This window comes from Macrotis lagotis, chromosome 1, assembly GCF_037893015.1.
Source record: "Macrotis lagotis isolate mMagLag1 chromosome 1, bilby.v1.9.chrom.fasta, whole genome shotgun sequence".
NCBI lineage: Eukaryota > Metazoa > Chordata > Mammalia > Peramelemorphia > Peramelidae > Macrotis > Macrotis lagotis.
Window position 1 is genome coordinate 380,369,107 of NC_133658.1, and position 72,089 is coordinate 380,441,195.

Genomic DNA, 72,089 nt, shown 5'->3' on the forward strand with positions numbered 1-72,089 from the left:
CATGTCTTTTTAGAAACGTTTGCATTTTAGAAAACTGTCTTTTTCCTTTCCTCCCCCTCCCCCATTACTAAATTGTGGAGTTCTCAGACCTTGCAACTCACCGGGAAAAGTAAAAGCTGTATGTTTCTGAGGTCTTTTGTGTATGTGTATATAGGTGTGGAAAGAAACCATAATGTGTGAAAACATTAGCATTACCCATAACCCAAATATATCTCCCAAACTAAGATCAATTTTGGCTTGGGAATGCTGGGAAGGAATGTGATAAAATTTGCCATTTTGGGCTATATTACCAGGGTAATAGGGGTGAAATTATTTGTTGTTTGACTATTGGTTAAAATATCTTTTGTTGAGAATAAAGATATATGCTTAAAACAAGAAATCCTTGAAAGAAAGCACAGGGGCAGTCCTTGACATTTTTATCACTCCTGTCAGGTTTAAACTCTTTGTGAGCAATTCATCAAGCTATCAATAAGCATTTATTAAAGCACTAAACCAAGCACTGAGGATAGATAACACAAACAAAAAAATGAAATAGTCCCTGCCCTCAAAAAAGTATATTCTATTAGGAATACAAAAATGTATAAAACATACAAAATAGAAGATAGATGATAGATTATAGATTGATGACAGTCTAGAAAGGATAAATAGAATAGAGAAATAGGAGAAAATGGAGAGAGGAAAGGAGGAGGGAGATAGAGTAAAAGTAGGAGAGCTAGAGAAGGCAGAGATGAGGGAAGGGATGACGAGGGAGAGAGAGAGAAGTAAAGAGAAAGAGAGAGAAAGAAAGTGACAGAAAGAGGCAGAGGTAGATAAGACAAAGAGAGATAAAGACAGAAAAATACATAGAGAAAGTGAAAGAAGGGGAGAGAGAGAAGAGAGTGAAGAAGAGGGGAATGAGATACAGAGAGAGGGGGAAGAGAGAGAGAAGAGGAAAAGAGATTAATAGAAAGAGAAGAAAAAGAGGCAGAGGTGGAGAGACAGAGACACTCAGAGACAGAGACAGAGAGACAGGGAGAGATGGAGACAAAAAGACAGAGAGAGAGAGAGAGAAATAAAAAGAAAGAAAGAAAGAGAGAAAAGCAGAGAATGGAAAAAAAAGAGAAAGACAAAGAGAAACAGAGATAGACAGAAACAGAGAGAGCACTCAAGTATTTCTGCCTTCCAGGTCCAGTGCTAAGTTTTGAGTGAAGGTACTTGCACTAAGGAAAAGGCAAGAAAGTCCTAAGTAGATAATATTTGATTAGAACTTTAAAGTTCAAAGTTCTAACAGTTAGAAGTAAGGAGGGAGTACATTGCTGGCATGGGGAACAGAAATCCAATGCAAAGACAGGAGGAGAGAGTAGATATCTTATAAAAGGAAAAACAAAACAAATGAACAAAACAAAACAAAAATGAGGCCAGTTTGGCTGAACTGAAAGTTGCATTAAGAGAAATAATTTGCTATTGTTCAATTGTCTTTCCATTGTTGGTACATTAATCATACAATGTCCTACACATCTTAGACACTTATTAGATGTTTGTTGAACTTATTATATGTTATTTCTGACATCTAGAAATAATTCTTGAGAGCAGCTATGGAAGAAAATCATGACAACAGAATAATAATAATGATGTTCAATGTTGGGCACTCCTGTTTCACAAACCCTTTCCTCATATCAAAGGTATTAAAGAGTCATTACTAGTATCATTCCATGTATTATAAAAGATGTTGAATAAAATTCAAAGATGTAAAATAACCTGTCCCAAATCACGCAATTCCTTAAAACATTAGACATGAACTCAAATCTTTTGCTACTATATAGTCTTGCTTCCCTTATTATCTAATCAGGATTATGAATATATGTAAAAATTCTAAAATTATTTCCTAAAATTATCTTAAAAATTTGGAATGGGGTATTCCCTATATGATAATTGCAGCTTCCAGACCTATGACTGAGCATATAAATTCTAGGGGACTTACTGAGATAAATAAGGTTCAGTGATGTCAGTTTCTTAGAGAATATGGATGACTTAAAGTCTAGTTTTCTAAATCCAAGTCCAGTGCTCAAGTGACTATGTCATGTTGCATAATTATTTAGGGTCATCTCATTTTAAATACTGTTTGGTTCACAGTATTAACTGCCATATTTTTATAAATAACCTTGGTATTTCTTTCAGAATCTATCAGCAACTCAAAATGTCTGGAATGTCATATTGAACTTAGAAGTTTGAATTAAACTACTCAACCACTGTTTCAAAGAATTAAACTTGACTTTCTGAGCTACCGCCTGGGAATGCTCAGCCCTAGCTCCAACCTTTTGCAGCACAAAAGATAGAAGATAGGACATTTTAATTTTATTTTACAGCTATAATAACATCCATCTAGACACATTTCTTCCACCTTCGCAACATCATACATTTCTACACTGTGTTTTTGTGCTCTGCAGCAGTATGATAAAAACTCTGTTGGGACAGAAAACCCCACTAAAGAATTCTAGGATCCTTCAGGAGTTCCATCACTAGTAGACACTCACTTTATTCACTACTACATTTCAAGTGCTGTTCTTTACTGACAATTCTGTGTCTTGTCTTTAAAAATAATTAATCCAGAGAGGAAATGCCAAACTATAGATTCCTGTGTTGGCTATGTTTACTAATATCACATTTTGGTTTGGGTATTATGATTGTCTCATGAAGTTTCATATTGAGTTAATTCTTGCCATTTTACATCTTTAGCAATAGTTATCAATACCTTTTTTGCCCACATTAAAAGTCCCACCCTGCAATCAGAGAGCCTGAATTTGGTCACTTGAGTAAACTTTAAAGATATACTTCTTTTCCTCACCAATTCACACATCTATTTCCAAAAAGATTTTAGAACCAATTTTAGCTGAGAAATTCAACTATCAAATTGATTAGGTTGGAGCTATTAGAATTAGAGAGAGAAATTTATAGAGTTTGTCTAGGTGTACAAGGACACTAGCTTTAATTCTAGTGAAAGAATTAATCTTGCTTTGCTTTCTTTAATCTCTTATTTCTTGTTCAGTAATTTTTCAGTCATGCTTACTGACTTTTGATGATCCTATTTAGGGTTTTCTTGGCAAAGATGCTGGAGTAGTTTGTCATTTTCTTTTCCAGCTTGTTTTACAGATGAGGAAGTTGAGGCAAGCAGAGTGAAGTGACATGTTTGGTGATACAGCTTGTAAAGATCTGAGGCAATACTTTAACTCCAAAAATCTTCCTGACATCAAATCAATACTCTATTCACTATATCACCGAAGTGACCAAATTCAAATCATTCAATTCCACTGACTCAAAGATAGCTCAGGCTATAAGTTATAGCAAGGTTCAAATCACTGCTTTTTCATTTGCTACTAAATCTTTCTAAGCCTTAATTTTCTCATCTATAAAATGAGGTGGTTGTACCAGATGACCTATTAAGACACTTCCAGCTATAAGGCTATATGTGATTTTGTGACTTCCCATACTTACAAAATCATATTATAATATTCTCATGTCTGAATTCAATTTCTCCTTTGTAATGGTTAGCTTTCACTCTTCTATTGGGCAACTCCCACTGCAGATGTTGTGCTAATTGGCCATCAGGAATGCTGAGAGTTACAAGAAATAACATTATAAGCCTGAAACCATGATGTTTTTTAGAAATTATCTAACATCTAATACCTAAAAAATAAGACTAGTTTTAATCATTAAGTTAGGCAACCATGTTCAGTTGTATCAACATGTGGATAACATTGGTTTCCCTTTGGAAATATTGAAGATAATGTAAGGTTCCCCATCACCAGATTCAGTCAGGAGTATTGAAAGAAACTCCTTTAGAGACTATGGTTAACAAGCTCAAGGTAAAAGAGTATTGCAGTCAGATGTAGGATATCAGTCCTCTGCTTATCACATAGGACTTACATTGATATGTTATAGGTCTTTAAATAATTTCTCTATTTAGAAAATCCACCATCATGCAATGGCTAGTCTTGGATTTCTATAATGGCATTGGATCATTTTAATAGTATGATTATTGCTATATGCCTATTAATATTTCTTAATAATTGAACTGAAGCTTATAATGATGTGACTAATAATGCTATTATCTAGATTTAGAAGTTGATGATTGTTTGGGGCTGAACACAAATTGTTCAGAACCTTCATGACTGCAGCCAGGGATAATCGGGATGCACAGCAGCAGCCGAATGTGAACCCAGCCATTTGTTTTCCAGCCAATCTGATTTAGGTGTAATTCATATTATAGTAATGAGCTCTCTAAGTCCCCTCCTTCATGAAGACTTTGTTCTCAGTGAAGGACAAAAATATTTCTGAGATCACATGGACCAGTTTCTCAAAGGGTACTTTTCTTTGCCAAAGCACGGATGAAAATGCATGCCTTTGTCATAAACCCAACTCTTCAATCTCTCTAATCGTCATCTTTCAATGCAACAAAAAACTGCAGCTTACGAAAATGAAGATAATTATTTGAAGTAAAAAGTTATTTTGGTCAAAGAAATGTTTACAGGCTATTTCTATTGCTAATAATCTTTATTCAAAAATTAAGAATTAAAAAATAGAATTGCACCTAGGGAAGAAATGGGAATCAGAGACAAGTTTCTATTAATAAGACCTTCCAATATTACAAAACTGGATTTTTAAAATATCAAAATAGATATCTAGGCTAAGAAAAAATGTCACTGGCATTTATGAATATTTGTAATTATCCAAAGTTAACAAAGGGCATTTTTCAATCTGAATGGGTGCCATTTAACAAATTATTTTTTCTGCTTGTTTGATTAATATTTTTTCATTCAGTCACTTATCATGTAACCTTTATTCTGCTGATATACCTTCAAAAGTAGAAACAATAAAACAATGATAATTATTTTGAAATATGTATGTTCTATTTTGACTCACATTCTGGCATATGTACCTAAATATAGAAATCATCATAATAATGTAATATACTGCTAAATTGTTTTCTCTTAACTAAAACTCTTTATCATATTAGTGATCAAAATTCTCCCTATCTTCATGAATCATCTCAAATTCAGTCTGTTCCATATCATCTTCACTGACCACAAGTCTAGCTTCAGGATTTTTCCCTTTTTTTATAGTACTTGTCTGAAACAACCAGTTGCTAGGTTACTTTGTATTGTTAGCTGTAATTTTGTAGTTATATCAACTCGACAATAAGAAGGCTTCTCCTTTTTTTACCTGCTCTGGTACCTCATCAGTGCCTTGAATACATCAAGTATTAATGGATAGAATGGCATATTAATATCACAAAAAAGGAAAAATCAAGGTAGGAACAAAATATTACTGATAATAGAAGATTCCTTATCAGTGGAATCAGTGAGTGGTATTGAAAGAAACTCCTTTAGAGACTATAGTTAACCAGCTCAAGTAAAAGAGTATTGCAATCAGACATAGGATACCAGTCCCCTACTTAATAACATGTGACTAGTCATTTAACATATTTGTGCCCTGATTTGACCATCTGAAAATGGGAATTAAAGACATGTTCATATGGTTTTCCATGTCCTAGTTTGAAGAGCTAAGACTCTAAGTGCCTCTACATTGAGAATGAAATAGAAGCTCCACATGTGGAATTGATAATTGTGTTTCCTCAGTATAATTTTTTTCTATATAGTAGCTGAATATTTTCTCTTTGAAACAGACATAACAGCAAAAAAGGATAAGGGGAAAAAACTTTACTAAAAACTATTCTAGATGCTACTGAATTGTCACTAAAAGCCAAGAGATAATTAAGGATACTTTAGCAAGATGGTGACCACTCTGCTACTCATAAACCTTCAATAATAACAGTACCCACCCAACTCCTTAACTTGACATTTAAGATTCTATATTTGCTGGCTCCCACTCACCTTTCCATATATTACTCATATGACTTTCTCCTTGCACACTTTAGTTTCTCATCAAACTGAACTCTTGCCTAGGTTCAACACTTCATTTCATCATCCATGCATATACATAAGTCATCCACTAAACCTAGAAAGCACCCTATCTCAGAGGCCTCCCAGAATCCTTGTCTTCCTTTTAATAGTTCTGGGACTGCCTTCTCAAGAAGGAGGACTTCTCTCTCCATCCCCTATCCCAGGAAGTGATCTCTCCTTCAATTTGTCTTGCATCATAGGTATTACTCCCAGTAGAATGTAAGTTTCATAAAAAAAAAATTGTTTCATTTTTGCATCTAATACATTGCCTTGCAAAGAGTAGGTATTAAATTTTATGGGGTGAATTAAAATGAATCAATGGCATTTACTAAACTCAGAACATAGTTAAAAGCTGAAAAGAGTCAAGGAAAAATGTGCTTATCATTATTGTTAGATTGGAATCAGCAGCATGTGATTCCTCTAGCCTCAGAATTCTCTACAGACCGTTATATCTGACTCCATCTTAAATTCATAATCTCCAAAATACAGAGGGGCTGGGGACACTCAGAAAAGATATAGCGTGGAACTGGTTTGTATGTATTTTTGACCATTCTGGCTTCTATTTCTCCTTCATAGGCTGTCTCACTCATTTTAAAATATAAAGTGCTAAACCTTTCTCTGTTACTGTTGTTTGATAGACAGAGATGGAATCTTTCTAGTGTCTTAGATGATATATAGATCAGAGCAACCAGAATCATTTTTATACAATCATTTACACAACATTATTATGTGCCAGGCATGCTACCAAGCATTTTAAAATTATTATCTCATTTCATCATCATAAAAACCCTAAAACTGGGTACTGTTATTATCTTCATTTTACAGATGAGGAGACTAAAGAAAATAGGTGTTAAATGACTTGGCCAAGGTCACACAGCTAGTAAGCACACTGAGGACGTTTGGACTCTGGACTTTTAGACTTTGGGTTCAATATTTTACCTTGCTATTCCAACTAGCAGACTTTTAAGTATAGTAGCATTGCTAATTTTGGGGGGTTGTTAATTAGCTTTAAAATGACTCAGTTTCTGGATTTTGTTTAGTAATAAGATTTCAGATTATAATAGTATGCATAAAGATATAATGACTACAATAATTCCTGCTTTTGCTTTAATCTGAAAAGGATAGATGTTGGTCAGCCCTACAGGTTTCTTGGACAGTTGTCAAAACAAAGGATGTGATACTTTCTCATTCAAAGTAAATGTACTACAATCAGGTTTCAGTCAGTGGGTGCCACAGTAGGGCTAGCCAAAGCTCACTCCAAAGTTCAAGCTATCTTTACAGAGGTAGAGAATAATGGATGAGGAATATTTAACACACTCATACCGAGTTAAAGTTCAACTGAACTTCTTCATTCATCCTCCTGCCCTCCACCCAATTTTTGTTCTTTGTTATAAAGGTTGTCATGATGGGAGGGTGAATAGCAAGATATATTAAAGAAATAAATCACACATAAAAACCAAAATATATCAATTTGAATTTTTATTTTAAAAGCGAAAGAATGTCAAAATTTCAAAAGAAATATTTAGCACTAAAAATGGAAAATAATTGATGTGGCCACAATAATAGCATATTTTGGATATGGGATATTTACTCATTCTTACCCCTTTCTCTTACAAGGAAGATATTTTCCCATTCAGAAATCATACGATTATAGAGCTAGAAGAGAGCTTAGAGCTCATCATTTCTGAATCTCACATCTTAAAATGAGGAAACCAGGGACAGTTAGGTGGCTCAGTGAAGAGTGTCCCGGGAGTCAGGAGGATCTGAGTTCAAATCCATTCTCAAACATTTAATAATTGCCTAGCTGTGTGACCTTGGGCAAGTCACTTAACGCCATTGCCTTAAATAAAAATGAATAAATAAATCAATTTTTTTAAAAAAAATGAGGAAACCAATGCTCAGAAAGAAAGTTAAAAAATAATTTTTCCAAGTCTACTCTTTCCCTCTTTTAACATTCTATATCAGTTTTCTCTCCCAGAAAAGTTATAGGTATGTACTTATGGACATATATGGTTTTTTATTTGTTAATACACATTTAAAAAGACTTTTGAACCTGGAAACTTTTAATAGATAAGACTATTTCCTGGCATATGGTTTTTGAAAATTTACTATTCCTGGAATAAATTTAAATCCCCTCTAGGGGACTTAAGCTTCAAAACTCTGGAACTATCACTCTGGAGCCTACATTATGATGCCTGTGTCCTGTGGTGGCCTCAGACATATTAAATATTCTATCCTATTCATTTCCAGAATCACAGATTTTGAGTTTTAGAAGGGAGTTATCTAGTCCAACCCATAAATGAACATGTAGCCCTCTAGCTTCGACTTGAAGATCACCTAAGAAAAGGAATCACATTCCAGAATATTTTTTTCCTTTTTCTGGAATCTAATTATTTGAGATGTTTTTCTTCTATTATACTAAATTTTTCCTTTTTTTTGCAACTTCTATTCTTTGTTCCTTGTTTTATTCTCTGGGGACAAACAGTACATATCAAATCTCTCTTCTACTTGACAGTTCTTTGAATACTTAAAGATAACTCTCATATTCCCCTAAGTATTTCTTTATCCATGTTAAATATCCCTAGCACTTCAATGCACACTCATATGGCTTGACCTCTAGAGCTTTCATCAACCTAAAAGGCTTGGCTGCCTTCCTTTAAAAATTCTTTCACTTATTAATGTCCTTAAATTGTGGTACCCCAAAAGAAACACAATATTAGGACAAAGTAGAATGAGACTATTAAGGTTCTGTTCCTAGAGGCCATTTGCTTCAATGTAAACTATAAATGCAATATATTTTTAGTTGATGCTAATTCATATTGAAGGTTGAAGGTTGAACTGCAAGTGCTAAAATTACCATTTTTTATTCAGAACTGACTTTTTCATATTAAAATATAAGAGTTTTATTATTATTGAATCCAATATCTTAGATTTACTCCAATGCTCCAATTATTCAAATTGTTTTGTATTCCAATTCTGTTAAAGAATTTATTAGTTTTCACTTGGTTCTATGTCATCAGAAAATTTTATAAGCATAACATTTATGACTTTGATGCATATTTTAAACTCCACAGGGCCTGGCAATGAATACTGGATTACTTGACTAGAGAACTACTAGGAAGTTGACACTGAAAAACTACTCATTAAGGTCAAACCTCCAAGCAGTTTGATATACATTTAATTGAATTATTATCTAAACCATAGTTTCTATCTTCTCCATAAGAAGAGTACATAATAATTCATTTAAGAAAAAACTTTGGAAGATGGTGGAGTAAAGACAGGAATTCTCACAGACTTTCCCCATACCATTCTAAATCACTTTAAACAATGACTCTAACCAAATTCTAGAGTGGCAGAACCCACAGAAAGACTGAGTGAAACAATTTTCTAGCTAATGGCAATCTGGAAGATCTGAAGGAAAGGTCTGTTACATTGGGGTCAGACAGAGCCCTAGTGCAGTCTGGGCACCAGGTCACTCTGAAGGAAACTGACTGCAGCCAGCCAGGCACAACCCCCAGGATGCCCCCTGGGGGCACTTGAGAGCATGACAGTGGGGCAGTTTCCAGACCTGTCAACCCAAGGATTGCCAGGGACAACTTGGAAGATCAATGGGAAAACTCTGCTACGCTAGAGTGATCATGCAGCCCAGGCCAACCCTGGGTCATAGCCCAGGCCAGCCCAGGTCTCAGCACAGACCCAGCCCCAGGAACCAGAAACAGGTCTGGGAGCCACCAAGCAGCTGCTTCCAGAGAACTCAGCCCACAGACAGTAAGGGGTCTGAGAGACTACAGAGTCTCTTTGCTACCCCTGAGGCAGGACCTGTTGCTTCATCCATACTCAGATCCAGGTAACAGTCTGGGGCCCCAGTCTCAAGAAAAGAAGTTTTACTTCCATAGCAGAGCAGGAACTCTCTTCACAGTTCCAGGGCAGAGGGGAATTTTTGTGGTCATCCACAAACAAGACAAGACACAGGAGGGAGATGAATATGAAGGCATAATATATTTTAAAGATGGAATTAATGGGCAAAAAAAAAGAATTTACTGGGAGAAAGGGAAAGGATAGTTGGAATGGACTGGTTATTTGACTTAAATGGGGCAAGAAAAAACTTTTATAATAGAGTGGAAGGAGGAAAGGTGAAGGGGAATGAGAAAGCCTTCATTCTCATAAAAAATGGACCAGATAGGAAACGACATACACACTTAATAAGGTATATAAATTCATTTTACTCTAGAGGAAAAAGAAGGGGAAGGGCATGAGAGAAAGTGGATGGGAGAGAGGTGGGGGAGGGGGTTGAGACAAATTACACTAATGTCCATCTGTGGCTGATTAGACCAGTATGAGTTTGAAATGCTCTTCCAAAGGTGGACACAAATAGTTCATTGTGAACAACTGAGGTGGATACTCTAAACTTATGAATGTCATGTTTCCTTTGAGCTGCTTCAATTCTGCCTTCCTCATAGAGTTCAACACCCTCACTGAGGAGAGCACACCATGCTGGATGGTCCTATGCCACTTTCTCCCAGGATTTACAATCAATTCCAAAGATCTTCAATGAAACCTTCAGATTATCTCAATATTGCTTCTTCTGATCCCCTTGTGAATGCTCTCCATAAAATAGTTCTTTTGGCAAAGCATGCATCTAGCATTCTAACAACATCTTCAGCCAATCATAGTTACACTCTTTGTAGTAATGTTGGAATGCTAGGTAGTTTAGTTCAAGGAAACTATCTCAGTATCTGGTATCTTCTCCTGCCAGGTAATCTTCAGGATCTTCCCAAGACAATTTAAATGGAAGTGATTCAGTTTCCTGACATGGTGCTGGTAGACTGTCCAGGTTTTACAAGCATATAGCAATGAGGTGAACACACCAGCTCTGTAGACCTTTAATTTGTATCTAGTCTCTCCCACACATTCTTTTGGAAACTCTCAAATACTGAGTTCGCTCTGACAATGAGTATGTCAACCTCACTGTAACTGTATATCTTCCTGGAAAGAACATTGCCAAGGTAAATGAACTTGTTCACAGTACTCAAAACTTCTTCATTTGTTGTAATTGATGACTCCACATATGGATGTTGTAGTGCTGGTTGATAGAGCACCTGTATTTTCTTAGTGTTCTTAGGACCAAAATTAGCATAAGTAGAAAAAAATTGATCCATATTTTGTGGCATCCCAGCATCAGAGGCTGCATTGAGGGCATAATCATCTACAAACAGAAGATTATGCACCTACACTCTCTCACTTTGGTCTTGGCTTGCAGCCTTTTCAAGTTAAGAATTTGCCATGGTTTCTGACCTTGAGGCCATGTTCATCCTCAGTGAAGGAATTTGATATTATGCCTGAAAAAAATCATGCTTAAAAAGTATGGGAGTGGGGTGGCTAGGTTGCACAGTGGATAGAGCACTGGCCTTGGAGTCAAGAGTACCTGGATTCAAATCCGACCTCAGATACTTAATAATTACCTAGCCATGTGGCCTTGGCCAAGCCACTTAACCCCATTGCCTTGAAAAATCTAAAAAAAAAAGATGGGAGTAAGAACATATCCTTTTTTTTACTCTACTGGTGACTGGGAAATCTTGAGAGAATTGTACACTATCCAGAACCTGGGCATACATGCTGCATGAAACTGATGGATAATACTGATGAAGTTCTTCAGGCAACCTAATTTTGACATAATTTTCCATAAACCCTCATGGCTGCAGCTATCAAAGGCCTTGGTCAAATCTACAATTATTGTATGAGGACCTCTGTTCTGGCATTTTTCCTGGAGTTGTCAGGCAGCAAACACCATCTCAACTGTATCTTGACCCTTTCTGAAGCCACACTGGCTCTCAGGAAGTTGACTGTCTTCCAGTGAAGGATTGGTTTTATGAGAAGGACTCTGGCAAGAATCCTACCAGCAATGACTAAAAGAGGTTATGTAGATGATAAAAGAATGGGAAAAATCATGGGAGATGGTAGTCAGATATAACATGCTTTTGAGGAAGAACAGGGTGAAAGGAGAGAGAGAAAGACTAGAATAAATGGGGGTGAGGAGGAATAGAATGGAGAGAAATACAGCTAGCAATAGCAACTATGGGACAAATATTGAGACAATTTCTCTGATGGACTTATGATAAAGATTGCTATCCATCACAATGATAAAAACAGTATCTAAATTCAGATTGAAGCACAAAAAAACCTTTTTTTCAAAAAAAACTTTGCTAAGCTATGTCTATAGTATTTTGTCATATACTAATTTAGCAACCTTGTCAACAAAGGTTTATGATTAGTCTATCATGGCATGTTCTTTATGAAGACAGACTGACTGTTTTTGTAGTTATTACTTCCTACTTAGAGTTTTACTAGACATGTTGTTAAAATCCTTTTTAGAGTTTCCCCAAGAAGCAAAGTCATGCTTATTGACATAATTTGACCACTGTATTTTTTCTTTTTAGAGAAGCAGAATATACATTTACCTTTATTCAATCTTGTGATATCTCTTCTGTTTTCCATTATTTTTAAATACAGCTGGCAGTATTCAGTAATCAAACCTATTAATTCTTTCAAGTAACAAGGAGAAAGTTTATCTGTGCCTGATGACTGAAATTCATTATAAATTACTCTATTATTTTATTTTTTCCGTCTTGGGTATCAACTCCCTGTGAGTCATTTGGTTCTCATATTTCTCATAAAAGTCTTTATTGTTTGAAAAGAAAAACAAAACAGGCAAAATAAAATAAACATTGAGCAAATCTGTCTTCTCTGATAATAGTTATCATCATTATATATAAAACTTAATCAGAAATCCTATCCCTTCCTTGATCCTCCTTTTTTCCCCCAATAGAGTGAGCAAAACCTTTTTGGTTTGCTTTATGTTTCCTAACTCCTAAATTTTAGCCTCTCTCTGATTCCATTTTTATGGGACCTTACATTTCTTATTCATTTTGTTTCCTGGACTTGATTAAAAGTTAGTGTTTTTTATCTAAATTGTTTGAATTATGGTATCATGTTGTGGGAGAGATATTAGACTGACTAACAAATTGAAAGTTTACGGAGCCATTGTGCTGACCTCATTGTTTTCTTACCGAAAACTGGACAGATTACCAGTCCCATGCCAAGAAATTGAATCACTTCCATATAAATTGTCTTAGGAAGATTCTTAAGATCACACTGGTTCTTTCTCAAGCTAAACTGCCAAACATTCAAATGTTACTATGATGGACTTGTCATGCTGTTTGAATGCCAAATGTACCTTTGCCAAAAAGACTATTTTTTATGAAGAACTCACACAAAGCAAATCACAGAGCGGAGTCAGAAGAAGTGATATAGGGATATCCTGAAGGTCTCTCTTAAGACTTTGGAATTAATTGTTCAGCAAAGGAGACAATAGTACAGTACCACCCAGCATGATGTGCCCTCTTTGAGCAAGGCAGAATGGAAGCAACTTAAAGGAAATGTGAGATGTGTAAGTTTAGAGTACCTACCCCAAGTGTTCATTGTTTGTGTCCAACCTATAGTAGAACATTCTGAGTTCATATTAGTCTGATCAGTCAAAGTTGGACATACTACAACTTGTTTTTAACATAGTGACATCATTTTGGTCTTCTTTGATAACCAAGAACAAGAACTAAACAATTTCAGTTATTTCAATAAATGGTAGTTTGGTATTATATTCTTTCAGGCAAACTTTGCACTATTTTGCTGTACCTAGTTTTACTTTGTCCTGTTCTAAGCCTGATAAAATTTGACAACAATCATTCAGTCAATAAATAATAATTGAGAATCCACCCTGGGCCAGGTACTGTGCCAAGCACATAGAATACAAAGAAAGGCAAAAAGATATTCCTTGTTCTTAAGGACCTCTCCTAATGGGAGAAGACAACATGCAAACCACCATATATATTATTTTTATGTATTCATCTCATTTGTAGATATGTTTATTTATGTATTGTTTATCAAGTGTATATATCATGTATATTGTGTTTATCACATAAGCACATATCATATGTAAATATATGTACATAAGTATATATATATATATATATATATATATATATATATATATATATTGCAATTAACAGAAGGAAGGCACTAACTAGTATTAAGGAGAAGCAGAAAAGAATTCCTGTAGAAGTCAAATTTTAACTGGTACTTAAAGGAAACCAGGGAAACCAGGAAGCAGAGATGAAAAGGGAAAATATTCCAGGCCAGAGAGAAACAGCTGAGTAGGGAGATGAAGTATTATTGTTGTTTCTTGTTTGTTTTTGAGGAACAACAAGGAAGTCAGTATTGTAAATTATAGAGTATGTAGGGAATAGAGAAGTTAAGATTAAGGCATAAGAAGACTGGAAAGGTAAAGGGAGACAGGTTATGAAGAACTCTGAATGCCAAATAGAAGATTTTATATTTGATTCTGGAAACAATAGGGAGCCCCTGGAGCTTGTGGCATATTTGTGTGTGTGTGTGTGTGTGTGTATGTGTGTGTGTGTGTGTGTGTGTGTGTGTGTGTATGTGTGTGTGTGTGCAGAGAACCAGAAAGACATAGTGATAGAGACAGAGAGGCAAAGCACAAGAGAAAGCCAGAGAGAAAGAAATGGTTAGATCTGTGATTTAGAAAGATCACTTTGATAGCTATGTGGAGGATGCCCTGGAGTTGTGAAAACACTTGTGACATTAGCATTAGCCCAAGTATGAGATGAAAAGGGATTTTTGACTGTATTCTTTCCTTTTAGTATGTATATTTGCCTTTATTCAATCTTGTAATATCTCTTCTGTTTTCCATCCCAATGTTAAATTGGGGAGGGAAATATTAAAAAAAGATATTATGAACGCAAAATCAACAGACTTTGGCAACAAATTGAATATGGAGGATGGTGACAGAGAGTAAGGAACTGAACTTGAGATTCCTAGTTTCTGAGTCTGAGTAACTGGGAAGATGATGGCATATTCAAGAGTAATTAGGAAATTGGAAACAGGGAATGGTTTTGGTGAAAGATAATGAATTCAGTTTTGGACATTTTGAGTTTAAGATGGATATAGAACATCCAGTTTGAATTTTATATTAGAGGAAAAAAGGTTGAAGTCAGCAGAGATATTAGGGTTAGATAATTGCTATTACAGAATCATCATCACAGGCTTGATAATTTAATGATTGAAAATGGATGAGATCATCAAGTTCAATAGTTGAAAAGAAGAGTATCCAGAATAAAGTCTTTTAGGATAGTCATGATTACCAGGAGTAATCAGAAGGAAGAGCTAGTAAAAGAAAATGAGGAGAGTTCGGATGGATAGAAGGAGTAACAGAGATACAAATTAAAAAAAAAGTCCTAAAACCTAATGAAAAATGAGTGTCAAGGAGAAGAGAGTAATACACAATTTTAAATGCTATAGAAAAATAAATAAGAATAAGGATTGAGAAAAGGTTTTGAAATTAAGCAACAATTAAAGTCAGACAGAGCAGTTTCAGTCCCAGAACTGGCATTTCATGCTGTGTATCTTCAGACTATGAAGAGCATGGAATCAGGCCTTTAACAGTCAAGCTTGTAGTTAAACAGTTATACATCTGCCTTTCAAGGAAGGAAAATTGTTAATTCTTCAGAGAGGTCCTGCCACTGCCTTTGTGATGTCATTTCTTCCTTGGAATGTGTATGTGTATATAAGTGGTGCTTGTATGTAAACACATACACATATATAAGCATATGATTGAATATAATAGTTAGATATGTCACTCAGATGAATATAATAGATATGCCACTCAGAAACATCGGTATAGTTTCATTATGTCTTTAATCAGCAATAAATCATCCCAAGCATAATGGTCACAATGTTTGACTATATATTAATCTTTTATTATGTGATCATTCTTAGCATAAGAGATATCAAAAATATAAACCATTATTCTCATGAAGTTTACATAGGAATTGTGAAAAATGGGGTAAAATGTGAAAGAGCAATAATAAGCAAAAACCAGAATGTAATTAGATGTTAATTTATATAAAATATTTAGAATTACTTTATAAGTTTATATTTAAACTGAACTTTTAATTCTGGTCAGAAAATGAATATAAAGGGAAGACAGAAGAGCTTCACAGAAGGGAAATTGGAAAGTTGTATGACAAGAGCAAAGGACTGGAAATGGAAATAATCAGGAAACAGTATGACTAGAGCAGAGAACTCCAAGATGGAAAATAGTGAAAGATAAAAATCATGTAGGTAGGGGATCAGAGAGGGATGGAAAACCTTGAAGGTTAGAATGGCCAGTTCAGATGTTACACAGTAACAAATAGGGAGACACTGAAAGTGGTCCCCTACTAAAATTAATTATTGGAATCCAAATCAATCAGTGCTTAAGAACTCAATCCTTTTCCCTGCTAAGAAATAACTTTTATCATTTTCTGCCAGCTCTAGAAACACTAAGAAGTTGATGCTGGGCAAGCAATGACATGCTTTCCTATCCCCTATGTGAAAGTAGCCTATGGAGGAAAAGACAAAAGATGGTGTAGAATAGGTGGGACTTTCTTATTTCAAGAGAGTTTTGTCTTTCTTTTCCTTTAAATAACATTTTCAGAATGTATTCTGGCTTTAGTTTAAAGGGTAAGGGGATTTGGAATGAAAAGAAAGGAGGGGCATATTATTTGGTAAATTGCATTCATAGCTCACCATATGCTATTCATTTAAGTAAAACACATTTTAAACTAATTTTATTTGCATCTGTGCTACAAAATTTTCACTTTTAAATCAATATGCCTGCCAATAACCCACCTTCTAATTTTCTTTATAAATATACCTCTTTTCAGCTGTATATACAATGGTTTGGACCTTCTCTTCTTTGTTGAGCATGGGACTTATTATTTGTTTGCATTCAATTTACATCATTTGCATTCAATTTCATCACTGATATGTTTCAGATTAATATTTTCAAGAACAGTGGATTATCACTGATGAAATATATATATATATATATATATATACTAGTTACAGATTAACATGTACCTGAAGTTAAAGTTATGATGTGAAAGGATCTGTACTAATACTAGTTAAAAGACACACACACACACACACACACACACACACAAACAGACAGTGAAAACTAGCATTTATATAGAGATTTTCAGCTTACAAAGTGCTTTACAAATAGTATCTCATTTTATCAGCACAACAACCTATGGAGATGTATATTAATATTATTCCCATCTAACAAATAAGGAAACTAAGGCAGGCAGAGGTTAATTAATTTCCTAGGATCTCACAAATTATAGAAAATACAAGTTATAAGTATCCTAAACACTAGATTACATATCTGCTTCACAGTTGTAATTGATGTACATTTTCTAAAATAGGGGAAAGATAATATGAGATGTATGAAATAATGTCTTAAATGATTCTTTTCATTTTACTAATTCACATTGAAGCTCAAATTTCATCTTCATTTTCATTTACTCTTAAGCTGGTAATACTCTAATCAATTTGCTCTGACAAGAAACTACGAATTAGTTAGAAAATTACAACAAAATACTGTACAACACATACTATAGTTTTTGTTTCATATAATATTCTGTAAAACAAATTATAATCCCCAAAGTATGACTAAATAGAATCAAAGTTTGATATTATACTGTTAACTGTTGCATGGTATTTGCCCTTTCCTTTGGATAGGTGCATCATAAAAAGATACAACTACATAGCACTTAATTGATCTATAGTATAATCGACTGAAGAGTTTGTGTTTTTCTAAAGATCACCTCTATATTAATACACACACACACACACACACACACACAGACACATATATATAATTTTAACTATACCTTCAAAATTCATTGGCAACTTTTTCATCTTTTTCCCTAATGATATATGCAGGCTTAATTTAAATCTCACAAACTGGAAACTCACTAAGTCAGTCACCCCAAATGCAAGCCAAGATCATGTTCATTCCAGTAGGTCACAAAATCTCATTTTGGTAGACATGCATCGTCTGTGATAATGCCTTGATTAAAGTGACCCTAAAGGGCCAAATGTGCATTTGGTCTTTAGAAATAAGCACTCCTTTACTTTTGAACAAGTCAAGCAAGCAGATTTTTTATCAGTTCTCTCTTCCAACTAGAGCTAGGACTTTGGAAGCAGAGCTTTGCCAGGAAGTGAAGAACTAAAGTCGATCTGTAGTGCAGAAGAAAAGGAAATGTTTTCCTCTCACAGAAAAATAAAGCAACAAGATCGTAAATGCTATTCTAGTTTTTAATTACTGGGTGTGGATATATTAGAAGAAAAGGAGCCAAGGTTAAGAACCTGGCTCTATTATTTGCTATATGTGTGAACACTGGGAAGTTATTTAACATTGTGGTCCTCAGTTTTCTCATCTGTAAAATGGAACTGGATGGTGATCAAATACAATTCTAAAAGACTTGTGATGGAAAATACCATGCACATCCAAAGGAAAAACCTATAGTGTCTGAATGCAGACAGAAACAATCTATTTTTGCCTTATTCATTTATCTATTTATTTGTTTGCTGATTTGAGGGAGAGATTTCCTCATGATTTTCCTTTTTATTCTGATACTTTTTCCACAATATGGCTAATATAGAAATACGTTTAATATGATTGTACATGTATAACTTATATCAGATTGCATACTATCTTTGGAAGGAGGGAGAGAAGGAAGAAAGGGAGAAAAATTTGGAATTCAAAATCTAATATAAAGAAATACTGAAAACTAATTTTACATGTAATTGAAAAGATAAAATACTATTAGGTGAAAAATAAAATAAAATGGAATTGGTCCTCCAGAGTCCCTCCCAGTTTTAAATCTATAAATCTATGCAATGCAAGGTACCCAAATCCCAGAAACATTAATAATTTTGACTTCCAATATTTGTGTGTCTCTTTATTAAAAAAAGTACAAAAACACACTGATATTAGACCTTAAAAGATAGAAATATTAAGCCACACATAGTAAAATTCAAGGGATTTTCCCCCTAAGGTCACACTCCTGATAAGTGACAGAGTAAGGCCTACCAGCCATATCTGTCTATAAGCCCCCGTGCACTTACTATTACACATATCCCTCTCTTGTCACAATGTCCCCTTCATAATCCTAGGCATTGTTATCTCCCTAGATGCCACATTTTAAGGTCTGCCAGATTCTCCATCTAGCCTACAGCTGAATATATATATACATATATGCATATATATATATATATATATATATATATATATACACATATTTTTTCTCCCCAATTAGAATGTGAGTTTTTTGAAGGAAGATTTGTCTTATTTCTCTATTGTATTCCAAGCCCTAAAGGATTACTTAACCTTATATTAAGTTCCCAGTGTTTTCCCATTCACTTTTGTACGGAGGATTTCAGAAATCCTGGTGTCCTCCTGTGGATATTATTTATCTTTTTGTCCCTCCCCAGTACTTTGGACTAGTTCCTACAAATGATAGGAACTTAAGTTTGTTTTTTGGATTTGCTCTCTTAAATCTTCGATTTATAGCGCCACCTAACCAAATAATACAAAGGCAGACATTTAGGTAGTGCTTTAAGGCTTTGAAAACAGTTTACACACATCATGTCATCTCAGCCTCACTGTAGCTTGGTAAAGGAGACGCATTAGGTATCCTTACCCTGATTTATAGCTGAGAAAACTGAGAATCCCAGTGGAAAAAAAAAATCAAAAACCTAGCCCAAGGTCATGAGAATTAAAATCTAAACTTCCTCCAGGTTTGACATTCTTTCCACTAGACCACAATGTCCTTCAAATATTAGTCATGCTCATTGGCATTGCTAAAAGCTAACAGGGCCATAACAAGAATTGCATCCACTGACCCTGTCTTTAGGAATACCACAGTCATATGGGTTATTCTTTCCCCCATTACATCTGCAGCCCTCATTTGAAATCTATGACCTTTGGCAACTGATCACCCCTTTATAGCTTAGTTCTCTCATCAATCATATCTGAATAATGCAACCACCCAGCCTTTACAAAATTGTATGCAGATTGAACATTTTTTAAAAGTCAAAAGAGTATAGAAAACAAGATTAGGTATGAATAAGAGCTGAAGGACAACAACAAAAAGCAACTAGAAAAGAGCTTTAACACTTTAAACGGACTCCTTGATTACAATGCTTTCTGTAGGCAGGGGGAGGGATATATCATTATTTCCAAAGCCCTTAAAGTTACATTGCCTAAAGAGCACACACTGAGAGGCTAACAATAGATTTTAGCGTTACCTTTGCCTTTGCATAGCACATTCAATAACAAGAAACAAGCTGAGGACCATGCTGAAAGATTTGCAGCTTAGATATCTTCTAAAAAGCTGTGTGAACACAAAAGATGCCACTGCTGCTCTAACATACAAGTCTTTGATGTTCCCTCATCTTTACATCATAGAAGGAGCTCAAAGGGTTAATTAAAATTTAATGATATCGGCAGTACTTTGAAAAAGTTATGAACTTGGGAGAGATCAATCACTTTCTTGGACTGCCTGACTTCAAAGCCGACATTATGCAAAAGGGGGGTGGGGTGGGGGAAGCTCCTATTCTGAACAGAATTCATAAGCAAGGATTTTCTCATTAGTGATCTGTGTACGGAGGAGATTCCAAGTTCAAACGAGAAGGAGGTGAGGTGCCAAAAAGTGGTTAATCTGAATTTTAAGCCTTTGATGCCGATCACATTTTTGTTTGAATGAACACATCACCACATGCCAGGGAACACTGAAACACCCCAAAACAAGATATTTGGAATTAGGGGATAAACAGCTTTTTTCTTTCTGCTTTTGGAATCACATTTTATTTGCGTGGATTTTGCAAAAAAAAATCCTAATTAACTTGTTTACTCATTCTCAGTGACATTATACAGAATGCCATCTGAAAAGATGAACAGAAACTTTTCTTAAAATGTATACTTTCTGTTGTCTTTTGGGCCTTTTCTTGATCTGAGCTAACCACATCTGAGTTCTTGCAATTCCATATTCCCATGAAGATATTTCTTTCTTCATTTCTTTAAAAGCACAAAGAGCAGTTCTTCTTTTCAAAGAGAAATACATTAATCAGATTCAAGGCTACAACTTATTTTATTTTTGTGAATATTAAAGCTAAAATGTGTCTGGACACATATTCAACTTTGAATACAGGTTGAGTAGCGCAGGAGAAGTGCCCAGGTTAAAAGAATTATAAATTGTTTCCTTCAGCCAGAAAAAGCTCCCAGTCTGGCTCTGGAAGGACCAAATTGAATAAACTGCTCCTATCTGGCAATACCTTGCTTTAAAAGTGTGGGCAGCAAGGGATGGTACAGGATTAAGCAGGACAAAAGCAACAGAATCTTTTCCTCATAATAAATTTGGAAATGAAATTTAGATGAAATATCCTTTCATGAGAGCTCAGGGGAGAAAAAAAAGAAAAAATTATGCACAGACCCACCCAACCTACTTTTCTGTTTTAAAAAAAGAAAATAAAATTGTGTCAGTGCCAACTTTAAAGAAAGCTAAAAAAATGTTGTTTCTCTAAAAATCATTCCATACCTATGAAAATTAAAAGCTTGAGACACTGATGGCATGTTCCTAAAGAGATAGTCTGGTCTTTGTTTGTTCCAGGGTTTGTATCTCAGACTTACATTTTATTTTCTCATTTTCAAAAGTTCTTATTTTTTTCTTTTATTTCTCTGAATTTTTTTTCCACATGATTCAAAAGAAAATTCTTTCCAATAACATCTTATCTCAGCTTAAAATGAATGAGTTTACTATTTACTAAGCAAATCATTTAATTGGCTGCTCTATTATCAGATTTAAAAAAGAAAATAAAAGTAAATATTTTATGATGACACTGTATAATTATGTTTTGCCTCTTCCAGGATCACAAGAGAGGAAAGCCCATTTAAAAGTTCAAGATATTTGACTTGAACCAAACTGTATATGTCCATTGTCTTATTGCTTCTTGGTTGCATTTCCTTCTTCCTCTCTTTTTAACTTTACTATCTTCTAAATTTTTCCCTGAATATTAAAAAAAAAAAAAGGGTACTAGCTGATTAAGGCCCTCTAAAATTAAATTCCAAGATTTATTGTCAAACTGAATATGAATGCAACATTTTTGATTCATTCATAAATTTCTTTTTACCTGAAATAAGAAAGCAACCAGGTTGGCACTAAACTCTGGACCAAGAGCCAATTGTTTATAGACTGTTAGCCAATATATCCATCACAATCTCTTTTCTTTATAAGAATAATATATGATTCTGTCTTGAACTGGATTGATATGGTTGCCATCAGTCTTTGAAAAGTAGGTTTTTCCTAGTTGTATTTCAATACTCTAGAATAAATTATGTGCTTTTGAAATTGACTCCATTAATACCTATCCATTCTGTTTATTACACAAATATACACAAAAACTACACAGATAAGATACATATACATTCATATAAAAGCAAGAAACTTCAGTGATGACCAATTATAATTCTCTCCCAATTACACAATATGGTTCTTTCCTAGGTTGCGTATGTCTCTGTATTGGTGGGGGGAGAGGATATGATTCTGTTTCTAGTCTCTGGCATGGAAAAAAAGTATACTCAACACATTTCCCTGGAATTGATTAAGTTAATTAGTGCAAAATTGGATAATACATCAGTTGAACATGGATTTTAACTACTTTTTAATCCTAACCTACTTATATCAAGACAATTCCAAATAGTGTCTGGATTCCAGGTTGCCAAAGAAGATGAACCTGATGCTTACAAAGTAGGGCTTATGCAAAAAGGGGTCCTAAAAAATATAATTAGGAATGCTGCATCTGGAATCATTTCTTGAAATGGCGAGTAGCACAAAACAGGCAGATGTAAACAGGAGGAGAATAGCAATCAACAAGCATAGAAGGAATCAACTACAAAATATTCACATGAAGTGCATATAATAAAAAAATTAATAAAAAGTAGTCTTAATGAGAATTCAGCAGATAAAGAGAATATTGAAAAGAATAAATGTGAAAAACTCTGAGAATGATGCATGGAACAGTATATGGTCCTGAAAACATACATAGATATTTAAAATTACAATCTAGGAATATTCTATCATATGGTATAGGATGATTACTTGTTATTAGGCAGCATTGCACAGCCATGAAAATTGGTAAAACCAAAGCACATTACACTGAAAACAAACTATGCTGTTTTTTTGTTTTGTTTTGTTTTTAGGTTTTTGCAAGGCAAATGGAGTTAAGTGGCTTGCCCAAGGCCATATAGCTAGGTAATTATTAAAGTATCTGAGACTGGATTTGAGCCCAGGTACTCCTGACTCCAGGGCAGGTGCTTTATCCACTGCGCCACCTAGCTGCCCCTAAACTATGCTGTTTTAAAGGAAATGATTCTTTTCAAATTTTTTTTTTCATTTGTAGCAATGTGGATAGAATATTTGCCATTGAGTTAGGAAGGATTGAATTGAAATCCAGCAATTTTATTAGAAACCTCATTTTTCACATTCATGTTGTCAACTTTGTACATTCATCGCTCCCAAATTTGTGGAGTGGCTGATATCCTACTAGGGTGACTTGGCATACTTGACCAGCTGACTAGAGACAATTAGTCTGTCGATATCATCAATCACAGCCTTGATATTCAAAATCAATTCATTCCCATATACCAAGACCCTTCACTGATAGCATATTTCAAGCTGGTGTGTCCTGCACAATCTCCAAAATCATCCACTTGCCATGAAGTTCAGTGTGTTGATATGGAGACCCTGTTGAGTCTTCTGACAACAGAAACTAAAATCCCAACAAACTCTATCCTGCTTTTCAGAGGTCAGCCAATATAGGGAGGTTTACAGCAAAATAATACACAGTGACAATGCCTCATACTGCCATCTAAAAAAAAGTATTAGAACCTTATTTGCTATACAATATTTGTTTAGATTTCAGTTATTATGAAAAACAAACATTGTCTGAAATAATTTTAATTGAAATATTAGCATAAAAGGTTGTAGAATTAGAGAATTATTAGTAAGAAAAATTTTTGCATGTTATCAATTTTATTTTGAGTACTTTATTTCATGAGTTACTTCATGGTTACTGTGCTAGGAGAAATGGATATTATTGAAATTAATATTTTACTATAAACAACTATTTAGATAAAAGCAAATTTTCAGCAATCATTATTCTTGTTTTATCATCAGTATCATTATTGTTGTTGTTGCTATTCCTATGAAAGGCAGTATGGAAAATTGGGGAGAGACCTGTTCTTGACATTAGGAAGATCAATTGCATGTTTCTGATAAATACTCTGGGTGAGCAAGGTCAGGTCACTTAAACTCTCAGTGTCTCACACAAATAAAACTTTAAGCAGTTTCTAAGTTATCAATTGATATCTGTGAAATGAGTTTTCATAAAAGGAATTTCTCCACAAATGTAAAATCACAAATCTATGTATCTCCCTTTACACTTTTCTACCTGCCCATCAATGACTCTGGCTCCATTGGGCTGTCTCTGCCCCTCTCATTTACTGTGCATATATTTCTGGAAAGGTTTTGATTTGCATTCATGTTAAATCTATCTTCATGATGATCTACATGATTGCCACTCATACTCAATAAAACTCTACATTCTATATATGCAACTCTATGTATATGTGAATTATGTATATAATTTTGGTTCCCATCAATGAAGAGCATATTTATAATGTAGGGTCTGTACTCATCACTAATTAACACTTAATCAAGTAGTTTTAAGAAAACCACCAACAGAAATGAGGATGGACATGATAGGGCTTGTCCATTCCTCTCATCTACCTTATTCCTTTACTGGAAAAAGGGCCTATATAAAAACCACACAGTCCATACATTGACATAACAGCTTCTTCTTTCAGATAGATGTCGTGTCATCTCTCAATGTCTTAAACAGGAGAGCTATAGATGTGGCAAATACCTCTCTTTTATGTTCATCTCTCAAGACCCTCCAAAACCTCCCCATTTCCTCTGCTCTTTGCATCCCAAAGTAATTCACTCTCTTCTCAAACTGGAAAGAACTACATTTTTTTTGCTTCATGCATAATGCACATAGGAAATTATAAATCTGCATGTGTTTGCATACCCACATTCTCCCATATAATTTCTACTTCTTTTAATAATATATCTTTGTCACCTTTTCATAACCAGTTATACTCTCATTTTTAACCTACACTCATTTCTCTCTCCTTGAAATAGAAGTAAATTTTTAATTTGGGTAATCTTGTTTTTCCTGTTTCCAAACATTTTATGCTGTCCTAACTCTCTTTTTAAGTCCTCTCAGGGCATCCGTTGCTTTTATGTTTTTCGGTTTCTCCTTGACAAGAAGAAAAAAAGCAATCTGATAAACTACATGGTACCGGGGGAAAAGGAAGTGATGAAGGGTATCTAGGAGGTGGATACTACTGGGGGTGTGGGGGTGTGGAAAGGACTTGCAATAATTGGTAGGGATTCATTTATAAGTGAAGAAATCATAAGACTGTCTGCCCTAGGTGTGTAAGAAAGGTCCTAAATTTTAATTTACAAGTTACTGCAAAACAGTTGCAAATAAATTCACAAAGTTTTTTTTAAGGGAGCAGAAAGGTAAAGACTGAACTTTTTAAGAAAGCAAAGTTAAGCTAGGACAGGTATATATTTGCAGATGAACTGGATGGGGAAAAAAACAGCCTGGCAGAGAGGTCTTAAAGGAGCCCAGCCCATTTTCTGTGCCAAGAGGATCCAGAGGGAGGAGCAAATAAGTGATCAGCACCTGAACATGACTGAGGTCAAGCATAGACCTTGGCAGAGCATGATGTATGAGCAAGAAGTGTAAGGGAGGAGATGGGAAGGAAGGTGAGGTTTTTCAGTGAATTTACCTCACCCAACAAGCCAAGGTGCTGGATAAAAATGGAAGGAAATCAGGGGTCCATAGGATATGCTAGGGAGTATAGATAATATATCTCTCAAAAGTTTCCTTCATCAGAAGGGAATCCGGAAACCAAGCTTCTAGTCTAACTCTTTCCAATTTGTTACTGATTTTGGAGAAATTGTTTAACCTATGTGTCCCTCAAGTTCTTATTGATTCATTCACACAAATAGACTTCATAGAGCATTATGCCTATCAGGAATATTTGCTACTTTAAGAAGTTGTATGGAGAGTATTAATTATTATTAACATAAAGTAAAAGTGAATCATTCACCCATCTATCAAAGACATAGATTTGGGGGGCAAAAGCCTTTCTTTGTGCCCTCAAATCATTGAAAAAGATCAACCCTTCCTATGTCAGATATTTATAGATTTCTCAAAACCATCACCCTATAGGAATGTCTAACCCTTACAATTTCCAGATTTGACTAGAGTTCCTTGGTCATTTCTTCAGCTTTGTTGAATCTGTTTTTTTTCTATTTTTTTCTTTATTGTCTCAAACTAATTCCTTCTTTCATTAGACTATCATGGTCTTTAAGGTTGGATCAAAAAAATCAAACTAAAAACTAAAGCTATTAATTCCTCAGGATGTTATCCAGGTCCAAAACCAGGCACAAAATTTGTCCACATAACTTATTATAATAGCTGAACTTAGGATGAGAAGTCCTAAAGCTAAAATAGTTATTTAGAGCTAGTAACAACATAAGTAATAAGACCTGATCTCAAACCCCCCAAATCCCTTTATTCCTAAATTATTGACTCATTCCAGTAGAGAAAATGTATTTATAAATATTCTGTTTCCCACCCAATTTCCAGTAAAATGTAGGCTTCTTGAGGACAGGGAATATTTCATTTTTCCTCTTTTTATCACCAACACATCAGATAGTGCCTTATACATAGTGCTAGTGAAATTGACTATACATAGGATTTCATTGATAAAAGTATTTCCTATGTTAGGATTATTTGATCAATGTATCTCAGTATTTTTTCCTGTAATTTACAGTTGTAGAGATAGAAATATCTCTTTAAGGAAGCAGAAAGGTAAAGACAGTGAACTTTTTAAGAAAGAGAAGTTAAAATAGGACAGGTACATATTCGCAACTGAACTGGAAGGGAAAAAAACAGCCTGGCAGAGAGGTCTTAAAGGAGCCCAGCCCAGGATAGAGAGGTTAAATACCCAATCCAAAGTCACATAGGCAATAGGATCAGAGCCAGTCTTTTGCTTGACTTCAATATCAGTCCTCTTGTTTTATTCAAAGTAGATGTTTAATACAATTGCAATAAATGGAATTAAATCAATTTCTTTTTTGTGTCCTAGTCATGTCAATGAGCAGCATAGTAGAGTGGAATTATATAAATAGGGTAGAGAGGATACTGACAATTTCTATATTTCTTCAGGAGAGTAGAAATGAAATATCTCAAAATCTAGCTATTAAAAAATAATTAGATAAAACAGGAAGCTACCAGATGGCACATTTCCTTCACCTACTTGCTAAATGAATCTAAGATGAGCTCCTCTCCTTGATATCCTGTGAAGGAAGGGAGAGTAGCCTTGCTGCACATTTGGGTTGCTATTTCCCAACCCATCCCTAACTGAATCAACTTAGAAAGATAATTTTAAGGCATCTCATATTTTTTAACCCTATTTTCCCATTATATAAACCTGGACAGAGGCAAAATATGCTAGTGACAGCTCTGGTGGAAATAATACTGGATATGGAGTTAAGACTTGGGTTCAAAATCAGGAAATGGTGGTTGAAAGTTCTTTCTATGCTTTATAGCCTATATAACTCTGGGGAAGTCCTTATTTTGACCTCCCTGTGTCTCAGTTTCACAACTCAAGAATTAATTTTTCACTTGATATACAGTTTTAAAGCCTTTTGTAACTCATTTGATAGGACTTGGATGCCATCTTCACCTTAAATAATCAATTGCTCAATCAATCAGTGGATAAACCTTAACTGATTTGAAAGAAACAAAAAACTTGGAATATTGGATGAAAGTGAATGATATCTCACAGGGAACTTCTTATTCTTGAGTGAGATGATTAAATCAGACTTCTTGGTCTATTCCTAAAATTAGTAAATAAGTATAATAAGTCAGTCAAATGATAAACTATTATTTTTTTAACCAAGCTAAAGAAACTGTCCTGGGAGGGATGGGAAAGAAGAATAATAGAAAACAGTAGCTGTACATAGGGTAACCTTTCCCTCAAATATGAGCCTTAACCCTAAAACAAATCATTAAAAAATTAATAGACATTTGAAACATTTTCAGAAAAGTGAGGAAGATATTATTTTCTTCTTGAACACAATAGACAACTGAAATGCAGGATGAAGGAGGTCACAGTAAATTGAAGAGGCTGAGATATTAAGTAAAGAATAAGGTGACATTTTACTTATAGGTGAATCAAGGTTTATTGTGGAGTTATATCAAAACATGGAAGGATATATAAAAGAGAGGGAGAAGAGGAGGATACAGAGGGATGTATGATGCACGTAAATAACAGAAGAATCTTCTGGGAGTGAGTGAGATAGAGAAGGAAGAATTTAGAAAGATAAGAAAGGAAGAAAGACTTGTTTTGGTGATGTTCAGGGCTTCTGTTGATGAATATTTCTGTTGGCAAAGAAAGATATTCTGTACAGGGAAAAGGGGACATTGCACCGTGTGTAGTTTAGTGAATTTTGTGAGTTTCAAAAAAAGTTCAGTAGTCCTATCAGGGAGGAAATTTTAAGACAAAATGGGTTGGGATAAAGGTGACCTACATAATGATGGATGACTGGGGAGGAAAAGTGTTCTCTCTAGAATCTGTAAGATTTTTCATTCTTCTGAAATTTAGGTACAATAGAAAATGAGGCACAATGGAGACATTTCTCCAAAGAGGAAATCCAGAGGGAAGACTCTAGAAGGGATTATCTGAGAAATTTTGATTGTAAGAGGAATACACAGAGTGGAGAATGACTAAATAAATATAGAAGTCATGAATTAGAGAATGAGGATCTTAAGTAAACATAAAGGAAATAAAGATAATGAAGAGAGTTAAAGAAATTCTTTTGTAGAAAAGGGTACAAAAATTTTAATAAAAGACTGATATAAAGAACTAGTTGAAGAAGAGGAAAGGAAGAGGGAATCTATTTAAACAATTGAGGAGGAAAAACTAGGGGAGAAAAATTATATAACCAGATGAAGTAGGAGAAAAAGAAACTATAAAGCAAAACATTAAATGGAAAGTTATTGAAAGAAAGGGATTAAGGACTGATCAGAGCAAGTAGGGATAGGGCTATCTTAAAAAAAAATAAGGTAAAGTAATTGAATTAAAATAGTATTGTGTTAACAGTAAAAAAGGCAGAAATTAGAATTTTAAAATATATTAGAGTCAGAAAAAATAAAAACCTAGCTCATGACAATTCAAGTGACAGGATTAAACAACAAAATGAAAAAGAATGATAGATTGGATAAGAAAGAAAAACCCTAGAACATTTCTAGATAGATAGATAAGATAGATACACACACACACACACACACACACACACACACACACACACACACACACACTATAACAAAGGGGATGGGAAAACACATTATGCATTAAATAAATTCCAAAAAGCAGAAATTGTAGCCATGCTATCTAACAAAATAAAAAATAAACATTCAAAAAATTTTAAAAAGGACAAACAAGAAAGAAACACAGATAACAAACTAAAATCAGCAGTAAATCTATATGTTTCAAAAAAGCTTAATCTCCAAATTCAATAAAGAATCATAATCTAAGTTATACGAAGTCACAGTAACACAATAATGACAGGAAACTTCAATAGCACTTTCTCAGTTTAGGCTAAGACTATAAAAAAGAAAGATAAAAGGGGAATATGGAATTGAAAAACTGAAAGAGTAACAAGTTAAAGAACTTATGATATCTTTTGAATGTAACTAAAAGAAAATTCATTTTTCTCAGCACCATGTGGAGCTTTCAAATATATTTTGCCATGAGCTATGGAACAGAGATGTTTGAAATAAATGTAAAAAGACATAACTGGAGAGATCATAATTAAATAAAAAATCATTATTTGTTCACAAACAACATATACAGAAACTTAACAATGAATCCCTAAATAATGAGTAAGTTGGGGGCAGCTACGTGGCACAGTGGATAGAGCACCAGCCCTGGAGTCAGGAGGACTTGAGTTCAAATCCGGACTCAGACACTTAATAATTACCTAGCTGTGTGGCCTTGGGCAAGTCACTCTTAACCCCATTGCCTTAAAATATGTTTTAAAAATGAGTAAGTCCAAAAACAAATCATAGAAATAGTTAAAAGAAAAAGGATAATAATGGAATAATATAACAAAACTTATGGGATGCAATTAAAACAGTTCTTAGGTAAAAATAAAATTCCCTATAAACATACAATCAGAAAATAGAAGAGAGAATCAATAAAGTGAAAATTCATTTACAAAACTAGAAAGCAAAAAAAAAATCCTAAAATAACTACAAAAGAAATGTTAAAGATTAGAGTAGATAAATTTCAAAGAAAATATTATAAATAAAGTTAAAAGCTAGTTCTTTGAAAGACTAATAAAATTGATAAATAAATATTCTTAACAAAGAGAACAGAAAATTAAATTAATAAAATGGGAAATCATCAAGATAAAAACACAACAAAATTAAGAAACAATAAAAAGAATAATAAACATATAGTAAACACAATTTTATGCTATCAAAACTGGGAATACAAATGAAGTGGAGGAATACTTTCAAAAGTATAAAATATTTAAATGATCAAAAGACTATATAGAGATATTAAATAACCCAGTCTTCCAGAACAGGAAATGGATCTGGCTATGAATGAAATACCCAAAAGAGATGTTTGTGCAGTGGAGAAATCTCTTTGTATTAATTGATTCAAAAGAGAATTCAACGGGGCAGCTAGGTGGCATAGTGGATAAAGCACTGGCCCTGGAGTCAGGAGTACCTGGGTTCAAATCCGGTCTCAGACACTTAATAATTACCTAGCTGTGTGGCCTTGGGCAAGCCACTTAACCCTGTTTGCCTTGCAAAAACCTAAAAAAAAAGAGAATTCAAAATTAGGGGAAAAAAAGTTAGTACATATACTTTATAAATTTTTCTGAAAGACTGGGAAAGAAAACATCCTTCTAGAATCCTTTTCAGAGACAACTACAATTTTAATACTTGAACTAAAAAGATGAAAAACAATAAGCCAATATCATTAGCTAACATTGACTCAGAAATTTTAAACAAAATCCCATGCAATCGACAGTAGGAATTTACCCAAGAAATCATTCCTTATAACCAAGTGGGATTTATGTCAGGGATGGAAGGATGGCTCAACATTAGAAAAATAACCAATATAATCATATTAAAAACTGAAACATTCAAAAAACATGATCATCTCAATAGATTCAAAGTGTTCGACAAAGGGAATCACTCTTCATGCAAAAAAAAAACTTACCTTGTCATAGAGAGAACAATCTAAATTCAAAAGTCTGCATTATATTGCCAATAAATGCACGAGTGAAATAATTATGCCCACTTTCTTCAGTATTATTTGTATAATTTTAAAAAACATTAGCAATAGCAATGACAAGAGAGAAATCAATACACCAAATATAGATAATATACCTATTGTTTATGATATGATGATATGCTTGGAAAACCATAAGGCATTAACAAAGACATTATTTGAGACAATTAATAACATTAGTAAAATTGCACATTACAAAATAAAACTTCAAAAGTCAAAGTGCATTTCCATAAAATAATAATATACTATGTAGTAATAGAAAAGGAAATTCCACTCCAAAAAATTATAAAATGAAAAAAAAATTGAAGCTGATTAACCATAGTACACAGTCTTGTATATATTCAATTGCAAAATAATCCTTAAAAAAATTAAAAAGTCAACTTAAAAAGTTTGTGGAATACTTATTGTTCATGACTAGATCTTGCCAATGTTATGACATTATAAAACTACCAAAATTAGTTTACATTTTTAATTTCATACCAATCAGTTTGCTAGGATATAATTTATAAATCTTAATGAGAAAATTCATTCAAAAAAGGGAAAAAAATTAACTTTTCAAGAATGAGAAGGAAATTAAAGAGGCAATTTGGAGGTCTTTTGGCAAATTGTATGCCAATAAATTTTACAATCTAAGTGAAATGGATGAGTATTTTCAAAAATATAAACCACCCAGATTTATAGAAGAGGAAATAAAATACTTAACCCCATTTCAGAAAAAGAAATTGAAGAAGGCATCAATAAACTCCCCAAGGAAAAACGTCACCATATCCAGATGGGTTTATAAGTAAATTCAACCATTCAAAAAGCAATTAATTCCAATTCTACAAAAACTATTTTAAAAAATAGGAGTTCTGCCAAATTCCTTTATGACACCAATATTTTTCTGATACCAAAACCAGGAAGAATCAAACCAGGCAAAGAAAATTATAGATAAATCTCCATAATGAACATTAATGCAAAAGTCTTCAATAAAATTTTAATTAAAAGATTATAATAAATCATTACTAGGATAATACACCATGATCAGGTAAAATTGATACCAGGTAAGTATGTATGATAGGTAAGTATGTATGAGTCAATATTACAAAAGCAATTAACATAATTGAGGATAACAATAACAAAGCCTACAAAAATGAATATCTCCAGATACTGAAAAACCTTTGACAAAATATATCATTCACATTAAAAACACTAGAGAGTGTAAGAATAAATGGGGTTTTCCTTAAAATAATGAGCTGTATCTATAACATTATTTTTAATGGGGATCAAGTAGGAGCATTTCCAATAAGATCAGGAATGAAACAAGGATGTCTATTGTCACCTATATTATTCAATATTAGTGTTAGAAATGGTAGGTTTAATAGTAAAAGAAAAAGAGATTGAAAGAATTAGATAAACCTAAAATAAAAAATAAATAATAAATTAAAAATCTGGCAATGAGGAAGCAAAATTTTCATTCTTTGCAGATCACAAGATGGCATACTTACAGAACCCTGGAAAATCAACCAAAAAACTACTTGAAACAATTAAAAATTTCAGCAAAGTAACAGAATATAATATAAACACACATAAATCATTAGCATTTCTTTATATATGAACAACAGATTCCAAAGGAAGAGATAGAAAGAGTAATTCCATTTAAAGTAACTGTAGAAAGCATAAAACACTCAAGAATCTATCTCACAAGACAAACCCAGAAACTAGATGAATACAATTTCAAAATACTTTTCATGCAAATTGAGTCAGATCTAAGCAATGGAAAAATATTAATTACTCATGGTTAGGTCAAGCTAATATAATAAAAATGATAATTCTTTTTTTGAACTTAACTTTATTGTGTATTGATTTTATATTATTACAATAATCTTGTTGTGAGAGTAAACATAACCCCCTCCCCCCAAAAAAACCTCAAGAATAGTGAGAAAGGGGAAAAAATGTGTACCTCAGGCTGTGTTCAGATTTCAATGGCTCTGTCTCTGGGATGAGTTGCCTTTTTTATCATAAATTCAGCGGAGAATTTGCTTCAATAATTTTCTCACAATTGCTATCAATAACTTTATTTCCCTCCACTATATTCCTCCCCACTGTCATATATTCTATTCTCTCTCTGCTTTCACCCTGTATCTGAGTACCCTCTCCCACAATCTACCCACTCTTCTATCACCTACTCCCCCCTTCACTCCCCCATTCTCCTTTATCCCATCCCTTTCCTCTCATTTTTCTCTAGGGTAAGATAGATTTCTCTCTGAGCCTTTTCTGCTAAGAATGAAGGCTCACTCATCCCCCCTCCTCACCTTCCTCTGTTCCACTCCATTGCAAAAGCTTTTTCTTGACTCTTTTATATGAAATATCTTAGCCCCTTCTTCCTCTCCTTTCCTTTCCTCCCAGTACCTTCCTTTTTCACCTATTGACTCAATCTTTTATATTCAGTTCCCTCCTGGGCCTTGTCTATATATACTTCTTATAACTGCTTTTATAAATGAGAAGGTTCATATGAGTTTTCAGTATCTTCTTCCAATGCAGTAATACAAATAGCTCAACATCATTAAACTCCTCATAGTTATTCCCTCTCATTTACGCCCTTTATGCTTTTGCCTGAGTCCTGTACTAGGAGATAAAACTTTCATTTCAGCTCTGGTTGTTTCAATAGGAAAGTTTGAAAGCCCCCTGTTTCACTGAAAGTCTATCTTTTCCCCTGAAGGAGGATGTTCACTTTTTCTGGGTAGTTGATTCTCAGCTACATTCCAAACTCTTTTGCCTTCTGGAATATCATATTCCAAGCCCTATGAAATTTTAATGTAGATGCTGCCAAATCCTGTATAATCTTTACTATAGAGCCACAATAGTTGAATTGCTTGCTTCTGGAAGCTTTTAATATTTTCTCTTTGACTTGGGAGTTTTGGAATTTGGCCATAATATTCCTGGGAGTTTTTCTTTTAAGATCTCTTTCATGAGGTGACTGGTGAATTCCCTCAATTTATATTTTACCCTCTGCTAGGATCTCAGGGCAATTTTGTTGTATTATTTCTTGAAAAATGAAGTCTAGGTGCTTTTCCTGGTCATGACTTTCAGGTAGCCCAATGATTTTTAAATTATCTCTTCTGGATATGTTTTTGAGTGCAGTTGTTTTTCTAATGAGATATTTCACATTTTCTTCTAATTTTTGGTTCTTTTTGTATTGTTTTATTTTGTCCTGATTTCTCGCAAAGGCATCAGCTTCCTTTAGTTGCATTCTACATTTGATGGAGTTATTTTATTCATAGAACTTTTTATCTCCTTTTCTAACTGACCAATTCTGCTTTTTAAAGCATTCTTCTCATTTGCCTTTCAGGTTGTTTTTTCCATTTGGCCTAAAGTGGTTTTTAAGATGTTATTTTCTTCAGTATTTTTTTTTTTTGTATTTCTTTTACCAAGTTGATGACTTGGTTTTCATGATTTATCTGAATTGCTCTCATTTCTCTTCCCATTTTTTCCTCTACCTCCTTTAATTGCTTTTTCAAAGTCTTTTTTTTGAGCCCAGCCATAGCTTCAGCCATTTTCTATTTCTCTTGGAGGTTTTGGATATAGAAACTTCAACTTGGTCATCTGAGAATGTATTTTGATCATCTATGGGACCAAAGTATTTTCTGTGGTCAGATTTTTATTTTCCTGTTGTTTACCCATTTCCTCAGACTATGACTGATTTACCACACTTACAAGGCTTTAGGTTTTTTTTTGGAATGCCCCACAGGGACCTTAATTTCTCCAAGGACTTATGAGAGGCTCTGACTGTTCTCTTGCCTGTGCTCTGGTATGTAGATGACCACAGGCTATCCCCTCTGCCATGGAGCTGTGAGAAGGATCCCTGCTAGGCTATGGTAGCATGGGGTCCCAAACTGCAACCTGGATCTGAGTGTGGGCAAACAGTAGAGTCCTGCTCCAAGGAGAGCACAGGGACCTCTTCAGCTTCTCCTGAAGCCCTTACCATCTGTGGTCTAGGAGCTCTGGAAGTACTGGGTGGTTTCACAGATTCCTGCTTCAGGTTCTTACCACAGATCTACTCTGAGACCAGCACTCTTCTCTATGCTCACTCTGGTGCAGCAGAGTTCTCTCATCATTCCTTCAGGCTCTCCCTGGTGATCCCTGGGCCAAGAGATCTAGAAACAGCCCTCTCTGCCTTGGACCCAGACATCCCCAGGGACCTAGTAACCCAGGCACCCCACAGACTGCTCCTGAAAGGCTGGAACTGGGTTGTTCCCACTGTGGCTATGATGCAGCTCTTTCCAGTTCCCCATCCCAGTGAAACAGACCTTTCCTGCACAACTTCTAAGTTGTCTTGGACTGGGAAATTGTATCACTCAATTTTTCTGTGGGTTCTGCTGCTCTAAATTTTGCCTAGAGTCATAATTTGATGGCTTTTGGAATTTTGGGGAGAATGAGTTTCTGGGAATTCCTGCCTTCTCATCACCATCTTGGCTCCACCTCCCCAAGATGATAATGCTACCCAAATTAAATTACTTATTCAGTGCCATGCCAATCAAACTATCAAAAACTCTTTTACAGAGCTAGAAAAATTAGTAACAAATTTCATCTGGAGCAACAAAAGATTAAAAATAATCAAAGGAATTCATGGGAAAAAATGCAAAGGAAAAGTGACCTAGTAGCCATCATCAAAATTGCCTAGTACTGGGATGATGCCAAGATGGCATTGTGAAATTATCATGTTCCTGGAGCTTTTCCCTAGACAAAGCCAAATGAAACCTCTGAAGAGACATTAAATCTAGAGATTCCATCAGAAAAAGACAAGATCCAAAGAAGTTTTTAACAGTAGACATTGTGGAGGATCTTCAGTTTCTTTGGAGAAAAGGGCAAGTAGGTCTGAGAGTAGAAAAGTGAGTGAGAGACTTTTAACCATAGTGCAGTCCAGATCCTGACAACTTGACATCAGCATAAGTCCCAGCAGCTTTAAAGCAAGCCAGCAGGAAGGGTTCCAATCCCAAACAAAGTCTGAACTCTGGGAACACTGGGACAAAAGAAAGCACTGGGTTGAGGGGGAAAAACTACTGCATAGTCAGGACCTGGATATAAAGGAGGAAACAAACCTCTTCAAAGGCAATGATGCCTGGACTGCATAGACAGCATCTTGACCAGTAACCTGCCAGGGATCAGATCCTAGCCACAACATAAAATCCCCGGGTCTATACTCCCTATACCCCAGGATTAGAGTTCAAACATTTCAAGATGGACAAAAAAATCTAAAAGAGCACTCACTTAAAAAAATACTACTATGTTTTATGAAGATAAAGATGCTAACAACACCACCTTTTTTGTTTTTGTTTTTTTTTAGGGTTTTTTTTTTTTTTGCAAGGCAAACAGGGTTAAGCGGCTTGCCCAAGGCCACACAGCTAGGTAATTGTTAAGTGTCTGAGACCAGATTTGAATCCAGGTACTCCTGACTCCAGGGCCAGTGCTTTATCCACTGTGCCACCTAGCTGCCCCCCCAATACCACCTTAAAAGAAGAAAACAGTGAAAAATAACTCATAGGGGAAGCCTCAAAAGAGCCTATAAATTGAACTCAAACCCAAAAGCTCATAGAAGAGCTTAAAAATAATTTAAAAACCAAGAAAGAGAAGAAGAAAAATGAAAAATTGAAATGATAGTCATGCAAGAAATCAACTCTTTTAAAAGAAAAAATAACCAATTGGAAAAAGAACATATCTCTTTAGAAAATAAAATTGACCAAGTGAAAAAGAAATGCAACTCAGCAAAGGGTAAAATTAACCAATTGGAAAAGGAAACAAAAGTTAACTGAAGAAAATAAAACCCTAAAAATTAGATTTGAGCAAACAGAGGACAGTGAATCTAAAAGACTATAAGATTCTATCAAACAGGGTAAAAAGGCTGAAAAAAATGAAGGAAAAATGAAGTACATTTGGGAAAAACAAATGACCTGGAAAATAAATACAGGTGAGATAATCTGTGAATTATTGGATGACCAGAAAGCCTAGAGCACTGGCCTTGGAGTCAGGAGTACCTGGGTTCAAATCCGGCCTCTGACACTTCATAATTACCTAGCCGTGTGGCCTTGGGCAAGCCACTTAACCCCATTGCCTTGAAAAATCTAAAAGAAAAAAAGAACCTGGAAAATGTCTTGCATGAAATTTTCAGGGAAAACTGTCCAAATCTGCTAGAGCAAGAGACAAAATAAATAGCCATTAAAAGAACACACAGAACTCCTCCAGAAAGAGACTCCAAGAAAAAATTCTAAATGCTATCATAGCCAAATTCCAGAATTCTCAAATATAGAAGAAAATACCATAATCATCAAAAAAAGAAACAATTTAAATTCTAAGTAAATACAATCAGACTTACATAGGACTTATCAGTTTCAACAATGAAGGACAGCAGGACTTGGAATACCAAATATTGAATGGCAAAGAACCTTGGATTACAAACAAGAATTTACTACCTTTCAAAACTGAGCATTTTCTCTCACGGAAAAAGATGGATATTCAATGAAATAGAAGGCTTCCAAAATTTCCTGATAAAAATATCAGAATAGAACAGAGAAGTCAATCTCCAAATACATGACTCAAGGGAGGTATAAAAAGGTAAACAAAAGAGGAAGAAAGCAAAACAAAATGCAAAAAAGTGGTAGTCAAGAACATCAAATTACATACAATCCTATAAGGAATAATAAAACACTTGTAACTCTTGATAATTGTATTTCTCTTAGGACTGTTAAAGGGTTGAATATAATTGAAGAGACTGGATTTAGAGGCTATGGATATGGTTGAGTCTTCTCTTCCCATTGAAGAGGACCAAGATGACATTACTATATTTGAGACAAAAAACCCAGAAGAAAAGCAGGGGTGTTTACTCTAAACTTATGTATCGCAGTTTCCTTTGATGTGCTATAATTCTACTATGCTCATAAAACTTAGTACTTTCTCTGATGAGGGTATCCTTAAACTTGGTGGACCAGAGTCTGAACCAGAGCCAGAATTGTAAAGTTCTTAAGAGAGATCTTCAGAGTTTCCTAGTACTTTGACCAATTAGAGACTCTATAGTTAATTAAATCAGAAGTGGCTTTAGGGGCAGAGTTTGGGACCCTACTTAGAAGGACTGGACTTAATCCATACTTCAGTTAATAAGGTTTTAAGTCTCCTGATTGGGGATCTAAAGGGGATAGAGTATGGGAGAGAGTATGCTTGGGGAGAGTACAAATGGTTCATGAAATGATTTGACTTTGGATGATACTTTGGCTCATGAGGATTATTTGTCCTTGGAGGGTATTTTAAAGTGGGTAAGGTATAAAGTGATTATAATTTGATATGATTTATGATTGTTGAGAAGTGTTTTTCTAATGAGACAGAAGAGAGGAGGGTACTTGGTGACTATGAGGCAATGCTGCTTATGAAACAAGCAATCAAGCAATCAACCTGTGATTGCACTTTGATTGATAATACCATGAACTTATCAAGCAATAAAGCAGTCAATTAATCAAACTTTGATTGATGGTACTTTGATGGTATTTGATTGATAGTACTTCTATCAATAAATAACACTAGGTGAAGAGATACAAAGATCTATTATATTAGAGGGGAAAGAAGGGAAGTGTGAACAATAAATGAATTCTATTCAATAGATTTGGCCTCAGAGAGTGAATAAGATACATAAGCACTTGGTTTTAAAAATATATCCTACTCTACAGGGAAGTGTGGGGGGAAGGGAAAGAAAAGGGAAGTAGGGTCTGATAAAAGGGATGGTGAAGGTATAAGTGAAAATAAAATAAAAGTTAAATATTAAAAGTTAAAAGGGGAAAGGGAGTAAAACTTTGGTGAGGAGGAATGAGAGGAAAGGGAAAAAATATAAATAGGGAATAATAGCATGGAGAGGAAATATAAAATTAGTATTCTTTTTTTTGCAAGGCAAATGGAGTTAAGTGGCTTGCCCAAGGCCACACAGCTAGGTAATTATTAAGTGTCTGAGACCAGATTTGAACCCAGGTACTCCTGACTCCAGGGCTGATTTATCCACTGTGCCACCTAGCTGCCCCAAAATTAGTGTTCTTAACTGTAAATGTGAATGGGATGAACTCTTTCATAAAATAGAAGTGGATAGCAGAATGAATTGAAAACCAGAATCCTACAATATGTCATTTACAAGATACACATTTGAAACAGAGAGATACACATGGAGGAAAGGTAAAAGACTGAAGTAAAAATATATTTACTTCAGCTAAAAATAGCAATCTTGAACTCAGAAAAAAGTAAAGACAACAATCGATCTCATTAAAAGGGATAAGGAAGGAAACTACTTAAAAGACACCATAGGAAATGAAGTTATATCATTATTAAACATGTATGCATCTAGTAGAATAGCATCTAAATTCCTTTAGGAAGAGTTGAGTGAAATTACAAGGAGACATAGACAGCAAAAATTTAATAATGAGGGACCTCAACCTCCCTTTATCAGAACTAAATAAATCTAACCTCAAAATAAACAAGAAAGAAGTTAAAAAGGTGAATAAAAATCTTAGAAAACCTAGATATGATAGACCTCTGGAGAAAACTTAATGAGAATGGAAAAGAACATTCCTTTTTCTCTACAATGCATGGCACCTATGAGAAAATTAACCATGTACTAGGGCATAAAAACCTTCTAATCAAGTGAAGAAAGGCAGAAATAATAAATGCATACTTTTCAGATCATGATGCAATAAAAAGTACATGTAACAAAGGGTCATGGAAAGAAATATCAAAAGTTAATTGGGAACTAAATAATTTAGTTTTACATAATGAGTGGATCAATAGAAATAAATAATAATTACATTCAAGAAAATGATAAATGAGATATCCTACAAAAATTGATGGACTGCACCTAAGGCAATTTTTAGGGAATGTTTTGTTTTATCTCTAAATGCTTATATAAATAAATAGAGAAAGAGAAGATCAATGTATTGAATATGCAACTTAAAAAGTTATAAAAAGAACATATTAAATATTCTCAATTAAATATCAAATTAGAAATTGTGAAAATCAAGGGAGAAATTAATAAAATTTAAAGCAAGAAAACCATTGATCTATTAATAAAACTAATAGCTGGTTTTATGGGAAAAACAATAAAATTAGATTAACCTTTGGTTAATCTAATTTTGTTTAAAAAAAGAAAGAAGATAGTCAAGTTACCAGTATTTAAAATGAAAAGGTTGAACTTACCAATTTACCACTTTATCCCAATAAATTTGATAACCTGAGTGAAATGGATGAATTGGATGAAAATTTACATAAATGAAAACTGCATAGATTAACAGAAGAGGAAATAAAATATTTCAATAACGCATTTCAGAAAAAGACATTGAATAAAGCATCGATAAACTCCCTAAGAAAGTCTCCAAATGGATTTAGAAGTGAATTCTACCAATCATTTAAGTAATAATTAATTCCTATTCTACTGAAACTATTTAATAAAATAGAAGGAATTCTGCTGAATTCTTTTTATGACATCAATATGGTGATGATAGCTAAACCAGGAAGAATCAAAATAGACAAAGGAAATTGTAGACCGATTTCCTTAAAGAACATTATTGCAAAAATTTTAAAGAAAATGTTAGCAATGAAATCACAGCAAGTTATTACTAGGATAACACACCATGATCAGGTAGGATTTATTACAGGTAGGCAAGGATGGTTCAATATTAGGAAAATATTCAACATAATTGAACATATCATTAGCAAAACCAACAGAAATCATATGATTATCTCAAAAGATGCTGAATAAATGGAGTTTTCCTTAACATAATAAATAGTATCTATCTAAAACCATCAACAAATATTATTTGTAATGATCATAAACTAGGAGTGTCTCCAATAAGATCAGTGGTGAAACTAGGATGCCCATTATCACTATTACAATTCAATATAGTATTAAAAATATTAGCTTTGGAAATAAAAGGAGAAAAATAAATTGAAAGGATCAGAATTAGCAATGAGAAACAAAGCTTTCCTCTATGCAGATGGTATACTTAGAGAACCCAAGAAAATCACCTAAAAAGCTCATTGAAACAATTAACATGACTTCTGGCCAAGATGGGGTAGGGGGGCTTGAGTCAATTAGGGAGCATAAGCATGCTGACTCTCTGGAGCTTGGCAACAGGGCTGGGGGGAGAGTTCTGGTGCAAGATAGCTGCAGAAACACCATCCCTGGCCTCCTCTGGTCTGAGAAACTCTGAGTCTATGCCTCCATTGCAGTTGAGGGCCTCTTCCCACAACAAACAATAGCAGACTACTTCTGCCTCAGGCACAGGTGTGTGAGCAGAAGAACCATCCCAGCTGACAATAGGGAGAGGAATTACCTCAAGCTAGGGTAAAGCCCACCATTGATTGAAGGCAAAAGGATTCATTAGCTCCAGCTCCTCCCTTCAGGCCAAGGGAGAAGGCCTCAATCAAGGTCACAGACATGCCAGAGAAAGCAACCAGCACCTCCTACTGGCCATCAAGAGAAATTGCCCTCAGTGAGTAAAGCCTCTATTGAACCCAAGCCCCTCTGAACCAGCCCCTCCTAAACTCAAGGTATTAGCAAAATTAAGAAGGGTCAGTGGAAAGGTGGATCCATAGAAAAATTCTAGGAAGGGAAAGACCCTAACTCAGACAGACCTAGAACCTTTGAGGAGAATACGATCTGGTCTTCAGCACACAAAGACTTCCTTGAAGAAATAAGGAAGGAGTTTAAACATCAACTGGAAAATTTGGGAGAGACAATTAATACCTTGCAACAAGAAAACAAATCCTTAAAAAATACAATTTGACAAATACAAAATGAGAATAAATCTCTCAGATCCTCAACTGGATAAATGCAAAATGAGAATAATTCTCTCAGATCCTCAATTGGGCAAATGCAAAAAGAAAATAATTCTCTCAAAACATCAATTGGTCAAATGGAAAACTCATTCAAAAGTAGAATTGATCAATTGGAAAAGGAGTTGCAAAAGGTTAATGAAAAAAACTCCTCCCTAAAAAAAAGAATGCAGTCTGCAGAAACTAATGACTCCATGAGACAGCACAAGCCAGTTAAACAAAATCAAAAAACATTAAAAAATAGAAGAAAATGTTAAATACCTCATCAGCAAAACCACTGACCTTTAGAATACGTCGAGGAGAGGCAACCTGAAAATTATTGCACTTCCTGAAACCATTAAAGAGATAAAAAGCCTGGACATATTATTACAGGATCTAGTGATGGAAAACTGCCCTGAATCATGGAACCAGAGGGCAAAGTAGTTATTGAAAGAATACATCGATCCTCTCCAGAAAAAGATCCTAAAATGAAAACACCAAGGAATGTTGTGGCCAAATTCCAGAACTATCAGATAAAAGAGAAAATCCTGCAAGCAGCCAGAAAGAAACAATTTAAATATCAAGGAGCCACAGTAAGGATTACCCTGGACCTGGCTGCATCAACATTAAGGGATGGAAGAGCTTGGAAGGAGATATTTTGAAGAGCAAGGAAGCTTGGAATGCAGCCAAGAATCCACTATCCCGCAAAGCTGGGCCTTCTCTTGCAGGGATAAGATGGACATTTAATGAAATGGAAGAATACCAAAAATTCCTGATGAAAAGACAAGAGCTAAATAGAAAATCTGGACATCAAACAGGAGGTTCAAGAGACACATGAAAAGGTAAAAAAAAGGGGGGGGTAGTAAAAGAAAAAAAACTGCTATCCAATAAGTTGAAACTGTCTATATTCCAGCATGGGGAAAAAGATTCTCATAAATATTGAGAGTTGTAACTCTAATAGAGAGAATATACACCTAGCCAGAAGTGATGGACATGCATGACCTATCCATGAGACTGCTATCCAAAGGGATGTAACTGGCTTTAACCCCTCTTGGGAGAAAGACTCTAATAACTCTCAAGAATTTTAACTCTATCAGATAGAATATACTTAGCTAGAAGTGACAAATACTCAGAATTTTCTATGACTCAGATAGAATGATCTAAAAAACACTACCTCCTTAAAAAGGGGGAAGGAGACAGGAGGAGGGAGGGGATTGAATGGGGTAAATCTCTTTACACTAAGAGGTACAAAATGCTTATGGTAATAAAGGGGAAGAAGGGAGTAGATGAGAAACACCTGAATCTTCTTCTCATCAGACTTGGCTTAAAGTAAATTTACACATGCTCAGTTAACTTAAAAAAAACCTAACCTTTTAATTATTAAAAGGGGAAAAGGGGAGGGAGATGGAGAAAGGGAGAGGGAGTGGGGAAAAAAGGGGAACTAACAAAAGGAAGGGAAGGGAAAAGGGTAAAAGGGAAAGGGTTAAGAAAGGGGAGGGATGATATAGGAGGGCAAACACACTGAAGGGGGTGGTATTCAGAAACAAAATACTGGGGAATATGGATAAGGGGGAAGGAGAAAATACAAACAGAGGGAAGAAGGCATGGAGGGCAATAAAGAATTATTAATAACTGAATGTTAATGGGATGAATGCTCCCTTAAAATGTAAGCAAATAGCAAAGTGGATTAAAAACCAGAATCTGACAATATGCTGCTTACAAGAAGCTGATTTGAAGCAGAGAGATACATATAGAGTAAAGATAAAAGGTTAGAGCAAAATATATTTTACTTCAGCTAAAGTTAAAAAAAGCAGGGGTAGCAATCCATATCTCATGCAAAGCAGCTGCAAAATAGATAGTGTTAAAAGAGATAAGGAAGGAAACTTTACCCTCCTAAAAGGTACCATAGACAATAAAGTTATTTCAACACTGAATATATATGCACCCAATGGAACAACATATAAATTCTTAGAGGAGAAGCTGAAAGAACTACAGGAAGACACAGACGACCACATTCTAATAGTGAGAGACCTCAACCTCCACGCTCTCAGATCTAGATAAATGAAATCATAAAATAAACAAGAAAGAAGTTAAGGAGGTAAATAGATTGTTAGAAAAATTAGATATGGTAGACTTACAGAGAAAATTGAATGGGGATAGAAAGGAATATACTTTTTTCTCTGCAGTACATGGAACTTATACAAAAATTGACCATGTACTAGGACACAAAAACCTAATGATCAACTGCAGAAAGGCAGAAATAGTGAATATATCTTTCTCAGATCACAATGCAAGAAAAGTCATATACAATATTGGGTCAAGGAGATATAGATGAAGAACAAATTGGAAACTGAATAACCTCATTTTAAAGAATGAGTGGACCAAAAAATAAATTATAGAAAGAATTAACCATTTTATCCTAGATAATGATAATAATGAAACAACATACCAAAACCTATGGGATTCACTCAAAGAGGCTCTCAGGGGATATATTATAGCTTTAAATGCTTACATGAATAAATTGGAGAAAAAGGAAATCAATGAAATAAACATGCAACTAAAAAAATTAGAGAAAGAACAAATCAAAAATCCCTAATTAAATACCAAATTAGAAATTCTAAAAATTAAAGGAGAAATTAATAAAATCGAAAGCAAAAATAAACTACTGAATTAATAAATAGAGCCAAAAGTTGGTATTATGAAAAAGAGCAATAAAATTGATAAACCTCTGGTCAATTTGATTAAAAAAAAGAAGAAAACAAAATTGCTAGTATTATAAATGAAAAAAGGTGAACTCACCACCAATGAGGAGGAAATTAAAGTAACAATTCAGAATTATTTTGTCCAACTCTATGCCAATAAATTTGATAATCTATTTGAAATGGATGAATATTTACAAAAATATAAGTTGCCCAGGTTAAATGAAGAAGAGATTAAATACCTAAAAAACCCTATCTCAGAAAAAGAAGTTCAATAATCTATCATTGAACTCTCTAAGAAAAAATCTCCAGGGCCTGATGGATTCACAAGAGAATTCTACCAAACATTTAAGGAACAATTGGTTCCAATTCTATATCAACTCTTTGGAAAAATAGGGAAAGATGGAACTCTGCCTAACTCTTTCTATGAAACCAATATGGTGCTGTTACCTAAACCACTAAGAGTTAAAACAAAGAAAATTATAGACCTATCTCCCTGATGAACACAGATGCAAAAGTCTTAAATAAAATCTTAGCAAAATGATTACAACAAGTTATCACTAGGATAATACATTATGATCAAGTAGGATTTATTCCAGGAATGCAAGGTTGGTTAAATATTAGGAAAACTGCTAGTATACTCAATTATATGAACAACAAACCTATCAGAAATTATATGATTATATCAATAGATGCTGAACAAACTTTTTGAGAAAATACAGCATCCATTCCTGCTAAAAACACTAGAGAGTGTAGGAATAAATGGACTGTTCCTTAGAATAATTAGCAGTTTCTATCAGAAACGATCAACAAGCATTACATTCAATGGGAAGAGGCAAGAGGCATTCCCAATAAGATCAGGGGTGAAACAAGGGTGCCCATTATCACCACTATTATTCAATATTGCATTAGAAATGCTCAGGGATGGTGTTCGCAGCTCTCATGCACCAGAACTCTCCCCCCCCCCCAGCCCTGTCAGCAAGTTCCAGAGGGACAGCACCAACAGCAGTGCCTCCGCTCCCTAGTTGACTCAAGCCCCCTCCGTCTAGCCCCACCACTGATCCAGCAGGTGCGGCTCTTGGGTCCTCAGACACCCAGCTCCAATTCAGCTGCTAATCTGGCTGATCCGGGGCTGATCTGCCCTCTGAGCCCAGACTCACTGGCTCAAATTCATCCAATGCTGCTGCAAGAGACAAATCCTGAGGTAGATATTCTTTCTCCTGGCTTTTCTTTCTGGGTTTTGTGGGTCGTATTTCTGTTAAGAGGTTTGTTTGATATGATAGATGGGGAAAGATCAGGAGACTTTAGAACTGTGCCTGCCTTCTCTCCACCATCTTGGCCAGAAGTCAACTTATAAATTTTCAAATAAAAAAATCAGTAATGATTTTATTTAATAATTTTATATAATTCATACTAAATTTCTAAATAAAATTAAAAGAAATGATGAAATAGGGATAAAAGATGAATACCTTATTTTTACTTCAAAGTATATATTATACAGGAGCAATCATCAAAACCACCTGATACTGCTTTAAAAATATAGTACAATAGGACAGATTAAACATGGAAGAAAAAGATCCAATATAACTCAAGTTTCATAAAGTGGAAAACATAAATTACCTAGGAAAAAACTCCCTTTTTGATAAAAATTTTTGATTAAAAACTTGGGGAAAACATGGAAATCCACCTGGCAGAAATTAGGTTTAGATAAATATTTTCCAACATGCTCCACAAAACTTACAAGATTGGATAAAATAATCATTTTTTTAATCTTACAATTTTTACCTTACTATTTTATCTTACTATCTTACTATTAAAGAGCAAACTATAAGCAATAATTAGGAAATGCAATATCACTTGCCTCTCAAAGTCATTGCACAAGAGATACATTATTAACCAAATAAATGATGGAGGTAATTACAAAGTTAAAATAGATAATTTTGATCATATGAAATTGAATATCCTCTGCACAGAGTTATATATGAAGATATTTTCCTACATTATATGTCCAGTCAGTAGATCAATTCCATTTGTTTAACTCATATTATATTTCAAGTACTGGGTAAAATAATGGAGATAGAAATGAAGATACAAAGACTAATAATGATACTTCAAGTCAATCTCTGCTCTCAAATATTTCATGGTCTAATGGGAGAGACAACATGCAAACAACTATATAGAAATGAGAAAAAAGGATAAAGTGGAGTCTCAGAGTGAAGATAAAGAAATGTAGCAAAAGGTACCCTATAGGCAAGGGACCAACAGGTGTCTTAGTACAAAGAAGTGCTTTAACTCAGTAAGATTTCAGTTTAAATCCAGCTTAAAAACTCTTACTAGTTGTGTGACCCTAGGCAAGTCACTTAACTTCCACTCCCCATTGTTTCTTATCTGCCAAAGGAGAAACAACAGTGAAAGAAATAGCAAACTAATCTAATATCTTTGCCATGAAAATACTATGGACAAAAAAATCTATGGTATTAAGGACACGACTGGAAAACAATACCCTGTAATCATTATTATTATGCATCTTAATTATCATAAATCCTCACAAAAGAACCTCACATTGAGACTTTTCTTTCTCTAAAAACCTCAAGATACTATTTACATGTTATCTATGTTTCTGATATATGGCAGATGATTTAACCCCAAAATGCAAATGTTTTCCTGTCATTAGCAATAAACCATTTGTATTATATATGGAGAATGTCAAAAGGCATAAAGTAAATGGAAAGAATGAAATTGTTTTCTATTGAATTAATGGCTCTATGATAAAATTCCTTTGCTAACAGGTAATATATATACTCAGTGTTATCATTTCAGTTACTAATAATTACACTTCACTAAGAAATCATAAAAATGAACAATTCATATATGTTTTCTTGACAGAGGGAAGCATGAATGTTTTAAAAAAAAGACTGAATACATATATTAGAGTGGCTGGATATACTGGCAGGAATTCTCATTTGCCATATGAATAGTTCCATTGTTTGCAATAACTGAGTCGATGCTTTGATAAATAATAATAAAAATGCTTTTTAAAAATCCAATCATGATTATTTATTTCAAAATATATTCTTTTCAAGTGATATCATCTTTGTGATTTTTGATACCATAATTACTATAAGAAAAACTTATTATGGCCTAGTTTTTCCTACTATGAATATATGAAAAATACACCATGATTTTCTATATGTGTGTGAAACAATCAAAACAAAAAAAATATAATAGTTTATGACCATGAACTGGATTTCCAAAGTCATGAATAGTGTCAGACCTCACATGCTTTACTTTCATTTTCTATTCCAAGTAAGAGTTAAAGGATTAAAACTCGCAAGTTAAAGGCAACATGGAGAATACTTCAGTGGAAAAACAGGAAAAAACCCAGCTCTAGCAATCTTCCCCACCTATGTGCAATAAAGGATGCAAAATCATGATCTACTTCAACAAAATTATTAAGAAAGTTTGAAATCCAGGAAAGAAAAATGTCAAAACTAGATAACCTATGCTTTGTTAGATATATTATTTGTTATCCTTTCATTTAAATCATTCCCCCTCTTAAAAAAACTTTGGGGCTGAAATCTTTTAGGGTTTGTCTCAAACCCACCTTCTTTGAAGATGGAACTTTGCTATATCACATGACTATTAAGCATCAGAAGTTAGTACTTTATTATTTTATCATTTTTTAAATGAGAGAGAAAATGAGTAATTGCTACTCAAAATATTGAATATGCTATCCCTGTATGTTATTCAAAGTCTGACCACAGTTCACACTTATCATATATATGGTAGTGCAGTGGAGAAAGAAGTCACTTATTCTTTGTTTACCCCAGTTTCCTCAGCTGTAAAATGATGATAGAATAGGATCTCTGACAAGGTTAATAAATGGGATAACATTTATAAGCCCCCCAAAAAATGTGGTACAGTGCCTGACAGGTAGTGGGTGCCATAAAAATGCTTATTCTTTTTCATTCATTCTTGGTAGTATGTAGTGTAATGTAAAGTACTACTTAGTTTTGTTGTGTTTTTTTCATGACTCTATGATTCTATTTGGGTATTTTTTTTCAAAGAGACTAGTTTATCATTTCTTTTTTTTTGGTTTATTTTGCAAATGAGGAAATTGAGGAAAATTAGGTTCAGTGACTTGTCCAGGATCATAGAACTAATAAGTGTCTTTGGCTATATTTGAACTCAGAAAGATGAGTCTTCCTGACTCCAGGACTGGCATTCTATCTACTCCCCTACCTAGCTGCTCTAAAAAAATGTTGTTGGTTCACTTTTCATGTTCTCACTTGGGGCTTTCTTCCAAAGATACTAGAATAGTTTGGCATTTCTTTCTCCAGTTTATTTTGCAGATGAAGAAATTAAGACCAATAAATTTAAATGATTTGCCCAAAGTCAAATTGCTAGAATAAAGCAAAATTTTAATTCAGGCCTTTAATTCAGACTCCAGACCCAGTGCATATCAAAACATTGGCAATGAACCTAATAATTTTCAATCTTACTTTTTGATTTAACTGATGCATTTGATTCTGTACTAAAATCAGCATAGTTTATTTGTTCACTATCTATCTCTTACTTGAATTAAACACTAGAACTTATTCCTAAGGGGCGGCTAGGTGGCACAGTGGATACAGCACTGGCCCTGTAGTCAGGAGTACCTGAGTTCAAATCCAACCTCTGACACTTAATAATTACCTAGCTGTGTGGCCTTGGGCAAGCCACTTAACCCCATTTGCCTTGCAAAAACCTAAAAAAAATAAAAAAGAACTTATGCCTAACATGTCATAAGTTAGGGGTTTTGAGCTGTCTCTTTGCTCCAAGGCTCAAGTCCATATTTCATCACTTTTTTCCCCATTTTTCAGTAGGCAAAATATGAAACATAAAAGCAGAGGATCTGTTTCAAATATAGACTTTCATCTTCATTCCTTATGTTGATTTTCGTATGTCACTTTACCTATGTGATCCTCAGTTCCTCATCTAGAAATTGGTTTGGCAAGATTAACTGACTTCTTTCATCTCTAAATCTAGGATTCCTTCAGGAACTCAAAGAAGGAATACTTGGATAAGAAATAACATGGAGAAAAGCAAAAGTGATCTGGGTTTTGTATGATCCTGAACAAGTTCTCTAATATCATTAAGCCTTAGTTCCTTCATCTGAAAAAGGAAACCACATATAAGGGATATTCTTTGGAAAACTTGAGACCCTAGATTTAATGAGCAATGGGACCCTTGTTTCATACACCACTCCTGAAATGATCAAATTTTGCTTTAACATTCCAGGCTGTTACTGTATATCATATTATTGATTCATATTAATTTTGCAGTCTACTAAAATGAACATGTGGGTTGTTATTTCCATCTAGGTATCTTTTTCCAGAAAAGCAAGTTGTCAGAGTTGGAAGGAACCACAGAGATCATTTTAAGTTGAAAGTGTACATGAAAAAAAATTCATAAAATCTATCCCAATAACTTGCAAAGACTGAAGAAGGTCTTCCTGTCTCTAAACAAATTTATTCCACTTTTATATAGCCTTAATTTTCAGGAACTTTTCCTTTCATTCAATTGAAACTTACTTATCTGTAGGTTTTTACCATTCTCCTAGTTCTCTCTTCACTAGCCATACAGAAAAAAATTCTTCTACATGTTCAACATTCGTATATTTGTAGATATGGATCATGCTCCCAGTAACATCTGCCCATCAAACCTGGGCAAAGAGTCCTTTATGTTTTTGGACTCTTACATAGCCAAAATATAGCCAAAAACCAAATGGACTCTTCTATCTTACTCCTCCCATTTTTGAAAGAATATCTTTTAGCTTTCTTTTTAGTCATGCAGAGTTTGGGTGTTGCTGATTTTCTTCTTTCAGAATTATGTAATAATCTTCTATTTGTTTTATTACCTGCCTTTTCAGTTAAATGTCTTTTAAAAAATTCTAGGTTCTTTGATAATATTGAGATAAATGAACATTTAACTCTCTTTAGATGACTTCCTCTTTATAAGAAATTTTTAGAATGCCATTCTTGATCAGATTCAGCATTTTGGGTTTTTCTGAAGAACTGCCCTTTCAAGGAAGGATACTTAACTTTTCTTTCAAGATTTTGTACCTCTTGTCCCTAAATCTAGAATGATATCAGACTATATATGACTTTACCCTTCCTCACAAATTTTAGAATGTACTAGACCTCATTTTTCACTTTCTTCTATTTCTCTTACTACTACTACTACTACTACTACTACTACCACTACTACTACTACTACCAGTACTCCTACTACTCCGACTACTCCTCCTCCTCCTACTACTACTACTACTATTACCACCACCATCACCACCAACACCACCACAGAACATATATATTTTTAGATTTGTAGAATTCTTTGCTTATGATATCTTTGTCATTATTTGATGTAATGTAATGTGATGTAATGTAATCCTGTCATGTAACTATTATTATTACTATTTGTCATATGAAAAAACTGTCACTGACAGAGGTTATATGTCTGGAATAACACAATAAGTAACTAAGGGAGGATTTGAACCATGTCTTCTTGTCTCCAAGTCCAGCATTTTTTCTATTATTTAACCTAATTTATCCTAAATTCTGTACTTTCTCTCATTTATCATTTTCACCATAACTAGTAATTTGTTACATCTAAGGATTCTATCTATAATATCAATTTTATTATCTCTTCTGCATTTTGACAACTAAATATCATTATCAATTAGAACTTTTTAGCTGCCTTGAAATAAAATAAATTCACAAAAATGTTCTGCATTTTCATGGAGACGTAATATAATTAAGTAGTGACTAATTGAAGAAAAAATTCTCTTCAAAATAACTTCAAAATAATGAATTATATGAGAATCAACATACTAAAGTAGTTTCAAAATATATAGACACACATCATTGGTAATGAAGCTATATCATTATTAAACATGCATGCATCTAATGGCATAGCATCCAAATTCCTGGAAGAAAAACTGAGTGAATTACAAGTAGACATAGAAAGCAAAGCTTTAATAACTGGGGAGCCTCAACTTCCCTCTCTCAGAACTAGATAAATCTAACCACAAAATAAACAAGTAGGAAGTTAAGAAGGTAAATGAAATTTTAGAAAACCTAGATATGATAGACCTCTGTAGAAAACTTAATGGTCATAGAAAAGAATATACCTTTTTTCTTGGTAGTACATGGCACCTTCACAAAAATTGATCATGTATTAGGGCACAAAAACCTTATAACCAAATGCAGAAAGGCAGAAATAATAAATACACACTTCCCAGACCATGATAAAATAAAAAGGTCAAGGAAGGATAAACCAAGAACTAATTGGAAATTAAATAATTTTATCTTAAATAATGGGTGAGTCAAAAGCAAGTAATAGAAATAATCAATAATCACATCCAAGAAAACGATAATAAGAAGACATCATACCAAAATTTATGGGATGCAGCCAAGGCAGTTTTGAGGGGAAACAAAACAAAAACAAAAACAAAACAGCCCCTTCAGAATCTGATGAACAATTTATAAAAAAAAATATCTTTTATATATCTCTTTCCCTTAATCCTAATTCTCCATACCAAAAATGACTACTCTGTAAACATATTTATTTTATTTCTACAAATACATGTCATGAAAGGTTTTGAACATCCATCCATATGCACATGTACCTTTTTAAATAACAAAAGTTCCTTCCACCCTCCCTTCCCATACCATCCCCTCAGATGTGAATCTGCAATAAATGTGTTTTGCTTCTTTGTTACTTATTCTAATTCCTTTAATTTCCTTTCCTTCTCTTATTGCTAAATCTAACATATCTACTACAATATTAAACAATAGTGGTGATAATGGACATCTTTGTTTCACTGCTGATCTTACTGAGAACGTTTCTAGGTTATCCCCATTACATCCACCGCTTGTTGATAATTTTAGATAGACACTGCTTTTCGTTTTAAGGAACACTACATTTTTTCCTATATTCTCTAGTGCTTATACTAGGAATGGGTGCTGTATTATGTCAAAACATTTTCAGTATCTACTGAAATATCCATATGATTTCTGTTATGTTTGCTGGTTATGTGTTCAATTATGCTGATAAGTTTTCCTAATATTGACTCAACCTTTCATTCCTGGTATAAATCTTACTTGATCATAGTGTCTTATTCTAGTGATAACTTACTGTAATCATTTTGATAATATTTCATTTAAAAATTTAACATTCATAATCCTTAGGGAAATTTTCTTTTTCCATTTTTCCTTTTCCTGGTTTAGGTATAAGCACCATATTGGTGTTACAGAAGGAATTTCACAGAATTCCTTCTTCACCTTTTTTTTTAATAGTTTATATAGAATTGGAGCTAATTGTTCCTTGAATATTTGGTAAAATTCACTTGTCAATCCATCTGGGCCTGGTGATTTTTTCTTAAGGAGTTACTTGATGACTTGTTCAATTTCTTTTTTTTCCTTTGAGATGGGGTTATTTAAGTATTTAATTTCCTCTTCTTTTAACCTGTACAGTTCATATTTTTGTAAATATTCATCCATTTCACTTAGGTTGCCAAATTTATTGGCATATGGTTGGGCAAAATAACTTCAAGCTATTACTTTAAATTCCTTCTTATTGTGAATTCAACTTATGAATTCAATTTTTTCATTTCATTGGTAATACTGATAACTTGTTTTTCTCTTTTTTAAAATCAAATTAACAAGAGGTTTTTCTATTTTATTGGTTTCTTTTTTCATAAAGTCAACTCTCAGATTCATGTATTTGCTCATTAGTTTTTCCTTACTTTTTGATTACATTAACTTCTTTTATTTTCAGAATTTCTAATTTGGTATTTAATTGGGGAGTTTTAATTTGCTCTTTCTCCAGCTTTTTTAATTGCATGCCCAATTCATTGACCTCTTCTTTCTCTATTTTATTCATGTAAGCATTTAGGGATATAAAATTTCTACTAATAACTGCTTTGCCTACATCTCAAAAATTATGATATTTCATTTCCTTATTATTGTCTTGGATAAATTATTAATCATTTCTATAATTTGCTGTTTGATCCACTTATTCTTTAAAATCAGATTATTTAGTTTCCAATTAATTTTAGCCCTAGCTCTCCATGGTCTCTGAGTCTCTGATTTTTGTACTACTGAAATGAACAGGTTCATCATGGTTGATAATCACCCCATGCTGTTATTAGAGTGTATAATGTTCTGGTTCTGCTTAATTCACCCAGCAGCAATTTATGCAAATCTTTCCAGGCTTTTCTGAAATACTGTCCCTCATGATTTCTTATAGAACAATAATGTTCCATCACATTAATATAACACAATTTATTCAGCCATTCCCCAATTGATGAGCATTTCCTCATGTTACATGTGAGATTTTTATCCTTTTTCCATGATCTTTTCAGGAATTAGACCCAGTAGTGGTATTGCTGAATCAAAGGAGTAGGCATATTTTAATTGTACTTTGGACAAATTGCTCGCTAGAAAGGTTGGATCGGTTCACAACTCCATGAACAATGTATTAGTTTCCCAGTTTTCCCACATCCCCTCCTATATTGATCCTTTTCCTTTCTAGTCATATTGGTAAATCTGAGAGGTGTGAGATGGTACCTCAGAGAAGCTTTCATTTGCATTTCTCTAATCCATAATGATTCAGAAGAATTTTCATAAGACATTAGATAGCTTTGATTTCTTCATCTGATAACTGCTTTTCCATATCCTTTGACCATTTATTAAATGGGGAATGACTTTTTTTAATAACTTGGTCAATTCTATTTTTAAAGAAACTTATCTTTTTTCCATTCCAATTGTGTTTTTGAAGGAATTATTTTCTTTTTACATCTATCCAATTATATTTTTAAAGGATTTGTTATCTTCTGCCATTTTGGGGGACAAAATGTTAATTTTCTCTTGTATTTCTTTTCCCAATTTTTTACATTTGATTTTTAAAATTCTTCAGAACTCTTCCAAGAAGTCTTTCTGGACTGGAAGCCAATCACATTCTCCTCCAAAGTTGCACATGTAGTATCCCTTCTGTCCTCTTTTTCTGAGCTAGTGATTTGCCTATCCTTATTTCCAAGGTAACTTTCAATGGAATCTAATTTTCTCTGAGATTTATTATACAATTTGGAAATTGTTAGTGAGCTCTATCATAAATTTCTTATGTTGGAGGAGGGGCTCACTCAGACCCTTGATGTTGATAACTGTAGAGATTTGTTTAATGGCCTGGGGCTCTTGATGTTAGGAATTCAAAGGGGTTGCTCAGTGGACCAGTCTGTAAAGATCACCAGAGGCTCTCTCTCTCTTGGAACCATTAAGACTGGTAATGTCAATCACTTATTCCCTGGGTCATTGAAAAAAAATTAGGAACACCTGGGACTGTCTCTTTGTTATATGCACAGAATGCCAGACCCTCATTGTTGGAAACACCATGGTCTTGCCATCTGGGTCAGGCAGTCTAGACCAGTCAAGCAGGCTCAATGTGGGGTCTGGGCACTTAAGCTTTTGCTTTCCCAGTCCACTAGCTATGCACTCTATCCAAGTTTAAACTATAAAAGCCTCCACTGAAGATCTCCCCCACAGTCAAGGATTTCATTTTAGACCTTGCCTCCCCCTGCCATCCATTGAGCTGGATTTCTGTTTTATGCCCTTGGTATGCATGCTCCCCTGTGACAGATCTGACTGAAAGATATTCCACTCTGTTCTTTTGTGGGTTCTGTCAAATTTGCTAACAGGCTTGATTGTCATTTCTGAGGGAAACTCAGGTTAGCTTAAGAAAGTTCCTGGCTTTTCTCCATCATCTTGGCCAGAAGACCAGTGCTGAAATTGTTAAATTTTCTAGGGCAAGGTTTTGGTTCCACATGGCAAACCAGATAGCTGGAAATAGGATATGGAATTGCCTTTTTACTTTGTTCCACTGTTTTTTTTTTTTAAATACCAAAAAATTTGTAATGATACTTTTTTTTGATTGCTTAGGAATTCTGGAATTGTAATAACTTGAATTTAAAATATTGCAAATTGTGTAATAAGACAAATTCTTAGAATAATAATAATAAGAAGAAGAATATCCAAAATTGATCTAGAGTTTTAAGGTTTGAAATGGACTTTACATTATTTTATATCGTTTGATCTTCAGAACAACCCAGTCAGATACTGAATATTGGCTCTCCTCCTAGAAATGATCAGAGAGTGGTGACAAAAGCTCACATTATTTGAGTCTCATTCCAATAAGTCTAAACAGCATCTAGAAGATCAATATTCTCCCATTGAATTAGAGTTTCTAGTCAACTTGGATATTGGCTTGTTCACAACAAAATGCTATACACGAATATTAGGAAGAATTGAATATGATTAAAAATCCCTTTGACTTCTGAAATCTTCTTTTGATGGGAAGAAGAAAATAATACATTTTTTTAATTTCTTTAGTTTCTTGAACAGCCATTCACAGTTCTTAGTAATGATTTCTGTATTCCATCTAGAATTAGAGTTTCTTTTAGAAATAAAATTTGTAACCCTTATGCAGCATTCAGAATTTTTATTAGTCATAAAATTTGGAAAATCTGAAATTTTTTCCTCTCAGGTCTTAAAGAAAGATAGCAGACATTTCTTTCCTTAGATTGGATTCAAAGTGTCTCCACTGCCCTTGTTTCCTTCCTACCTTCCTTCCTTCCTTCCTTCCTTCCTTCCTTCCTTCCTTCCTTCCTTCCTTCCTTCCTTCCTTCCTTCCTTCCTTCCTTCCTTTTTTCTTTCTCTTTCTTTTTTGCTTACTTTCATTCCTTTTCTCTTTACTACTTTTTCATTTTTTCTTTATTTTTTCTTTTTCCTTCTTTTTTTTCCCTTTCTCTCTCTCTCCCTCTCTCTCTCTCTCTAGCTTTTCTTCTTTCTTTTTTTCTTTATTTCTTAATTATTTTGATTAGAGGCCAAAATGTGATTTTATTGCTAGAAGAAACTGCTGAATGGAGATACTCCTTTTCCCATATAGACCAGCACCTCATTATTGAGATCAGAATTGTCACATGCCCTGCCCACAGGTCATTAATGCCCATAACACTCTGGAGTACAGCATGAACCATTTTAAAATGCAGTGAGGACATATTTGACAAAATAGATTAAAATATAATAAAACATGTAATATTAATATGTCGTTTTCTAAATCAGTATATATCCAGCAAGGATGCTTAATCATAGTTTGGCACTCCTCTTTCTATTTTAATTTGACAGAGCTGGTCTAGATCACTGAAAAGTTAAATGACTTAACTATAGCTACTAGGAATCAGAGATAAGAGTTAAACTCAAGTGTTCATAGCTCTCAGGACAGCTCTCTAGTCATTACACCAACCTTGGGTGTACAAATTCAATCCACCATTTGTGAACTATTTCCTCTTTGACCTTCTTGCACATTCTTTCATGATGTTATGGCATTTAAAAGGATTTGATCAACATGATTTTTGAGTAATTTAATTATTTTATTAATAAGGCCAACATGTTATACATACAAGTATGGTTATTTCACTGTCTCTTGACAGCATATAATCATGGCAGCAACTCACAATTTATATACCATTCAAAATAGTAGATGGTCCATCAAATAGCAATCAAATCTAATTTCTTCATGTGACTGGAGTGGGTTATTAAAATAAAGGTTTTACCTTCATTTCTAATAAATTCCAATGCAAAATAAAATTCACTTCTTAAATCCCAATCATTCTTTGAGGCAGAAGCATCTGCTTCTTTCTCAGAAGGTCCAGTTCCCTCCTTATACCTCACTTAAAGTCAATGACCTCATTCACTTTTCTTTTTAGTTGTTTTATCTTATATTTTAACATATCTTTTTTTAAGAAAGATTTTATTTATATTGAGTTTTACAATTTTCCCCCCATTCTTGCTTCCCTACCCCCACTCCCCCCACAGAAGGCATTCTGTTAGTCTTTACATTGGTTCCATATTATATGTTGATCTCAGTTGAATGCGATGACAGAGAAATCATATTCTTAAGGAAGAAAAATAAAGTATGAGATAGTAAAATTACATAATAATATAATGCTATTTTTTTCTAATTTGACAGTAATAGTCTTTGATCTTTGTTCAAATTCCATATTTTTTCCTCTGGATACAGATGGTATTCTCCATTGCACATTGCTCAAAATTGTCCCTAGTTACTGCACTAAAGGGATGAGCAAGTCCATCAGGTTTGCTCATCATCCCCATGTTGCATTAGGGTATACAATGTTTTTCTGGTTCTGCTCATCTCACTCAACATCAGTTCATGCAAATCCTTCCAGGCTTCTCTGAATTCCCCTCCCTCCTGGTTTCTAATAGAACAATAGCATTCCATGACATACATATACCACAGTTTGTTAAGCCCTTCCCCAATTGAAGGACATTCTCTTAATTTCCAATTTTTGCCACTATAAAAAGGGTTGCTATAAATATTTTTGTACAAGTGATGTTTTTACCATTTTTTATCATCTTTTCAGGGTATAGACCCAGTAGTGGTATTTCTGGGTGAAAGGATATGTATATTTTGTTGCCCTTTGGGCATAATCCTAAATTACTCTCCAGAAAGAATGGATGAGTTCACAGCTCCACCAACAATGTATTTGTGTCCCAGATTTCCCCCATTCATTCCAACATTGATCATTATCCTTTCTGGTCATATTGGCCAGTCTGTGAGGTATGAGGTGATATCTCAGAGATGCTTTAATTTGCATTTCTCTAATAAGTAATGATTTGGAACAATTTTTCATATGACTATGGATTGCTTTGATTTCCTTATCTGTGAATTGCCTTTGCATATTCTTTGGCCATTTGTCAATTGGGCAATGGTTTGGTTTTTTTTTTTGAAAATTTGACTCATTTCTCTGTATATTTTAGAAATGAGACCTTTGTCAGAAATACTAGTTGAAAAAATGTTTCCCAATTTGCTACAATTCTTTTGATCTTGGTTACAATGGTCTCTGCAAAAGCTTTTTAATTTAACATAGTCAAAATTATCAAGTTTGTCTTGAATGAAGTTCTCTATCTCTTCCTTGGTCATAAACTGCTTCCCTTTTCGTATATCTGATAGGTAAACTACTCCTTATCTTCTAGTTTGCTTGTGATATATTTTTTATATCTAAATCCTGTATCCATTTGGATATTATCTTGGTATAGGGTTTGAAGTGTTGGTCTAATCTAAGTTTCTTCCATACTACCTTCCAGTTTTCCCAGCAGTTTTTATTGAAGACAGAATTTTTATCCCAACAGCAGGACTCTTTGGGTTTATCAAACAGCAGAGAACTATAATTATTTCCTGCTATTGCACCTAGTCTATTCCATTGATTCATAACTCTATTTCTTAGCCAATACCAGACAGTTTTGAGGACCAATATTTTATAATATAATTTTAGATCTGATAAAGCTAAGCCACCTTCTTTTGCACTTTTTTTCATTGAATCCATGGAAATTCTTGACTTTTTATTTCTCTATATAAATTTACTTACCACTTTTTCTGACTCATTAATGTAATATTTTGGAATTTTGATTGGTAGGGCACTAAACAAGTAGTTTAGTTTTGATGGAATTGTCATTTTTTTATATTAGCTTGACCTATCCGTGATGTTTGCCCAGGTATTTAAATCTGATTTTATTTGCATGAGAAGATTTTTGTAATTGTTTTCAAAAAGGTTTTGAGTCTGCCTTGGCAGGTAGACTCCTAGGTATTTTGTTTTGTCTGAGGTTACTTTGAATAGGAATTCTCTTTCTAGCTCTTTCTGCTGTATCTTGCTAGTCATATATATAGAAATGTTGAGGATTTATGAGGGTTTATTTTATATCCTGCTGCAAGTTGCTAATTATTTCTAGTAGTTTTTTAGAAGAATTTTTGGGTTTCTCTAGGTATACCATCATGTCTTCTGCAAAGAGTGAGAGTTTTGTCTCCTCCTTACCTATTCTAATTCCTTTAATGTCTTTTTCTTCTTTTATTGCTGAGGCTAACATTTCTAATATGATATTGAATAGTAGTGGTGATAATGGCCATCCTTGTTTCACCTCTGATTTTATTGGGAATACCTCAAGTCTATCCCCGTTGCATATAATACTTGTTGATGGCTTCAGATAGATACTGCATATTATTCTAAGGAACAAACCATTTACTCCTACACTCTCTAGTGTTTTTATTAGGAATGGGTGCTGTATTTTATCAAAAGTTTTTCAGCATCTATAGATAGGATCATATTATTTCTGATAGGTATTTTATTGATATAATTAATTTTCCTAATAGTTTCCTAATACTGAACCAACCATACATTCCTGGGATAAATCCTACTTGGTCATAATGCATTATCCTAGTGATATTGTAATCATTTTGCTAAGATTTCATTTAAGATTTTTGCATCTATATTCATCAGGGAGATAGGTCTATAATTTTCTTTCTCTTCCTGCTTTAGGTATCAGCACGGTATTGGTGTCATAGAAAGAGTAAGGCAGAGTTCTGTCTTCACCTATTTTTCCAAAGAGTTCATATAGAATCAGAAACAATTGTTCCCTAAATGTTTGATAAAATTCACTTGTGAATCCATTTGGCCCTGGAGACTTTTTCCTAGGGAGTTCAATAATGGCTTGTTGAATTTCTTTTTCTGAGATAGAGTTATATAGTTTTTTTAATTTCCTCTTCATTTAATCTGGGCAGCTTATGTTTTTTGTAAATATTCCTCCATTTCACATAGATTGTCAAATTTATTGTCATAGAGTTGAGCAAAATAATTTTGAATTATTACTTTAATTTCTTCCTCATTGGTGGTGAATTCATCTTTTTCATTTATGATACTAGCAATTTGGCTTTCTTCTTTTTTTTTAAATCAAATTGACCAGAGATTTATAAATTTTATTGGTTTGTTCATAAAACCAGCTCTTGGTTTTATTTATTAGTTCAATAGTTTTCTTGCTTTCAATTTTATTAATTTCTCCTTTAATTTTTAGAATTTCTAATTTGGTATTTAATTGGGAGTTTTAATTTGTTCTTTCTCTAATTTTTCAGTTGCATATCTAGTTCAATTTTTTCCTCTTTCTCCAATTTATTCATGGAAGCATTAAAACATATAATATATCTCCTGACACCTTCCTTGGGTGGATCCCACAGGTTTTGGTATGTTGTTTTATTATTGTCATTATCTAGGATGAAATAATTAATTCTTTCTATAATTTGTTGCTTAATCCACTCAATCCTTAAAATGAGGTTATTTAGTTTCCAATTAGTTCTGGGTCTATATCTCCCTGGCCCAATATTGCATATGGTTTTTATTGAATTGTGATCTGAGAAAGATGTATTCACTATTTTTGCCTTTCTGCGATTGATCATTGGGTTTGTATGGCGTAGTACATAATCAATTTTTGTATAAGTTCCATGTACTGCAGAGAAAAAGGTATAATCCTTTCTATCCCCATTCAGTTTTCTCCATAAGTCTACCATATCTAATTTTTCTAACAATCTATTTACCTCCTTAACTTCTTTCTTGTTTATTTTATGATTTGATTTATCTAGATCTGAGAGCATGGAGGTTGAGGTCTCCCACTAGTAGAGTTTTTCTATCTATGTCTTTTTGTATCTCTTTCAACTTCTCCTCTTAGAATTTGGATGCTGTCCCATTGGGTAAGTACATATTTAGTATTGAAATTACTTTATTGTCCATGGTACCTTTTAGGACTTTATGAGACAACAAGATCCTTATCTCTTTTAACACTATTTTTTCCAGCTGCTTTTTCTGAGATAAAGATTGCTACCCCTGCTTTTTTCATTTCAGCTGAAGCAAAAAATATTTAGCTCTAACCTTTTACCTTTATATGTATCTCTCTGCTTCAAATGAGTTTCTTGTAAGGAGCATATTGTAGGATTCTGGTTTTTAATCCACTCTGCTATTCACTTATATTTTAAGGGAGAGTTCAATCTATTCACATTCAAAGTTTTAATTACTAATTCTTTACTGCCTTCCATTCTATCTTCCCTCTGTTTGTATTTTTCACCTTTTCTCCCCCTTTATCCATATTCCCATTTTTTCATTTCTGAATATTACCACCCTCATTGTGTTTGACATATATCAACCTCCCTCCCCTTTCTTTCCCCTTTCCCCTTTCCCCTTCTTCCGTTTCTCCTGATAGTTCCCCTTTCCCCCCTCTCTGTTCCCTCCTCCCTTTTACTCCTTTTAATACTTGAAAGTTAAGACAAGTTTCTTAACTTAACTAAGTGTGTGTAAGTTAACTTTAAGGCAAGTCTGATGAGATGAAGATTCTAGTGGTTCTCACCTCCTCTCAATTACAATAGGTCTTTTGTACCTCTTGATGTAATGAGATTTACCCCATTCAGTCACCCTCCAACCTCCTTCTCCTTACTGCCGCCCTTTTAAAGGAAATATTGTTTTTAAATCATTCTGAGTCATAGAAAATTTATGAGTGTCCATCACTTCTGGCTATGAATATTCTCTCTAATAGAGTTACAATTCTCAAAAGATATGAGAACCTTTCTCCCAAGTGGGTATATAGCCAGTTTCGTCTTATTGGATAGCAGGGTTTTTTTTCTTTTACCTTTTCATGTGTCTCTTGAGCCTCCTGTTTGATGTCCAAATTTTCTATTTGGCTCTGGTCTTTTTATCACGAAATCGTGGAAATCTCCCATTTCATTAAATGTCCATCTTTTTCCCCTGGAAGGAAGGCTCAACTTTGCCCAGGTGGGGGATTCTTGGCTACATTCCAAGCTCCCTTGATCTTAGGTTCATCTTAGGTACATCTCATTCCAGGCCCTTTTATCACTTAATATTGCTGTGGCCAGGTCTTGTATAATCCTTTCTGTGACTTCTTGGTTTTTAAATTTTTCTTTCTGGCAGCTTGCAGGATTTTTTCTTTTATCTGGTAGTCCTAGAATTTGACCACAACATTCCTTGGTGTTTTCATTTTCGGATCTGTTTCTGGAGAGAATCAATGTATTCTTTCAATAACTATTTTGCCCTCTGGTTCCATGATATCAGGGCAATTTAACATCACTAAATCTTGTAATATTAAGTCCAGACTTTTTCTCTTCAATGTTCTCAGGAAGGCCATTAATTTTCAGATTTTCACTTCTCAATTGGTTCTTGAGGTCAGTGGTTTTGCTGATGATGTATTTTACATTTTTTCCTATATTGTCAATCTTTTGGTTTTGTTTAACACAATCTTGTTGTCTCATGAAGTCATTAGTTTCCACTGATTCAATTATTTATTTTAGAGAAGAAGATTTTTCTTCATTTATCTTTTGCAACTCCTTTTCCAGTTGCTCCATTTTATTTTTGAAGGACTTTTATTTGCCCAAATGTGGATTTGAGAGAATTATTTTCTTTTTGCATTTGCCCAACTGAGGATCTGAGAGAGTTATTCTCATTTTGCATTTGTCCAATTGGTTTTTCCAAAGATTTGTTTTCTTGTTGCAAGATGTTAATTTTCTCTTGCAACACGTTAATTTTCCCCTTGAGTTTCTTTTCTAGTTGATTTTTAAACTCCTTCCTGATTTCTTCAACGAAGTCTTTCTAGGCTGGAGACCAATTCATTTTCTCCTCAGCAGTGCTAGATCTCTCTGGGTTAGAATCTGTCTCTTCTAAGTATTTCTCCACAGGCCCCCATTTTCTCTGGCTTTTTTTCATGTTGTGTTGGGTGGGGCAGGGAGCTGGTACTCAGAGGTTTGTTCACTTGGTTTAGTAATCCCAAGGACCAGTCAGTAGGTGGTAATGGTTGCTTTCTCTGGAGTGTTTGAGGTCCTCAGCATCTGGGTCTGAGTTGACATGGAAAACTGGGCTGGGCCCTGGGGGAGGGAGTTAACCTCTTTTGGTGGAGTAAGCTCTGTTGCCCTGAGGGAGTGGGGGGTAGGGGTTTGTACTGTGCAAAGGGCTGTGCTGAAATTGTGGAGCTCAGGTCCTTGGCTCAGTCCATTGTTCTACAGGCAAGCTCTGAGACTGTGCTGGAACTCACCCTCCCATAGCTCTTTTCCCCCTGGCCAAAGGCTCTGCAGCTAATGTTGGATCTCACACCTGCTACTCACTGAAGTCTCCATTCCTGAGGATGACCCTCTGGCCTCCCCCAGCTGCAGTCCCCAGTGCTGATCCTCTGCTCTCATCTCCTGGTTCACCCATGGTCCTCTGAGACAGATCTTCTTGGTAGGTGTTCTCCTAGCTTATGTTTATGGGGTTTCTTGATCAAATTTCTATTAAGAGGTTTCTCTCATGTATTTCTGAGGAGAAAGAGATAGCACCTATCACAGTGTCTGTATTCTCTCCGCCATCTTGGCCAGAAGTCTCCTCTTTCACTTTTGAATTTCTGAATGTTAAGGAGCCTTCCAGTAATAGTTTTTAATGTAGTAACAAGATAAATCCTATTCAATTTTATTGAAGCATTATCATATCATTCACTACCTGAAAAAGCTAAAATATAAGTTGAAGAACTTTTGGACTGAATACTTGACTCATTGTTATAGGATCACAGTATTATAAACTTATCTCTGGTAGGAATCAAGTCACAGTCTCATGGAAAAATTAGAAAGAAATCAATTCAAACATTTCTTATTACAGATGAAGAAATTGTAACCCAGAGTAATAATAATATCTAAGTGTCCAAAGCCATAGAGCTAGTAAGAAGAGACGAAATTTCAGTGTACTGTACAACTTCAAGGGTTGTTTATAATATAGTAAACCTTAAATGTTTACTTCTCTAAAAAGCTTTCTAAATCCCCCTTAATTCTTGTGTTTTTCCCTCTAAGATTATCTGTGATTGATCCTTATATTTCTTGTTTGTACACAGTTGTTTGAATGTGTTTTCACCTATTAGACTGAGAGCTTCTTGAGAACAGGGATTATGTTTCAGGTTTTGCTTGTGTTTTTTATTTTTGTTTTTTTATTTTTTTGGATTTTTGGAGGGGGGTTTGGAGCCTGGCACATCATAGGTGATTATTACCTGTTTGTTTGACTCAACATGACTTAAGTATCATCTTACTCCATATATGGTTCTCTTAACTATAAGTTTCATTGTATAAACAAGCTTTTTTTGTGTTTATTTTCAATATAAATACATCAATTTTTCATTCAGCAATTAACCAGCATATTTCATTTCTCAAAGTTTTTACTGTATTCTTTGAAGGGGATTAGTGAGGACCAAAAGCAATAGATGATCAGTTTTAAAGTCCAAAACTTAATAGAATTCTAAGAATCACCAGACATACTATCACCAAAGCAAAGAAATATGCCTAGTCTCCCTTTTCCTCCTTCCATACACAGCCCTAAGGCTTCTCTATTAAACATTTATTTTCTTCTTCAAGTCTGTCTTCAGTATGATTTGAGTGGGGAGAATCAAGAAATTAATACCAACAAGATGATTAAATCTAAGACACTTTGATTTTTTTAAACTCTCAAAAATAGTACTATGTAATGGTCACTCCGAAATGTTAGATGAGAAAGTGAATACTAAAAACATAGAAATTCCATTTAAATGGATTAATTTTAACAACTACCTGTTTATAATGTTGTTTAATGAAGGATAAAAAGAAACATCAGAAAAAACTTCTCAGATAAACATTAAAAAATATATGACATGTTCTCTAGATTAGAATTCAGAAGATTTGTGTTCTAGTCCCAGTTCCAATGCTAACTTTCTCTATAACCTTGATCAAATTATTTAATCTTTCCTAAGACTTTGCTTCTTTATCTATAAGACAAACATATATAATGCTATATATAATTTCTAAGTCCCCTTAAAATACTGTATTTATATATAGGACAAAGCATAACTTTACTCTTAAATTGGCATAATAGTTTGGTTGCTTTATTTTAAACCCTATAATAAATATTGTAAATGGTCTTAGGTCATATATATGCTTTTTCTACACCAAGACCTTGGTCAGGAATGGAACTACCAATTATAATTTTTTTTAATTGGAAAATGTCATTTGTTTTACAAGAGTTTCTAGGACATAATGAGGAAAACACACACACAAACACACACACACACACACACACACACACACACACACACACACACACAAAGTAGATAATAGAATTTAGGAGCGCAGGTTCAGCCATGGGCTTGGAGCATCCTGGGCCTGCATGACAGTAGTAGTTCTGGGAGGAGATAAGATGGCCAGGCTCAACAGACTATTCGTACTAGCTTCTGAACCATGAGCAACAAGGATTTGAGCTGGCACCAGTGGGAGGTATTAAAGATGCTGTCACTGACATTCAGAAATGTATCCAGGCCCTTGGGCTACACCTGCCTGACCCAATTGTGGAGAGTGAAGATGAGGAAGAGGAGGTAACTGTAGTACTAAGCAGCAGATGTTCCATACCCATGGACCCAGAACATGTGGATCTGGTCAAACAGATGATGACTGTAGTAAATCTGAAGGAGTTCCTGATTGGTCCCAGGGGATTTCATATGCCCAGTGGAAGGATATGATACAAAAGACTATGCAGGCTTGACAGGCAACTTCTACAAGAAGTGACTATCACTGAGAACCACCCCATTTCTTTGTTCTCCAATTCCAGACCTAGTCCCATGTTGATACACAGTTGAATAAATTCCTGATCCCAGACTACAAATCCCTCTTATTCCCTTCTATATCACAGACAAAGTCAGACTTCTCTTCAGAGATCCACTTTAATCAATTCTGTACAAATGGGGAAATATGCTCAAGCTGAACTCACCTTAGCATACAACACTCTCTTATGTACACATTAAAAAAAAAGTTGAATTTAAAAGGTGAAACAAATAATTCTACCTAATGAAAAGCTGTTTCAAAACAGTAACTTGGCATTTTATTCAACTTTATTCTAATCTGAAATCAATGTCTGGTGGAAAAAATATCCAATATCTGTGGTGACTAGAGATCATTAATCATGCCACTGAACAGGTACATTATAAGGTAAAGAAAGTGCTAACCTTCCAGTCAGGAAGTCCTGGGTTCAAGTGTACTTCCCATTGAATATTGACTGTATATGGCTATCTTCAGTCACCTACCCAGAAAACTAAAGCAAAAAGTTTCAGATGAACTACTGATCTGTCTCAGCAAAAGGAGTTCCCAACTGGGAATTTCCCTCATTCATTAAATCAGAAGTCTAGACTTAATTATTTTTCTTAAAAACATATCATCGTAATTGGTCATTGCACTGTTATGAAGTTTGGTGACAATATCCAGAAACTTTTGGTTAGGAAGAAGTCATCTCAACTATTGAAAATGGGTAGCCAAAGAAAGGGGATGGGCAAGAGGGGCACAAAGAAGGCAAATGCAGGAGATGATCAAAAGCAATGGTCTCCAAAGGCAGTCCAAAAATTTTAGAACAGATAAGGACCTTGGAAATTCTTTTAAAATCCTGAGAGAGGAAATGATCAAAAAAAAAATCACATTCTTGATTACTGCCAGAGTCAGTGTCAGAACTTATTTTTTTCAATTTATCATTTATTATACATTCTACTATTCTATTCTTTTCTCTCAGAAACTCACATTCCTATAAAACTTTAATTCCTTAAAAACATAACAAATGACCTCTTGCTGGTGCCACTGTTTGTTCCAATAGCCTGTTTCTTTGAGATTCCATACTCATTTGAGAATTGGCAGGCAGATAATTTGATATTTTTAGAAAAAAAAAGGTGGCATGTAAAGATAATAGCAGATGTCCTCAGAACAACACCAGATGTAGCTTATTTCCCACACGTTCCTCTATTTTAGTCTATGGACGCTTAGCCATTCATTTTTGAAGATGACTGAAAGTCCTGAATGATTAGTTTATACCTGCATTGTGAGTTTGGTGGAGTAAAACAATTGAACATTCTTCTAAATGAATATGTATGGTTGCCTATATATATATATATATATATATATATATATATTTGTAAAATATATTTACATAAGATATAGGATTATATATAAAAATAGTCAGTTTGAATGTATATGTCTGGTTTAAGGATACTTATATTACAAGGCAGCTAGTGGCATAGTGGATAGTACTGGTATTAGACCTTAGTTCAAATCTGACCTCAAACACTTACTAATCTCTCTCTCTCTCTCTCTCTCTCCCTCTCTCTCTCTCTCAACAGATATGTATATATATATATATATAGAGAGAGAGAGAGAGAGAGTGTGTGTGTATAGAATATATATACATTTATATTCTTTTAATATAGTCACATATGTATACATATACAATGGATTGTAAAATATGCTTCTGTTTATGTTTATTTATACATATACACATAGGAAAAGTATATTATAGAAATCTAGGTTAACATTATGAAATCCTCATTCTCTACCAATATATAATTAAGTCACCAACAGTGTATCAATGGCTTTAACTTCACTGTCATCTTAAGAAGCATCAGATAGTGGCAACAGATAGTTTATGGAAGAGAAAATGATACTTTCAGACATGGAGGAAGTTATAAGAGATGACAAAATTTGATAGTAAATAAAAATAATGAAATAGTGTATAAGTTGTGTACAGAGCTTTGGTTTCTAAAAGCTGTCTTCCCAACAAAATTCACACATGGTTTCTTGAAATCAAATCAATTATTCAATAAGCACTTAAGTCCTTATTATTTTCTGTTACTAGATGATAGAAACAGAAAAAATAAAGTAGTCCAATAAAGCTTAAATCTTAATGGGAGAGGAGAACTGAATATATATATATATCCAAAGCACTAAAACAAATACAATGTAACCCTAGAGGGGAAGGTTTTAGCAACTTGGAGGACCAGAAAAGGCCTCCTGCATTAATCCAATGCAAATTTTATTATCCCACATTTATTAAAAAACAAATAAGCAAAAGAAAATAAGTAGGTTTTAAAATACCACAGAATCTTTTTCAAATAGTAGAAATGGGGGGGGGTTGTCTTTCCATATATTTCATGTTTTATTTAATAAAGTTGCTATGTCTGAGGAGACAGGATTTGACCTAAAGTATAACTAAATCCATGGGATAGGTAATAAAAAAGAAAAAATTATTTCTGTGTACTTTAAAATCTCAAGAATGAATGGAATAAAAGTGAATACCATATCAACTTACATGACACGATATTCCTTAGGCTAAAGAGGTTCATAGGACTTATGTAAAGAAGTTAGTTCTATAATTCTATGGAATAAGAACCAGTAGCACCAAAGAGCAAAGGAAAGGAAGTTTCTACCCATAGCTTTTGAAGCACCTGTAATCATACAAATGAGTACATTTATAGTTTTCTCAACAGATTTGACCAATCTCTTCTAGATAAGAAATCAATTAGGGATATATGGAATTTTTTATGAAGGCAGAGCAAATAACTTTCATAAGAAACATATAAAGACTGACATCTCCTACTTTACTTATTTAGTGGAGGATTTGTCCTCAATCACCTCTCTGTTTCCTATTCATGACTGCTTCTGTCAGAGTGACTGAGACTGTGAAGGAATACAGAGCAGTACTTAAGCAATCACATTTTTCAGATAGGATTTTTTAACATATCAAATGGGAAAGAACTTAATTATTTGAGCATTAAGAAATATATATTTTCTTACAACAATGAATTAATATTGTTAATTGATTATTTTCATGAGGAAGATTGTGTGTGCACAATATACAGGGTGACTATTTCTCAGGCTGTATACAACCTTTGACCTCTTCCATAAAGCTATGTTAAATAATCATGATAAAAACTGTGGTTTTGATATTCATTCCCTCATTATACAGGGAGAACATTTGTTATAATTTTTTGTATAATGATCCACAAACTCAACTTTTGTTTTCACAGCCACAGAAACTTCACAAGGAATGTTCTATAGAATAACATTATTTTCTTAATAGAAATATGCAAAGCATTTTTATTTAGAATGAACTTTCATCTCTATCCCAAACAGAAGTTTATCAGCAATGATTCACATGGAAAAAAGAGTTTCTATTAGGAAATTGGAAATGTTATTGCTTTAAAAAATCCAAAATAATGCTATTGGTTCCAGCAACAATTATATTGCTTGAATTCAGGCACAGTTTATTTCAAAATCCTTTGCTTAGCTGCAATTGCTTTAATGTTTGCCAAAGGAAAATGTTAAAATATTAATAAACCAGTAACCTATTCCATGACAGTGAGTCACTTGTTTGAACTTTGAGTTCAATCACAGAGGGGGAAAAAAGAACTAAAATTTAATATAAATACGGAAATGGAAGCAGATATATTATGAAAGAAGAAATATCAAGTCATAGAATTCCCCACTGCTTACAGTAGCAACAAGTCCACCTTTAGCAAAAATAAAGGGAGTGCCTTACATATAAGATCAAAAAGTTGACAAAAATGAGAAAATATGTGGTTTAAAACAGTGATTGCAATTTCTATGCATATGAAATGAGTCCCTTTTAATCAAAAAGGATACAAAGAATATTTTTGAGCAGTTCATTACAGAAACATTATATATAATATATATATCATTATCTTAGAAGAACATATGTAAAAGAGTATATTCTGTATAACCACTGTAAATGCTATACTTTAATGAAGAGAGCATTAGCATTCTGTTAAAAATGCATACAAGAATAAAATAAAAATTCCTTATTTATTGGCCCTTGTAATTATATAATTGATTATATTTCTTCATGTAATTTATTCATAATAGTAAATGAAAAATTAGATAACTTTTCGATAGTGTAGGACTTTCAAATATATTGTACACTCAAACTTAGCTACAGTAACCATTTCTATGATTTATGTAATGCAGTGGAATTTAGAGGATTTTTCTTGTTCTCTATTTAAATATTATGTGATATTTCTGATCATTTCCTCAAGTTTTTTCCTGATTACAAAAATAATCATAACAAAAAAGATCTTAATTTGGTATAATCAAACTGTTACATTATCCATACAGACAGGAAATCATAGAAATGTGATCATAGTCAAATGTGTGGCCATAGAATCTCAGAAACTGGAGTGGATAATTATTCTAATGTGACTCTCTTCTACAGTAACTCTAACAAGAGTACCATGAGCCTTTGTTTAAAAAATGCCTGAAATGAGGAAATCCACTATTGTTAGAGATGGCCCTTTTCGCTATTGACTACTATTTCTGACCATTAAGAATTTTTCCCTTATATCAGCTGAAATTTTTCTCTTTGCAACTTCCACCCATTACTCCTAGTTCTGCTCTCTGGAGTTAGGCAAAACAAATCTAATCTCTCTTTCAGACATAGCTAGTCGTTTAACTATAAATACTTTAAAGCATTTGTCCTCCATTTCAAGGAAATAATTGTTTTGGCCTGATTTTTTTCTGGCAATGGTGTGACTGCATATTACTGTAATGCCAAAATTTCATATGAAGAATCGACTAAGTTTTCAACAAATTACTTCATATTCCCTACATAATGTCTGAAAAGAAATGGAGGGAAACTATTTAGATACTTCTTTTTCTTGACTCTTCCTTATGTCTTACTGTTTGTGATGAGGTTCACATGGAATTGAAACTGCTCATTGTATTCTTTAATCAATCACCTGTCAGGTGTGAGTTCATTTTAAGACCAGGACTTCCCCTATTATCCTTATATATTAAGGTGAAGATTGTCTGAGAGAGTAGAAAATAAAAAATTCTACTCTTTCAGGAGCAAGAAAAAGGAACACATAAAGAAATGTGAAAAAAAGGAAGCAGGGTTGACTTTAGAATCACAATCAGAACTTGCTTGGCTTTAAGATCCTTAAGTACTTAAACAACTTTAAACTTTAAGAGCTTTAAGTTCCATATCTGAGACAAGAAAGAGGAGAATAACAATCCAAAAAATTTGTGTTGTGCCACTCAAAATCTCAGTCATCAACTCTAATGAATCACAGTATTTCTCCAAATGTGAGATATCATCTGAATATGCTTTTCTCTTTCCATTTATTCCTATCTTCTCTATGTCTGAAGAATGAACATCAATAACAGTCTCTAACATCAAAAGACTCCAGACTAATTGTGATACTTCCCCACTTATGGGTATGAGATTCAAACTTCTTGTTTCCCAAATCCCTTTGATTCATAATTATCATCCACAGAGGGTAAACAAAACAAAACAAAAATTAATAACAATAACAAAACTTTTCCTCAATACCTGTGAATTTGAACTGAGTAATCTTTAACTGATCTCCTTTTCAGTACTGAATCATTAGGATTACTTAAATATAATTTCTTCATGAATTTCTTCTTTTGATGCCCTTTCCATCTTCTTCCTCTCTGGAAACCTGACTGTGT